Source organism: Lynx rufus, unplaced genomic scaffold, assembly GCF_022079265.1.
Source record: "Lynx rufus isolate CCGP_SWC_20201006 ecotype Redwood Valley unplaced genomic scaffold, mLynRuf1.p SCAF_11, whole genome shotgun sequence".
NCBI lineage: Eukaryota > Metazoa > Chordata > Mammalia > Carnivora > Felidae > Lynx > Lynx rufus.
In genome coordinates this window covers 40,767,126-40,830,419 of record NW_025814825.1, presented here as the reverse complement: position 1 = coordinate 40,830,419, position 63,294 = coordinate 40,767,126, and the positions used below count along the sequence as shown (strand labels likewise).

The 63,294-nt window shown below is 39.4% G+C and overlaps 1 protein-coding gene across 3 annotated transcripts; it reads right to left on the bottom strand.

The window, feature by feature from the left end:
* Nucleotides 1–2,782: 2,782 nt before the first annotated feature.
* Nucleotides 2,783–51,880, bottom strand: SLF2 (SMC5-SMC6 complex localization factor 2). Of its 3 annotated transcripts, XR_006960929.1 has the most exons (21): nt 51,598–51,880; nt 48,955–48,998; nt 47,720–48,453; nt 46,013–46,070; nt 40,298–41,286; nt 39,251–39,321; nt 36,842–36,964; nt 36,286–36,453; nt 35,183–35,285; nt 29,842–29,917; nt 28,903–29,044; nt 23,857–23,959; nt 22,692–22,868; nt 21,381–21,478; nt 20,570–20,657; nt 18,913–19,044; nt 18,394–18,471; nt 14,885–14,971; nt 11,832–11,900; nt 8,366–8,544; nt 3,819–3,902 (listed from the first exon to the last, which is right to left on the bottom strand). XR_006960929.1 is itself a non-coding variant. In XM_047073314.1 (20 exons), the coding sequence occupies exons 1-20, from the start codon at nt 51,735–51,737 to the stop codon at nt 3,804–3,806; spliced, it is 3,579 nt and encodes a 1,192-aa protein (XP_046929270.1). In that variant the 5' UTR covers nt 51,738–51,880; the 3' UTR covers nt 2,783–3,803. The 3 variants fall into 3 exon arrangements, 2 of the variants coding, with proteins under 2 accessions (XP_046929270.1, XP_046929271.1); XM_047073314.1 differs by lacking the exon at nt 8,366–8,544 and having other exon boundaries at nt 2,783–3,902; XM_047073315.1 differs by lacking the exon at nt 3,819–3,902 and having other exon boundaries at nt 5,256–8,544.
* Between the last annotated feature and the right edge of the window lie 11,414 nt (nt 51,881–63,294).

The following is a 63,294-nucleotide window of genomic DNA, read 5'->3' as shown; positions in this document are numbered from 1 at the left end:
GGCGACAAGGCTTCAAGGTCTCCAGTCTACACCCCACACTCCACCCCCAGTTCCACAGTTTGGGTTCCTCCCTAGGGCCAGCCCCCTGAACTCTGATCACCTTCCGAGTGTTAGATCCTAGGGCTCAAGAAACTGAGGAACGGAGGCACCCCCTCCCCCCCAAAACAGGATCGATGTTGGATCAGCAGGCTCTCGACCTTCATCCCAGACGTCCACCTGCTTAGTGTAGGCGGCATTCCCCTCGGCCCAGTAGGATGGCCGTCTCTTCTGGCCTGAGAGCCCTTCCCCCGCTACCCTCTCCTTCCATCATCCTGGACAGTATGAGGGTCTTCCCTCTCCTCAGATCTAACCTCTGTCTCTACTGCTGCAGCTCGAGGACAAGCTCTCCTTCGATCCCGCCGGACGCCAGGAGACGTGACCCAGATCCCGGGGAACACTGTTCGCCACGCGGGTCCCCGCCCCGCGCCGGTCCCCGACTCCGCGGTGGCGGGTCTGCACCCTGCACGGCAGGAGGCCTGGCCCGCGCCCCTCCAGCGCCTTTATAGCAGGACCCGGGACTTGACGGTGAGAAAGGCCTGGCCCAGCTTGGAGGGTGGAATGGATGTGGGGAAGGCCTGGCCTGGCCTCCGCCCCCCGGCCCAGGCCCCGCCGCCGCCCGCGCTCCCTGCCTCTCTCACCTTTGCGCTTGGATCCCCGGCCATAGAGACGGCGACGCGCTGCTCCGCGGCCCCACAGCACCAGCTGCGGGAGGAAGGGGCTGCGGCCGGAGGCGGGGCGGGGGGTGGAGGCGGAGCCGGGGGTGGGGCGGGGGCTGGAAGGCGGGGCCAGGGAGGCGGGGCCGACAGGGTGGGGTGCAGGGAAGGGCGCCGCTCTCTTCTTTCGCGCCCCCCACCCTACACAATAAAGGTTTGCGGCCAAGGCTCACACGGCCTCCGGGCATCTGGCGTCCTCCACCCTCAAGGGCAGCAGCACCAGTATCGCCCCCTGGTGGTGGCCTCACCACCCCTGCGCTCTCTCCATGGGCTTCTGGCCCACCTTGCCTCCCCTCTAACCCCAGGACCCCTCTGACTTGCCTACTGCTGGGGACTTGCAAACCTGTTCTCTGGGGGCTTAACTTTCCGAGGGCCCTCTGACCACTCTTCTAATATGGACCTCACTTCTTGCGTTCCTGCTATGCTCTTGGGCTCTCTGCTCAGGGTGCTGAGGGCCAGGGTAGGTGGAGGCCAAGCCTTGGGGGCAGCTCTGAACATAGAACTGGGTCTGGATTCCCAGCTTCACAGCCTCCGGCTGCCTGGTCCTTCAGCTTGACTGTGAGTGGGTGAAAGGAGTTGGGCTTGGAAGGATGAAGTAACAGCTTGGCAAGAAATTCACACAGAAAATGCTGTTTTTCTGAATAAGCCACAATCGTTTGTACCTGTCCATTCAACCAAACCTTTTAGTAACGGGGTTCACCTCCTCAGGGACTGGGTCACTCGGATAACTGCCTTCCTTCCCTTCCAGCTCATGTTGAACATCATTCGTACTCCAGATCTTCCAGTGAACTCTCCTCATAGGCAATTAGACATTCTGTCTGTCCCTCCTAGGCTCAACCACCTCACCCCGCAGCGATCTAGGAAGCCCCCCTCATAATCAACTCCCCAACTCCTCAGACTCAACCATGATGGTCCTCCCATGCAACATTTGGTGCTGCGGTTTCCCTGCAACTCAGGCCATGCCTCTGCCTCAGGGCCTGTTTAAGACCCCTCTAGGGTTTGAATCAAACCAGAACTCTAGCCATGACCTGGCCTGCTCCTCCCTCCATCATTTATGCCAGTATTGCAATGGGCCCGAGAGCAGGACTTAAATGATGAAGGCCACAGGGACATAGGTAACTGACTCTTGCAGGTACTTGGGTGTCTGAGCTCTGGAGAGGCAGGGGGTCAGGGAACAGGCAGATGAACACTGGCCTGAGAGAAGGTGAACAAGATTCAAGTGGCTCTTGTCATTATTGAACTGAAGGGACCCTGGGAAAGACATGTCACCCTCTTTCCTGAATATCCCCCAAAGCTAGTTTGGCACTTCATCATATACAGTCTTGTAGTCTGGGCTGCTGTGTGTGACTCCAGATCGCTAGACAGCAGGGCCCACGCTACACTTCCACTTCCCCAGCACTCTAAATAGGATGTGTGTGTATGCGGAGAGGGAGGCAGCTGAGAGAAATGCATATGGTAAAGCGTACACACACACACTTACAAAGACTATCAGGCTACATTTAAAAACACCGTACCCTCATTCTGTCCTGAGGGATTAATAGCCCCATTTTATAGATGGAAAAACGGGCTCTAAGAGGTTAAGTAACTGGCCTTGAAATTCACTGTTGTGTTTACAGAGAGGAGAATCTGTACCAGAAAAACCTGAGAAGAGAGATACAGGGTAAACCTGAAGGGGAATTATCAAAGGCAGAAACATGCACAGACGTATACTGGAGGAGTAGGCAGAAGGGAATGGAAAAGAGAAAAGAAAAGTGAAAGAGAAAAGTGAGTTTGATGTGATGAGATGGGAGGGCTCCTAGTGGGAACTAGAAGGGAAAAGTCAGCAAATAGTTCCAGAAAGACCACAGAAGAAAATCCTGATAGATTAAGGAAGTCCACGCTGGGAAGTCCAGGAAAGCCATGGCTAAGAAAAATAAATCTGCAGTCCTGTGGGCAAGTGGGTTGGGGGTGACAGTGGAGGGAAGGCAGGAAGGCTGCTAGCCCCATCATACCAGACAGGAGACAAATGAAACTGCAGGGGCCCAGTGGGCTAAGAGACGCAGCTCATGTTCTCACAGAACTCACAGCGCTGACTTCAGGTACCTGTGCAGCTGTAGTGATGTGGTGGCAAGTTTAGCATCCCACTTGCCTACACTGTGAGGCAAGCCTTTCTCCTCCAAGGCGTACGATGGCAGACTCAGAACCTCACACATTCCAAATGAACAAAATGTGTAAATTACAATGCGGAGTTCCAGCATGGCGCTTGCAAGACAGTAGTTGAGCAGTGTGTCTCTGATAACATAGATTTAGATCACAATCCATTTCTCTCTGCTGTCCTTCCACTTCAATCTCTGAACCTAATGAAACGATCAGATGTCATGACAATTAATGGAACTTTCTATGAGAAGCCCCTTTGATGGACCATGCTCTTCTCTGCAATCAAGCTGATAAAATATGAATGAGGGAATACCGACAGTGGAGGCAACTCAAAATCAAAGCAAGAAACGAACCCTAATCTAGCCATGGATCTGTGTCCTGGGACACAGGCAGGGCATTCTTTGAGCAGGTCGTTAGTCATCCTTAAAGTCACTAACCCCAGCTCTTCACAGGGTGGCTGTGAGAGGACCCCATCTGAAAACCTTCTGTTGTACTTCACAAGCACGGAACATAAAACGTGCTTTTGTTTTTGCTAGACTATTCTCCCCAACTCCGCTGTAAGAAAGTGGCTGTTGTCCTCAGCCACCTACACACCAGTGTTTGCTCCAGGCTTCGCACAGAGCAGTTACTCACTGTAGCAGGGATCCTAGGTGAAGGGGGTAGGTATGAACTCCTGAAACTTGAGCAGAGGTTCCCTGAGGCAAAGAACTCTGGCCTAGTCAAGTTGTCCTGCTTCCTGTTCACTGTGGCAGCAGCATTTCTGTTCCTGCTTTGCCATCTCCACCTCTGGTTTGCCCAGCACTCTCCCTTTGGGTGGCGTGATCTTTACTTTGGCCATATGTATAGCTGAGGTGCTTCTTCGGTAGGGACTGTCACCAGGGCACCAATGCTGTAGTCTCACTGTTCCACTGTGCCTCAGAAGCCTGTTTTGCCTGTTAAGTTTTCCTCCCAGCCAGTCGTCTTGGAGTCAGACCCAAAGCTGGGCCTTCTGGTTTGCCCTCTCTTGACTCCAGCCTGGGGAATGGTTAGCAAGGAAAAGGGAGTGTCAGGACATGTCCACAAATGCTGGAAAATCACCAACCACCACCCCTTCTCAGTATTAGCATGCTGAGTCCTAAAAAAGTCACAAACTTACATATATATATATATATATATATATATATATATATATATATATATATATTCTTTTTTAACCAGTAGAGACAGAGCTGGACAGAGAAGCCTCTGAAGCTGTCAGAAGGCATAGAGCACACCCACACTACAATTTTAATATCTGGTTTGCTTAGATGTCAGTGAACTGCACCCCCGCTCCCACCAAGTGCCTTAAGTTCAATTTTAGCTGTCATTTGAGAAGAGCTTTGAATTGGAGCTAAATAATAACACTTAGCATATATGTCAGGCACCTTGCTAAGAACTTTTCATGGATTAGTTTCACTTAATCCTCACAAGTTCTGAGATAGACATCATTATTATTCCTTTTAACAGATGAAGAAATGAAGGTTCAGACAAGTAACTTGACAAAGATCAAGGGTTTGGCATGGTCAGTCTGGGATCTGAGGTCAGGACTAAGGTCAAGGTCAAGGCTCTTAACTTGCACAAGGCTGTACTGCCTGTCTCTCTGTACTTCAGGCAGCACCTATGCTTCCACCTGGCTGTCACTCCCCCCACCTCTAAAATGCTCACAAGTGGTCTCCTCCAAACCAGCCTGTCAGAAGACAGAAATACTGGTATGGTTCTGGAAACTGAGGCCTCTGGTAACCCTTCTATAAGCTCATTAACAGTTTCTCCTGTGAGTTGTCGTCAACCTGTGTCTCCCCTCAGCTGGCATACCCACAACTGTATCTGCATGGCAGGTTGGAGGTGGTCCCGAGCCCTGCCTCTGCATTGTATGGCTTCTCCTTTCTTTGCCCTGGGCTCTAGAACAAGGGAGCCAGGCCAATGGTATTCCTTTCCGGTCCACTTTGCTGAGCACCAAAGTATTTTCACCTGGATACCAGAAAGGTAAGAGTCAGGAGAGCTCTGTGTTGTTCGCCACTGAATCCTCAAGAGTGCCTAGCATGTAGCAGGTACGCAATAGTTGTTGATGAACCTAGTGAATGGGGTAATGGAAGAATGAGATTACTGAATTGCTGACTGCCAAGTATGCAGCAGATTATTATATGGGTTATGTAAAAGTGAACTGTGTGCTACTATAGCTTTATGTTTTCCAGAAATAGGAGACATCAAGCTAAAAGACAGACCGAAGAATCCAAAGCAAGAGGGGAAAAAAATTCAGTTTAAAAACTAGGGGATGGGGCAGGGGAAGAAATAGCACATTCCAGAGACTTCACCATTCCCCACTCCCAAACAAATATTACCAAACACATGTTCAAACTGAGAAAAAGCATTTTTAATAACACACACATACATTCATGGGACTTTAAACAAGATGTAGTAAAAAAATCTTTAAAAAAAAAAAAGGAAAGAGGAAAAGAAATCTGCATTTACTTTTGAACTGCCTAAGAGCTGGTGGATTAACTCACTGACAGGACTGCCCAGGGAAAACAAATGCACAGATAATGAGGTGCACCAACACTGTTAATGAGTAAGAAATAACAACCACGGTTCATGCTCTACATGCCCAGCCACCGGTACCCTAATCTTGCCTCCTTAGAGACAAACCAGGACAGTCCCTTCCCTAATTTTCCAACTCAGTCACTTGTTAATGGGTCACCTCTTAAATTTTTTATTTTTAAATTTAAAAATTACCCTTGGTTTAAAGACTCCACACATTATTACTGGCCAGTCCCCACCAACTATACTTGTTTTGATAGAAATAAAAATGCAAATGCTCTAACTGAGCCTGGATGACAACACATCTTTATCTCTCTTTTACATCTGGGGAGATTTTTGTGAAGTCAAAAGCAAGCTATTATTTGTACTGCAAAACAAAACCAAACGCCAACCTTCTGAAAGGTGACAAAGGCACCACTGCCATCAGGAGATAGGAAATGTACAAATGCTGTTACTTTACTGCTACATAGATGCGTTTTGTGCACAGAGAGCCTCTTCACTTAACATGATATAACGAATAGAATTATTATTTTCTGATAATGAGAAAAACAGTTTAGAAAAGGCAAACAGTTACACACAAAAGCATAAACACTTACAAGTACCTTAATTTTTAGCTTGCAAGAAGGGTAATAAGTTTGACATACATATCCAGAAAATTAGACAAGATTATTTTTGGCACAGTAATATTGCCAAACACACCACCACTCAGTGCAAGCTTTGTTTGCCAAGTCCCAAAAGTGGCCTGACATTCTCTGTGCAATGAACATCTTCTCCCCCGCTACCATCCCATTCGCTGGGCAACAACAGCAGGAGGGAGACAAAACATGGGGACTCGAGGGAGAAGGATAATCCTTGATTTGGGAGAAAAGTCATGGGCTACTTGTGCTAGAAGAGAATCACAGGATTTGTATGAGAACCCAATGCAAATACTGACTGGAGTATGACCTGGAGATGGAGATATCTAACCAGAGTCATAAATACAAGGGCCCAAACCGATGTCTGGCCATTTTTAAAGGGACAGATGAAGTCTTTTTCTCTAATGAAGAAAGGCAATTAAAAATAGAGACTTTTCTTATTGGAACTGCTAAATAAAAATGTATCAAAGTGGTTTTAAATTTGATGAGCAGTTATCTGTTGAAACTGCGATACAAAAGGGTCACTTAAAAAAAAACCTGAATAACCCACTTGTCCCCCCGTCAATGTACACGATTAGAAAATATTTACACACTGTAATTACAAGCAATATAAGCAGTATTTTATACTTTGAGATTTTGTACACTTTACACAATGCAAAATGAGAAAAATATGAACACTTATAAAATTACACACAAATAATGTATCTACAAAGTATTAAATTACAAAGAGTGAAAGCCCCCATTGTTGGGCAGATAGATGCCAGAGTTTCAAGCTTCTGTCAAATAGAACTCTTTGTATCTATCTCATTAACCATAAGTGGCATTTTCTAATAATACCCTTGAGAGGTAGTATCAAGATAATAATATTCTTACCAGTAAACTCAACACAGAATAAAACTTTTGTTGGTCTGACTCTTGGAGCCTCATTCAGCTGGGGTTCTTGGGAACTGGATTTACTAAGTCTTCCCTATAAAATCTCTAACTGCTCAATGCCTGACATGGGCTCAAAAGTTATTTATACTATTGTAAATGATAAATTTAAGATAAAATGCTTTTTTCTCCTAAGCCTCAATTTAGAGGTAGAAAGCTATTTTGTCAAAATTTATTTTCTCCCCTCTCAAATCATAAACGCGCAGTCCAATTCCCTTCCTCTCCATCGTCCTTCCCCCACCACAACTGGAGACATGAGAATGCTCAGGAAAGCAGTGTCATCCAAGTCAACATTGAAAGAAAAAAGTTGGCATTTTCATTCAAGAAACAAACCGTCCTAAAAGGACAATCAACAAAAGAATTTTTCAGTTAGCTAGTAAGAGTCTATTACTACCAAAGGCTTCAAAGGGCCCTTGGGCTAAGATCAGCATGTGCACTTCTACTAACCCTCCACCATTTAAACCAAAGGATGGCTTTCCAGTGTTTAAGAATTTAGAGCAGCTGTGGTTTTCAAGTGCAACAACTTTAAAATACAAGCACACACAACGTGTGCAATATTCCAAAGAATAAACTCCATCCAGGTCTCTACCAAGCTTATATACTCATGAAAGTACGGTTTTTGGAAACTTGTCCAGATCGTTAAGCTTCTATAATATAGACTTCTGTAATATGGCTAACCAAGGGCCAGAATTCTAAGATTTAGCCAAGGATCTAAGATTTAACCAGTATTTAAAAAATATATATACACTTAAAAGGAATCCAAAACAAACGGCATATGAATGTTTTGGCATAAAAACGGAGATACTATTTTATAGCTTAACTTCTTCCCCTTAAGGAGGATCTAACACTATACCAAATTTCTGTTTCTCAACTCTTTAAATGTATTTTAAAAACCTAACAGATTTATAATCTTGAATAGTGAAGGAAAATGTATGGATTGAAATCTCCCTGTGGTTTATAGGAGTTACAGAAAAGATTTATCCTTTTTGTTATTAAACTCAGTTCTAAGATTTCTTTTTGAGTCCTAAAATAACCAAGAGAAAATTAAACTCAACTGGAACTTGGTCTTGATTTCCATGTCCAACTGCTCAAGTTGGTCCAAACCCTTTCCTACATATTTCCTGTGATTATCCAAGTGCCATAAATACAATCCAAAAAAAAGAAAAGAAAAAAAAAAAGGATAACTGGCTTACAATTTAACAAGAGCAGTTAATAGGGGCAGATTCGACATGCAACTATTAGCTGCTTCTACCCCTCCCCTCTTGTTATAGGATTCTGCTGTTTTTAAAAGGCCAGTTGCCTTAAAATTAAGCAGATCACGTTTCATATCTGCTTCAGAAATGGCAATTTCTTCATTACCAGCTTCATACTAGACATTCAAGTGGCACATTGCAGCGCATTTTCTAAGCATTCCACTGGAGTTTGTGGTATTCTTTCTACTCCTCTAGGAAAAACTCTTATTGAATTTCTCTTGGTTCATATTTTTGCTGCTTCAACTCCTGTTAAGAATCTGGTACCCAGAAGTCATGAAGCTGCCCCTAGAAAAGGGAAGGGGGGGGGGGAAACAGGACAAAGTGAAGTCAGATTATGAATTAATCCTTATAAAACTAACCATCAAACAGGCTTTTGATAAAAAAAGCAGTAACATCTTTTTAAAATTTTTTTTTTCAACGTTTTTTATTTATTTTTGGGACAGAGAGAGACAGAGCATGAACGGGGGAGGGGCAGAGAGAGAGGGAGACACAGAATCGGAAACAGGCTCCAGGCTCTGAGCCATCAGCCCAGAGCCCGACGCGGGGCTCGAACCCACGGACCGCGAGATCGTGACCTGGCTGAAGTCGGACGCTTAACCGACTGCGCCACCCAGGCGCCCCAAGTAACATCTTTATATTGTATATTTCTCTGAAAATTTATGGTAATCAATTTTCACATTTTGTGGTCTAACTTTAAATTAAAAAAAAGTATAAAATAAAAGCAAGATGTTTTCCTCACCAACACCTATGTGGAGAATCACATTTGAGAAGATTAAGTAAAATGTTAGGCTGACTAATATAAAAGTTTTGGTATTAAATTCTTTTGTTTTAATTCCACATTAGCAAAGATGGCCAGCCTAAAATCTTTCGCGATTAGAAACCGAAACAACAACAACAAAACATTCATCAGCTTAAGATTTCTCAAAGGTTTCTTCTCTAACAGAGCATGCGTATCTTATGAAGGGCAACTACAGCAAAAGAGTTAAAATACAAAATACAGAGATTACTTTTCTTAATTAATCTTCACTGTTCCTGTTGCTTTGATATAAAATATAAACAACTGCTAGGTCCTAGCTACTGAAATTATGGTCCCTGGACCAGAAGCACTGCCATCTATCTGAGAACCTGTGAGAAACGCAGCATTTCTCAGGTCCCACTCCACACCTATCAAGTCAAAATCTGCATTTCAGCAAGTTGATGCCTGTGCATATTAGAATTTGAGAAATCACATTTTTATTTATTTTTAACATATTAAAAAAATGTTTATTTTGAGAGAGGGAGAAAGCACGTGCACACAAGTGGGTCAGGGGCAAAGAGAGACAGAGGGAGAGAGAAAATCTTAAGCAGGTTCTGTGCGATCAGCGCAGAGCTCCTAGCGGGGCTTGATTCCTCAAACCATGAGATCATGACTGGAGCTGAAATCAAGAGTTGGATGTTCAACCAATTGAGCCACCCAGGTGCTCTGAGAAGCATCATTTTAGACAACAACATATCAGTTAGTTTGTATGTAAAAGGCAAATTTATAGTATGGCAAATTTAATACCAGGTGCTTATGCCCCTCTTAAGCAAAGTCCCCTTAGATATGACACTAAAAGCCTAAGTAACAAAAGGAAAAATAGTAAAACTGGACCTCATCACAGTTAAAAAACTTTTGTTCTAACAAGTGATACCATCAAGGCAATGAAAAGACAACACACAGAACTGGTGAATATATTTGCAAATTATATACTTAACAAGGGATTTGTCTTTGGAACAAATGGAGAATACTTTTTCTTTTTTTTTTTTTGAACTTTTAAGTCTATTTTTTTTTTTTTAATTTTTTTTTTCAACGTTTATTTATTTTTGGGACAGAGAGAGACAGAGCATGAACGGGGGAGGGGCAGAGAGAGAGGGAGGGAGACACAGAATCGGAAACAGGCTCCAGGCTCTGAGCCATCAGCCCAGGGCCTGACGCAGGGCTCGAACTCCCGGACCGCGAGATTGTGACCTGGCTGAAGTCGGACGCTTAACCGACTGCGCCACCCAGGCGCCCCTAAGTCTATTTATTTTTGAGGGAGACAGAGACAGTGTGAGCAGGGGAGGGGCAGAGAGAGAGGAAGAGCGAGAGAAAATCCCAAGCAGGCTCTGCACTGTCAGCGCAGAGCCTGATGCGGAGCTCGGACTCATAAAACTGTGAGATCATGACCTAAGCTGAAACTGAGAGTCAGAAGCTTAACCAACTGAGCCACCCAGGCACCCCCAATTTTTTTTAAGTTTATTTATTTATTTTGAGAAAGAGAGAATGAGCTGGGGAGAGGGGCAGAGAGAGAGGATCCCAAGCAGGCTCTGCATCATCAGTGCAGAGCCCGATGAACAATTCAAACTCATGAACTATGAGATCATGACCTGAGCCGAAATCAAGAGTTGGATGCTTAACCAATTGAACCACCCAGGTGCCCCAAAAACAGATGGAGAATTCTTACAATTCAATAATAAAAAGATAAAAACCCAATTAAAAAACAAGCAAAGGATTTCAACAGACATTTCTCCAAGGAAGCTACATGAATGGACAACAAGCATACGAAATGTGAATCAAAACCACAAGGAGATTCTACTGTTTAACACCTTACTATGGCTATAATAAAAAAACAACAGATAATAACAAGTGCCAGCACAAAAGCGGAGAACTTAGAAACCTCATACATTCTGGTAGCAATGTAAAATGGTGCACTTCGGAAAACAGTCTGGCAATTCCTCAGAGCATTTAACACAGAATTACCATATGACTCAGCAATTACATTTCCAGGTATACACCCCAAATCTTTTCATTTGAAAACATGTTCACAAAAACCTGTGTAAAGTTATTCATGGAAGTATTATTCAGAATAGCCAGGAAGTGGAAACAACTCAAATGTTCATCTAAAAAGTGGATAAATCAAATGAGATATATCCATACAATGGAATATTATTTGGCAATAGAAGGGACATATGTGGTAGCTGGATTCACCTAACAGGTTGTGAAAGAAGCCAGTCATAAAAGACCACCCAGTATATCATTTCACATCCATGATATGTGAAGAATAGGCAAATCTATACAGACAGAAAGAGCAGTGGTTGTCTTAAGGCTTGGGAAGAGTTGGTAATAGAAATTCAGGTGGTTGGGGAATGGGCAGTGACTGCTAATGGGTTCTGGGATTTCTTTTTAGCGTAACAAAAATGTTTTAAAGTATATTAAAAATTTGGTAGTGATGGTTACACCACTCAGTACATATACTAAAGACCACTTTAAATGAGTGAAATGTATGATACGTGAATTTTATCTCAATAAAACTGTAAAGAAAAATGCTCCTGAAGAAATAACCCCCTTTTGATGCAATGTAACATTTTAAAATGGGCTCAATAGTCTCTGGAAATAAATTAATATAAAGCAAACAAAAACTAAAAAACATATACACACTACTATATGGGAGTTTTCAGTTTATCTTAAGATACCAAGAAGCAAGTGCTGTGTCATATTTTTTACGAACAGTATGAAGAAATGCCATTTAGCAAAACTACTAAGAATAAAATAAAATTGTTTAATAAAATGACACCTGAGTAGGCCGACAGTTCTGGATTATTTCCTGCCATTTTCCATGTATCCTGGCAACCAGGTCTTTTACCTTAAAACATCAAAAAGGGGAAAAGGGATCAGATCAAAACATTCTTAACTAAAATCAATTTAATGTTTTATACAAATTATCTGATAGTTGACAGGCCCACACCCAACAATTCAACTTAATTTTGTCAAGAAAGAGAAAATAAACTACTCATCTTCTGGCTTTCAAATCATAGTGATTAATAATAAGACTTTTCTTGATCACCATAATCTAAATTACTGAATGCTTAAGACTCTATTCTCCCATTAGTTACCAAAGATCATCCAGAGAAAAACATATTCCCTGCCTTCAAGACACTTATATTTTCAACATGCTGGCTTTTGAACACCCACATAGAGAAGCTGAAGTGTGGGCTTTGTTATAGGCCCGAAGACTTTGGCTGTTCCCTGCCTTTCCAACTTCTATTTGAAAGACTTGAGGCCACAAAAATGGTTGTCATTTGCTCCTTTCCACATATTGGAACATCCAAGATTCACTGTTACGTCTCTCTAGGTATCTGCAAAGTACTATGAATCTTATTATTATTATTTTTTAACATTTTTTCACGTTTATTCATTTTTGAGAGAGAAAGACAGAGGACGAGTGGGGGAGGGGAAGAGAGAGAGAGAGGGAAACAGAATACGAAGCAGGTTCCAGGCTCCAAGCTGTCAGCAAGAGCCCAATGCGGGGCTTGGACCCACGTCGAGGTAACAGACTGAGCCACCCAGGCACCTCTATTATTATTTTTTAAATGTTTATTCATTTTTGAGAGACAGAAAGAGACAGAGAGAGCGCACGGGAGTGTGTTCAAGCATGCCCCAGTGGGGGAGGGGCAGTGAGGATCTGAAGCAGGTTCTGTGTTGATAGTAGACAGCCTGATGTGAGGCTCGAACTGACAAATCATGAGATCATGACCTGAGCCGAGCTGAAGTCGGATACTTAACCAACTGAGCCACCCAGGCATCGCTATGAATCCTCTTTAAGTACCAAGTATATTCCTGCATTTGAAGGTTTAGTAAGACTGTCTGATAGTCAAACTTTTCAACCACTCTAGAGATACTCAATAAGCTCTTAAACATAATTGCTTGAGAAAAATGTTTTCAACAAGTCAGGAATTTTATAGCTGCTTTAAGGTCTGTTTCCCCCCACTTCCCCTTTAGAGTTCGGCAGATTCAGTTTCTCCAAAACAATCACCTTTTCTACTACAGGCTGTGAAGAGGCAACTTCTCAGCAGAACCATCCTCTGAAGCAATTTCCATACATCTCTGTGCTCTCTCCACTCTTAAGTAAGAGAAGCCCTGGCACCAGTCTATCCTGACCCTTGGCTTTAAGAAACAGAAAACTTGGGTGGTCCTCTTTCCTCTTTTGGCATATCTGTCAGCAACAGCCACTACCACCAAGTTTTACGGGCCAGTAACTCGAGTCAATGTTCAAAAGCATGTGCTTCTCTGAAACTACGGTTTCCACTCTAAGGCAAAGAGCTATCCCCTACATATTTCTGAAAATCTGCCATCTGATACAACTCCATTAGCTGCTCATCTTTGTATTTAACTTAAATCTACTAAAATAAATACACATACCAAATCCAAACAGGCATTGTTGAAATGGTTAAACTTTACAGCTAATTAATGTAAGATATAAAGTTACAAAGCTGAAACTTCACATTTAATGATTTATCTAAACACAGTGGCAAAAAAAACCCCACAGCTTTACATTACAAATGCTAAAAGGTGATTTGGAATAAAAAAAAATCCTTAGAAGAAAAAGCTTTAAAAAAAAGTATTACTTATTTTTGTTTTGGAAAAAACTGTCAAATCATTTTATTAATACTAAAGTTGCTTTCCTAACTCCATTATCATATTCTGCTTTTCTAGTGTCTTTGAATATACTCAATTTTTAAGAAAAAAGTTTATTACCAAGCTTACTGAACCTTTTCCATCCTAGAGCTCAGACTGGGTGATGTAGAACTGAGAAATCTGAAGAATCCTTTTTAATATATCCTCTAATGGAGCATTCAAAGAATAACAGCTAACCTATTTCTTCTCTATGAACAAAAGTTTTCAACCATCACAAAACTTTATAACCACTTTTAAAACTTATATATTTATTTAAACAATGCTTTTAACCCTTGAAACTCACTTAAGCATAAAAGTCTTAATTTGTACAATAGGACAAAAGCTAATAAATTTCATTAGAACTGAAGAATTTTCTCCTTAGCTGTCAGGAGCTTTAGAATAGAGAGTATAGTAAAATGAAAAATGTATTTGTTTCCAGATTTTTTTTCCTTTTATTTTTTGAAGTAATCTCTACACTTGGGACACCTGCATAGCTCAGTCAGTTAAGCATCTGACTCTTGATTTTGGCTCAGGTCATGATATTGCCATTCATGAGTTTGAGCCCCTTGTTGGGTTTTGCTTGGGATCCTCTTTTCCTTTCTCCCTGCCCCTCCCCTGCTTTCTCTCTCTCAAAAACAAACTTAAAAAAAAAAAAAGTAACCTTAACACTCATTGTGGGGCTCAAACTCACGACCCCGAGATTAAGAGTTGCATTGCTCTATGGACTGAGCCAGCCAGGCGCCCTTCCTTTCATTTTTAATCTAGTTAGAAGTACTTAGTAGAAGCTTCTACTGACTTCTGTTATTAAAAGAGAAAGTCATATTTCCCATTTTATGTGTACTTTTTTTTTATACATTTTTTTTTTCAACGTTTATTTATTTTTGGGACAGAGAGAGACAGAGCATGAACGGGCGAGGGGCAGAGAGAGAGGGAGACACAGAATCGGAAGCAGGCTCCAGGCTCTGAGCCATCAGCCCAGAGCCCGACGCGGGGCTCGAACTCACGGACCGCGAGATCGTGACCTGGCTGAAGTCGGACGCTTAACCGACTGCGCCACCCAGGCGCCCCTGTACTTTTTTTTTAAAGAGAGGCTTATATGTTTCTTTTCCTTAAATATTAACATAATCAAGGTTCAACAACAAAACCTAACAATTCTTTGAAAAACACACTTACCTTAGTTCTATAAAACAGTCTTGCATCTTCCCTAATGTCACACTTAACATGCTTTTCCAAAGCCCCACAGAGATGCACGAAGTGTTTCTGTGCAAAACAAGCATGAGGAATGAAAACAAGTCTGAAGCATTGTAAATTAACAAAGAGATTATGCCGTTAGAACAAAAACCATTTAAAAATCTGTCATTAACTAGTTAGTGACTTTTGATGTTAACCATCCAACTTAATAGCAGTCGTATCAGTGAAAATAGTAACTGCCACAACAGTAAGACTGTCAAGGTTTACTCCAAGTTGACATAAAAATATACACAAAAATGAAAGTTGTTTTGCTGTATACTAAGCTACACTAATGAAAAATTAATGCTAGAGCTCAGACTATGAAGTAATAATGCTCAGAAATTTAGAGTCCTTTTTTTCTAACACATTCTGTAATTGAATATTCAAATAACAGCTAACTTACTTTTTCTCTATGAACAATACAAGCTTTAAAAGTACTTTTTTGAAAAATTAAGTGTCTTAAGTTTTAGAAGTGTATAGGCCAAAAGAGTCATTGTCATATATACACTAAAGTTGAATATACTAAGGTGAGAATATAAATGGACACTTTTGGAAGAGAAATATAATAACCACTATCTTATAATAATTAAAATTTGAAAAATTTACAACCTTTGATCTAGCAATTCTAATTCTAGTAATTTATCCTATAGAAATGCTTATATAGGTTGGTAGAGATCTACAAATAAGCATGTTCACGTTAGTACTGGTATAATCACAAAGAGTATAATGTTCATCAAAAAGCTTTTGAAGTACTACCGTTATCAGACAGAAGTGCTAATATCTTAAGGCAAAAAAAGTAAGTTGCAAATATGAACAGTATGACTCCATTTTTTGTTAAGTATATGCACAAATTATGGAGAAATTTATAGGAGGGCACTGGATTATAGGAGTCTTTCACTTTTTACCTTACATAGTTTTAAAACAGTTGAATTTTTTAACAATAATCACTGCTTCTAATCAGAAAAAAATAATTTAAAAAAATGTGAAGACCATGTAAGAACAATATAGATACATGACAATAGATTCCAACCAGGAGAGCAAACATAATTCTATGTACAATAATGTTTATAAAAATACATGAACCAATCACTGCACAAAGAAGGAAACCATGAACAAAATGAAAAGGCAATCTACTGACTAGAAGAAGATATTTGCAAAGGATATATCTGATAAGGGGTTAGTATTCAAAATATAAAAATGCTGAGAAATAATCCAATTAAAAATGTGCTGAATACCTAAAAAGGCATTTTTCCAAAGACGACATACAGCAAATAGGTACATGAAAAAATGCTGAGTATCATTAATTATCAAAGAAACGCAAATCAAAACCACAATGTGATATCACTTTACACCTGTCAAGAATGGCTAGAATCAAGACAAGAAAAAACAAGTGTTGGTGAGGATGTGGGGAAAAGGAACCCTCACATTGGCAAGAATGTGAAGTGGTGTGGCCACTGTGGAAAACAGTATGGAGGTTCCTCAAAAAATTAAATAGAAATACCATATGATTTAGTTATTCCATTACTGAGTGTTTACCAAAGAAAACAAAAACACTAATTTGTTGTCGGTTTGTTTTTGTTTGTTTGTTTTGAGAGAGAGAGAGAGAGAGAGTGGGTGCACAAGCAGGAGAAGGGGAGAGGGAGGGAGGGAGGGGGGGGGGGAGAGAGAGAGAGAGAGAGAGAATGAATCCTAAGTAGGCTCCATGCCCAGCACGAAATCATGACCTGAGCTGAAATCAAGAGTTCGACACTTAATGACTAAGCCACTCAGGCACCCCCAAAAACACTAATGTGAGAAAAAAAATGAACTCCTACGTTTATTGCAGCATCATTTACAACAGCCAAGAATGGAAGCAACCCAAGTGTCCAGCAACAGATGAATAAAGAAAATGTGATATATACACACAATGGAATAGTACTCAGCCATAAAAAAGAATGAGATGTTGCCATCTGAGACAAATGGATGGACCTAGAGGGTATTATGCTAAGTGAAATAAATCATACAGAGAAAGACAAATGCTGTATGACTTCACTTATACATGAAACCTGAAAAACATAACAAATGGATAAAAAAAGCAGAAACAGACCTATAAATACAGTGAACAAACTGATGGTTGCCAGAGGTAGGAGGGGTGAGAAGATGGGCAAAATGGTTGAAGGGGAGGGGGAGATACAGGTTTCAAGTTACGGAATGAATAAGTCATGGGGATAAAAGGCACAGCATAGGGAATATACTTAACGGTACCGTAATGGCGCTATATGGTGACAGATGGTAGCTACACTTGTGGTGAGCACAGCATAATACATAAATCTGTCGAATCACTGCATCATACACCTGAAACTAATGCAACATTGTGTGTCTACTTAAAAAAAAACAAAAAAAACAAAACAAACAAACAACAAAAACCAAGAAAACCCCACATCAACCAGTCTCGTGTCCTTTTCACAATGCCTGGAAGGGGGACCTGCATCGCTCAGTTGGTTAAATATCTGACTTTTGCAGTTTGAGTCCCAACTTGGGCTCTCTGCTGTCAGCCTGGAGCCCACTTCAGAGTCTCTCCTAATCTCTGCACTTCCCCCACTCGCATGCGCTCTCTCTCCCTCTCCCAAAAAGAAAAAAATAAACATTAAAAAAAGTAAATAAATATAAAACAGGTTGGAATACCTAGAGTATTCTCTAGGAGTACCTAGAGAAACATGAGGACTTAAACAAGAACTTTCTCCAGAAGTACGGATTATGGTAGTTTTGGAAGAACAGAATAATTCAAAATGAAAAGTTTAACGTGGGGGGATAATTAAGAAATGTGTATCTAAAGTAGCCTGACTTACTATCAGTTTAATTCTGAAGGCAAATATTATTTCTTTTTCTTTTTAAATTTTTTTTTCTTTTTTTTCAACGTTTTATTTATTTTTGGGACAGAGAGAGACAGAGCATGAACGGGGGAGGGGCAGAGAGACAGGGAGACACAGAATCGGAAACAGGCTTCAGGCTCTGAGCCATCAGCCCAGAGCCCGACGCAGGGCTTGAACTCCCGGACCGCGAGATCGTGACCTGGCTGAAGTCGGACGCTTAACTGACTGCGCCACCCAGGCGCCCCGGCAAATATTATTTCTAAAGAAAAAGAAAGTGTAGCGGGAAAAGAGACTGGAAGAAACCAGCTTAGAGCTGGCCCATTTGGTGAGCTTGATTATCTTATTAATGTATTACATTGTTGTCAAGTTATGATGGTTAAATTACACTCCAATAAACAGAACTAGCACATACTGAAAAAAATTCTTGTCAATGATATGGTTGCAAAGCTACTATTACTTCCCTCTTTTCAGCGTACACTGGGATTTCTATAGCAAACTCAAAGTTAACTTTTACCAAGTTTTCTCCTATGTAAACAACATTCATTCATTCCATCAATAGTGACACTTATGGAAAACAAAATAGCACTAAAAACTACCTACCCGTTGTCCAGAAGAGAAAGAATGAGAACAACTAACTTCACCAACTAAATGAAGAAGAATGTAGGTCAGATAATATGCCTGTTAGAGAAATAAATAAAACAAACACCCATGAATTTGCTAGCATAGATGTCAGCCCAGTTTACAAGTTAGGAGAGTTGCCCAGGAAGGATTAAGAATTTGCTAAAGTTAACTGAGCTGGTATGTAGGGAAATGCCAACCATTTAGCCTAAGCTTCCTGACTCCTAAGTCAAGTGCGTTCCTTTTACCATCTCCTAACTGCCCTAGTAAAGGACTACAAAAAATACTCCCAGTATTAAATTACCAAAAACCATCCTATAACTTCAATTCTCAACTCTCAAGGATAGTGGAGTTTCATGACAAAAAGAAGTAAAAAAATATCATTTACTTTATAACTGTGTTTGCTAGAATGTATCTGAGTCTCTAAATCAGTCTGTAGTTAAAAAGTTGGCATCAGTCATGCTCATATGTATTTTTTTGAAATGACCTAGCCCTGGATACCTGCTTTTCAAGCTCCAAATGAAGGCTATCATCAATAGTGCCATTTGGTTGTTCGGCCCTTTTCTTCAGGACCATTTTCTTCAACAAATCCGACGGTTTCATTTGCACAAGGTAGCGATGTAGGACTGATATCTATTAACAGAAAGAAGAGAAACTGAACAATATGAAGCAATGCAACTGCTCTTTCCCAGTCTACTTTTTTGTCAGTGATCCTCTGTTCATTTGGACTTCTCTAATTTTGCCCCTTTAGCTTTCTTTATAGTCCAGTGATAACGATTCTCCTTTACTTAAAAGTCCTCAATTGCTTAAAAGGGATTTTAAATTAAAAGGTTCAATACTTGTAATGGAGGATAAAAGGTGGAGGAGGAGACTAAATGGCATTACAATGGAGGCAAAAGGGAATGCTTTCTCTGTGAAATTATTTGAAAGTCAGCAAAGCTGAATCTCGCTGTGAAGAGAAGTCACTGAATTCTGAAAAGAATTCTCTTTTGATGGAAGTAGGTATCACTGAAAGGATTGAGAGCTATTTGCCTGGTGGCTCAGAAATGGTCCCCATATATCTGGAATCAAATCGACCAGAACTCTACTATCCCTTTCGATCTCTGTGTCCCTCTGCATCCTGTGCATACTTCTATCCTTGTTCTTACTACAATGAACCACAACGGCTGGTTTATTTTGTTTCAACGTAGATTATGTTTTCAAGGGCAGAGTCTCTATCTAACTCATTTTTTCATCCCGAGGACCTGTAGAGAATAGAGTATCTTATACTGAATTGCAGTTCACACAAGAACACATCTAGTTCAGATTATACATTGAGTTTTAAAATTCCAACTATGTGTAGGCCCTGTAGCCCCCTTAGTGCTATTAATGTTTGTAAAAAGCTTTCAGGGCCTCTCAGTGGAGCTTTCAGTGGACATGTTTAAACCCACTCACATATATATGATATATTCAGTACTGAACAAGTACTAGAGGACAACCATGTTTAAGCTCTACAACTTAAAGACTAGTATTAAAACAGGTACAAGATGCAATTAATGTACAGTGGTTCTGCAACTTCTTTTTTTTTTTTTAATTTTTTTTTTTATTTTTATTTTTTTATTTTTTTTAATTTTTTTTTTTCAACGTTTATTTATTTTTGGGACAGAGAGAGACAGAGCATGAACGGGGGAGGGGCAGAGAGAGAGGGAGACACAGAATCGGAAACAGGCTCCAGGCTCTGAGCCATCAGCCCAGAGCCTGACTCGGGGCTCGAACTCACGGACCGCGAGATCGTGACCTGGCTGAAGTCGGACGCTTAACCGACTGCGCCACCCAGGCGCCCCGGTTCTGCAACTTCTAATCCTGTGACAAAACTGCTAATCTTGATAAGGTGAACTAAATAGTCCTATTTATATAGCACATTATGACCTTCCCAGGAGTGTCCACACATTAATTCATCTAATTGTCCACAACCATTCCATATGGTGTTGGGTATGGTATCATCTCCATGTAATGGATCTCATTAGGAAGTACCATTCTAAAGATTATATAAAGAGTGTTATGCCTGAGACTTGAGATCTAACCCCTAGAACTTTTGACCTAAGAAACAACAATTTTCCCTACACCTACCCCACTATCTTTCCCATTTGTAAAAAGAAAGCAGAAATATTATTTATACCTGAAGATTACTGGCATTAGGGATATCTTCATGTTTCTCATCCAAAAGCTTTGAAATAATCACTAGGCTGAGGCACTGTCTCAGTTGCCTGGAATTAGAATTCAAAAGTATTTAAAACGCATTTTAATCAACACTGCTTGAGAAGCAATGAGCCAAAAGTTGTTCTTCTAATTGGAAACATAGCTAATGTTTCAAGAGAAGGCAGTACAAGAATGTATAAACTTCAATAGAACAGTAAAATTTTCACGTAAAATATTTGTACGTAAAGTTAGAACTGTGTAAAACTCAGGCAAATCATTAAGAGCCTTTACCTTTGACCATGCGGATTTACTGAGAGAAAACCTATTTTATTGCCCGAATTTATTTTTACTAAAGCAAAAAAAAGAAAAAAAAGAAAAAAGCCAGTTCACTCATTTTCATATGTGCCATCTGTATCTGTATTGTTACAAGCTAAAATTTAAAAAAGAATATTATGGACTGCCTGTCTGGCTCCATTGGTAGAGCATGTGACTCTTAATCTCAGGGTGGTGAGTTCAAGCCCCACACTGGGCGTGAAGCCTACTTAAAAAAAAAAATTCAAGAATATCATAAAATATTTTATTTTATGATAAATAAAATACATAAAATACATAATACATAAAATATTTGAAGTATTAGAGTCAGGCTGTCAATGCCCTTTCCCACAGTTGAATATGAAATAAAAGACTGATCTAACATTCAAAGGAATGATGAAAGGGAATAAAGAACCCAAAAGCATTTCATTAATATAAACATACATTTTTCTTCACGCTTAATTCTCAATTTTCAATACCTTCCACGAGATGTCCAGTTAGGGACCAGCTGTACCAACCACAGAAGGTTGTGGGGATGATTAGACAGTTCATTTATGGCCAGGCAGAGTTCAGGCACCTGAAAACAAAGAATAAGCAAGATTTTTCAAACAGGTCAGTGGAACCAACTTCTAACAGACCATCCACATCCTTTACTGCTTTAATGGAAGCATTATGACAAAAAGAGCACTCATTTTCAGAAATAGCATGGAGTCTAGAACCTGATAAAACACACACAGTACATGGATTTAGTTTTATTTTAAACTCTAGGACTGAACAGATACATTTAGCAGAATTTCACTTGGCTTTCAGGTTTTGTGCTATACCTCTACCTGTATCTAAACAGTCCTCTGGAAGAATTACAAATCTAAATCTAAACTGATCTAAATACAAATACCATCTTCTAAAGGTGTATAATGAGAGTTGCAGAAGATCACACGTTTCTGACCTGTGTGCTTTCTTGCATTTTAGGGATCCTCAACTATTTCACAGTATTTAAAGTCTAACAAAATTGCTTCAAAACAATCTCTGAGTGGGGGAGTAAAGTATGGGATGAGGGTAACAGATGAGACAAGGTTGATTATATCTTGTTACTTGTTCAAACTGCGTGATAGGTACTTAGGGGTTTATCATACTCATCTCTCTACTTTTGCACGTTTGAAATTTTCCACCAAAAAAAGATTGAAAAATCTAATTTTTAAAAACCTATCAAAAATTATACATGTTTACCCTCAATGTGGCTACAGATGTGCAACTAAAATTTTTATTATATGTGTGACTTTGCTTCATCATTTCATGTAGGGCTCTCCTTGAAGGTCACTTCAGAAAGGCCTTCCCTGACTGCCCTACCTGAAATAGCAGAGGCTCCCAGCCTTGCTATTCTCTATACCCATGTCCTGCTTTATTTTAATTTGTAGCCTTTATTACAACTTGACATGATATTATAATCTACATTTACTTTATTACCTAACCCTCTCACAAGCATAAAACTGCCATGAAGGCAAGGGCTTTAGGTTTTTCACAGCTGTACCTACATTACTGCTGAACCACAGTAAATCCCCAATAAATACTTTTTTTTGAATGTACGGCTGCAGTTTTAGAGAAGATTCAATTATCATAAATTTAAATACAGTTCCAGCAAAGAAGACCCCTTCCTCAGTTTATTTTTCATCTGCCAAAGATCTTAATTGAGTTTAGAAACTATTAATTCTGTATGCACTATGAAAGTCAAATTGTAATGCAGACAAAAAAACCAATGCTAAAACCAATAGAAAGGCTTTAAGTACAGTTACCTTTGTGTTCCAATCTCTAATGTTTTTCATCAGATTTATCAGGAGGCTCTGAAAGTCCACTAGAGGAATCTGTTTCAGCTGTTTTTCCAAACTCATTTTAAACAACATTAAAATAAGCAACATTATCTCACGATCCTGGTAACCTTCTGGATGTATAGATGTACACAAGCCTAGAAACTGTGACAGAAGTGTAGAGACAAAACAACTTAAGGAGATACATTTTACTTGAAGAGTTTACATTTGAAAACTTTCTGACAAAAAATACAAAAGAGAAGTTACAGAAAACAAAACATCCAGATGTCTAGAAAAAAGAAGGCAAAAAGAAACATGCATGTTAATAGTTAAATTAGGACATAAGTATTTTCTTCTCTAATTTTCATTTTTCAGATTTTTTTTAAATGGCTCAGTATCACTGCTTTGATTCAGCCACTAAAAAGATTTAACACTGTTATTCGTTTTTTGTTTTTTGTTTTCAGAGAGAGAGAGAGAGAGAGAGACAGAGAGAGCGCCCAAGTGAGCAGGAGCAAGCAGAGCCAGTGGGCATACATGCACATGTGCATGTCTGAGTGGGGAAAGGGACAGAGGGAGGTGGAAAGGGGAGAGGAGGAGGGGAGGAGGGGAGAGGGGGAGAGGGGGAGAGACGGAGAGAGGGAGAGAGCGTGCAAGCGAAGGCTAGCGAGGGAGCATCCTAAGCAGGCTCCATGCTCAGTGAGGAATCTGCCTTGGGACCCAGTCCCAGGACCCTGGTATCAGGACCTGAGCCGAAATCAAAAGTCATGCACTCAACTGACTGAGCCTCCCACGTGACCCTATTATTAATTCTTAATCACTAAGTCATATGGTAAGTAGCAACTTTTATTTTCATACATCCTAACTCTAAAAAAATTGTTTCTAAAAAATACTGGTTTCTGAAAGCTTCTTGGTAAAGGTATTCCTAGAAATACATTAATTCTGTAACTTTGAGCTAAAGTTCCCTTTCACTCCTAATACTAAAACAAAAATAAAAACAGCAAAAACAATGTTTACTACAAAGATTACTGTTAAGAAATTCCAGAGATTGGAAATCACCTGGTAAAACACTAGTGATTTTGTTTTAAAACAACTAACCACAAAACTAAATGGTTCCAGTTTTGTGCTAAAGACATTAAAAAGAGTTTTTCCCTACCTTAACCACATTTAAAATGTTGGTTTCAGGAAGAGTTGAAAAAATTGGCTTACAAGATGAATCTTCACTTCCTTTCCCTCCCAATGTCATCTGTGTTTCAGAACTATTGAAAAGTGAATAAAACAATGTGAAATTGGGCACAAAATAATTATTTTAAGAAATACTGAACAAAAACTAAGTTTTATTTAGGCATAACTTATAAACAATAAAAGGAACATATCCATTTTAAGTTGTGATCCATGTATATAGTAGCATAACCACCAACAGAATCAAGAAGTAGAACATTTTTCCATTACCCACAAAAGTCCCTTCATGCCAGATCCAAGTAACTTTACTATCTCCCATTTCAGTAAACACCAGTCTGATTTCCATCTTTATGCATTAGTTTTTCCTTGAAAAGCTACTTTTTATAAGGCAGTATCCTCACTGCTCTTGGTGTCAGAGAACTATGTAGAAGGTAGCTCTGGCTATGAAGAACTCATAATATTTAAAGACCTCATGAATAGAGAGCAAATATAAAGAAACAATTTTAAGCACCCCAATTCCGGTTGAGGTAATCGGTGAAGGTTCATGGAGGAGGAGACACATGAATTTGGCTTTCAAAAGTTATTTTACTTTTTAAGAAAAAATTTTTATATGTTTACTTATTTTTGGGGGGGGGAGGGGCAGAGAGAAAGTCAGACACAGAATCCGAAGCAGGCTGTAGGTAGGCTCTGAGCTGTCAGCACGGCTCACGCGGTGTCTGAATCCACGAACCATGAGATCGTGATTTGAGCTGAAGTCAGATGCTTAACCAACTGAGCTACCCAGGCGACCCCCTTGTTTACTTTTCTGAATAAATATCTTCATATGGTTAAAAAACCTCAAAAGGTATGAAGGTATGGTATGCTGTGCAGAACCACCCTTTCAGTCTAGACCTTCTGCCACCCATTTCCCTCCCCACAATCACTACCAGTTTTAACCCTTCCTTCCACGGGCATTTTATGCATACACAAATAAATGTGAATATATGGCCCCCTTTAATATAAATGGTAGCATATACTATATACTCTGTTGTGCACTTTCACCTAATATATCTTACAGATACTTCCATAACTAGAAGTGAAAAGCTTTCTTATCTCTTAAAGTCTCTGCTTGGTAGTCCTGTGTGCCTTCTTAGCTAGTTAACCTCAGGAAAATTACTTAACCTCTCTGTGCCTGACTTGCCTGTAAAATGGGAGTGAAAATACTATCTAATAGCTGTAGTGACTATGAAATGAAGTACTATATGTTATGCCCTCAGAACTGCACCTGGCACATAGTAAGCAATATATAACTATTAGTACTTGTGTTGACTATAAACGTATCATGATTTATTTAATCCATCTCCATACTGTCTTGCTCTTTCCAACAGTGGTTCAATAAGTGAGACAGGTAATATTTTGGTGAGCGGACACTGATGATGGAGGTGAGAGACCAGCATGAGGAAAAGCCAATGCCACAATGACTAATATGAATGAACAGCGAACAAACCAATTTGGTTAGAACAAAAGGGAGAGCAAAATAGAAAATAGGTCAGAATCAAACTGTAGTCTTAAATACAAGATGTAAAGGTTTGAGAATAGGGGAGACAGAAGTTTAAGGCTATACTTTCATAAAAGGAATCTTCCAACATTGAAAAGAATATCTTGGGGGTAGAAAGCCCCTGGGGAAAAGGAGATTTTTATTTATTTATTTTATTTTATTTTTTTATTACCAGAGTAGGCATGAAAAGAGGATCTGAATCAGACTGACCCTGGGAACAAAAAAAGAAGGAACAGCTGTGAGATGAGCAGAGGAAGAACACAGGGATGTGAGAGCTGATGGAATGTAGAAAAGAAAGAGTTATGACTCATATTTTAAGTCTGTACATCTAACAGAATAACGGTCAAGAAAAGAACTGTTCAGGGAGCCTGGATGGCTCAGTCGGTTAAGCATCTGACTCTTGATATTGGCTCAGGTCACCATCTCGCAGTTCGTGAGTTTGAGCCCTGCACTGGGGCACTGTCAGCGCAGAGCCTTCTTGGGCTTCTCCCTCCCACCCCCATCAAAATAAATTAATTAAAAAATAATAATGTGGCAATACATAGTATTACATAAAAAAATTAAAAAGAAAAAAAAGAAAAGAACTGTTCTACTATCTATCTTTTAGTATCTTAGTCTCCCTATCTGAATATTTAAGCACCTTCAAACATTTCATGCCTACCAGCAAAAATGGTTAGGTTGCATGTGAGTCTTAGTGAGAAGAGCTGCAGTCGTATCTCAACAGGATTCAGTCTTGTACTTGTGTTGCCTACACAGGCATCTCATCACATTTCGCTCATTCCTTCACCAGCTCCCTCCTGCTTTCCTGTCCTCATCAATGCCTATCACTATACAGCAACAGTGACTACAGCCACCACCTCCCTGCTGGAGTCACCAAACCTCACTGAGGTCAACTTTTCAACTGATAAGTAACCAATAAATAAACTACTTTACTAAGTATCATTTGCATGTGTTAGGTCTTTATGCATTTATATCTTTATTTCACTACTTCCACTATAGTACCTGCTTGCAACAGTGAAGAAAAATTCAAATCTGTTGCATACAACATACAAAATCACCACACATGATTGAATTCATTAAATGTTAATTAATAAAATAATTGGTATTTTAACTTTTTAAATATAGGTAGTTTGACTATCTTAGTAATATCTGGGGGAAATGGTTGGGTTTTTTAGATAGGCTGGGAAAGCATTATTTTCCCTATTTAAACTGATGGAGGGGCACCTAGGTGGCTCAGTTGGTGAAGCGTCTGACTTCGGCTCAGGTCATGATCTCACGGTTTGTGGGTTCGAGTCCTGCATCGGGCTCTGTGCTAACAGCTCAGAGCCTGAAGCCTGCTTTGGATTCTGTGTCTCCCTTTCTGTCTGCCCCTCCCCTGCTCATTCACTGTCTCTGTCTGTCTCTCAAAAATAAATAAATGTCAAAAAAAAAAATTAAAAAAATTAAGTGCTGGAATATAGTATTATCTGAAAATGTGCTATCCAATATATTTTCAGATACAGATTGCATTGGAGCAATAAAGGAACATGTACGGAGTAGAAAGGGAACTGGAGAGATAAGAGTTTGGCTTTAGATATACCAAGTAACAAGAATTTACCTTTCTCTTAGAAGTTAAGATGAGTATATTATCATGCTTAAGAACCATTTTCATTCCTGTGATCAGTTTATTCCTTTGTCCATTTTTCTACGTCTATTTTCTGTTTTTCTTAATTTGAAACTAAACCTTTGTCTGTAACCAGAGTTGTTTCATTCATACATATACGAACATGGAAAATTCATCTGAATATGTATCTCTTTCCCACTCCTTTTTGAAGTTTTTCTTTTGACTTTGTGTATAGTGATCACTGTCATGGTAATCTGTTTTTAATGTGGTCAAATAAGTTAATTTTCCTTTTTATGCCTTTTGAGTGTTAGTTCATACATAAAACCATCTTTTCTAGGGTTATAAAAATCTTGTTTCTTCTATTACTTTTATGGTTTCATTGCATACATTTAAATCTTTGCTCTATTAGTTTGAGGTGTAGATGCAAAAATTTTTTCTAGATGGCTACTCATTTTTCCAAATACTGGATAATACCAGATACTCAATAAGCCTACTCTTTCCTCATTTGTGGAAATATCACCTTTAGCATTTACATAGTATCTATATGTACTTGGTTCTATTTTGGACTTATTTCATTCCACTGACAGCTTTGAACCTTGTACTTGTCCCATACTTATATCTGCTAAGGCCGATCCTGCCTCCTAACTCTTCTTTCTCAAAGATTTTCAGCATATTATTTTTTTCCATATGACTTTAGAATCACTTGGATAGTCTCAACTCTCCCCCTCCCTACAAAATATCTGACTGGCATTTCTTATTCGAATTTCATTAAGTTTATGGCTCAACTTTAGGTGCTCTCACATATTTATATTACAATGCTTTGAGTTTTCCTATCTGAAAGCATGGTATGCTCTTTCATTTATTTAGGTCTTTTATTTTGTCTCTTAGTAATGTTTTTACACACACACACACACACACACACTCTCTTCTATTTAAGTTTATTCCTAGGTACTTCATATATTTTTCTTATTATTGTAAATGAAGTCTGGTTTATCTTTTTTTAAAAGATTTTATTAAAACATTTTTAAATGTAATCTCTACCCTCAATGTGGGGCTCGAACTCACGACCCTGAGATCAAAATCACATGCTCTACTGACTAAGCCAGCCAGTTTATCTTTTAAACTAGGTACAGTTCATCTATCTGAAGGTTACTAATTTCTCTTTATTAACTTTGTACCCTGGCATCCGTAACAATTTCTCTCTTTTTTAAAGTAGGCTCCATGCCTAATGTGAGGCTTGAACTCACAACCCTGAGATCAAGAGTCACATGCTCCACTGACTGGGTCAGCCAGGAGCCCCATACCAATTTCTCTCTCTTTTTTTTAATTTGTTATAGCTTTTTAGCTGAGTGTTAGGCTTCTTTGCATACATTAACATACTTCTGCAAATAATGAAACCTTCAACTCATTTGCAGTTTTTGGATCTCTTATTTTTTCTCTTACCTAGTTGCTTTACTTAGTACCTCCAACAGAATAATGTCAAATAACAATGGGCAGTGTTATTTAAAAAAAAAAAAATTAAAGATTTTAAATGTTTCTATTTCTTCCTTGTTAAATATGATGATGCCCCCCCCCCTTTTTTTTTAAGTAGGCTCCAAGCCTAGCATGCAGCCCAATGCAGGGCTTGAAATGACAACCCTGAGATCAAGACCTGACCTGAGATCAAGACTCAGATGCTTAATCGATTGAGCCACCCAAGGTACCCCCATGATGATGACTTTTAGATTAAAAATGTGTCTAACTTAAGATCCATTTCAACTTTGAGAGATTTAAAAAAGTCAAGGATGGGTACTGAACCTATCAAATGAATATTAACTGTTATTGTATTACAAATTGTTTAAAAGAGTGTTTTTGAAGTTAATTATGAAAAGAAAACTTACACTAGATTGTCTTCATTAAAGTCTGGTTGAAGATTCTCCAGAGGAAACAAAGACCTAAAATCAATTCCCATATTGAAAAACACAGCTGCTATATCAGATAATGATGGGATCCAGGGCCAAACTGGTGAATCACTGAAGGTATCTAGTTAATAGAAAAAAATATTTTATCCCAAATTCCAGGTTCACAGATGCACAGTCAGCATGTGAAACATGGATTATTACCATGATTTTACAGAAATGACATCTGATAATGTTATGTAAGCAATATAGTTATTTAGAATGATCATATAGGAATTATAGGTGTTTAAATAAATGTGAAGGAAATGACATTTATGAAAGTATCTGAGAGTGATGATGAATAAATGGGTGTAACTCAGGAGGAAGTAACACATTTTGAAAAATCTGAAAATAACAATGGTAAAATATCAACTACTGCTAATACAGAAAGATTTTATCATCTTCAGTGCCCATATAGTCCCAATCCTCAAAACAAATGAAACACATAAATCATAACGCTTATTTCATTATAAGGGATCTCAAAGGTGAGAAAGCAATTGTCACATTTCTGTAGCAGATATTTTCAGTCTCCTCAGTGCATAATCAGCACAATACTTGTTTGCCAATAAGCCAGTTAAAGTAAATGGCTAAATAAATAAACAAACTTGCTATTTCCACTTACCCAGGACAGTAACCCATGAATTGGTAGGTAAGTATTAGGTAAGGGTTGTCACCTCAAGATCTTATACCCTTTTTCTCAGTGCAACTAGAAAAATGCAGATACTCATTTTTGATTGGAGTTTCATTTCATTATTAAAGATTTTAGATCAAAAAAATTTTTTATTCTATATTTCTGAATAATCTACATGTTTAGCGATATGAAAGACTGTGTACATAGCAACCAATAATTTACAATGCTAATCAGTAAATTTATATACTCACCATTTCTAATTGTTATTTCCATCAATGTGCTTAAAATCTGCACAGACACAATACAGTCTGTATGAACCGACATCATCTGCCAAAGTAGATAAAAGTATTAAGAAAGAAGAAAACGAGCATTTACTATTTGCCATGCATATATAAAAATGTTTTATGTGCATTTCCTTTAATGTGGTATTTTATGTGCATTTCATTTGAATACTTTACAATAGTTTTATGAAGTGGTCATACATCATTACATATAAGCAGACAGGCTCAGAGAAATTAAAATACTTTACCCAAAGTAATACATGAGGAGCTGGAATTTAAATCCAGGTCTGATTCTAAAATCAGGGCCTCTTCAATTCAAACATGCTGACTGTTTAATCATCAAGGAAAAGGCTGACTGATAGTTGATCTAATCAGATCATAAACTAGCAAAAGTATTTGAAAAGATACATGTAAATTAATATACCAATATACTTTTTAAAAGATGTTCAATATCATTGGTAATCAAAGAAATGCAAAGAGAAATGACAAGCTATCATTAGCTTGTCAAGAGAAGCTTGACTTTGAGATTGTTAAAGATCAAGAATATTGATAATACCCAGTATTCACAGGGTACTAGAAAAGAGGTAGTATGCTTAGTGTAAGTATAATTTGGTAAAATTTAAAAAGGAATTTGGTAATATTTAAGCAAGGTTATTGTCTTTATACTTTGATCTAGTTAGCCTTTTTACATACAGAATTTATATGCAGAGGCATATAATTTAACTTTACAAGACCATTTTTTGGGAACAAAATCTCAAGTTTCAAAAATTTTTAAAGAATCATGTGACATATTGAAAGTGATTTTATCTTTTTACTGTTTATTTATTTTAAGAGAGAGAGAGGGCGAGTGTGAGAACATGCAAGAAGGGGAGGAGCAGAGGGAGAGAGGGAGAGAGAATCCCAAGCAGGCTCCACGCTGTCAGGGCAGAGCCTGATCGGAGACTCAAGCTCCCGAACCAGAGATGATGACCTGAGCCAAAATCAAGAGTTGGATGCTTAACCAACTGAACCACCCACGTACCCCTGAAAGTAATTTTAAAGTGGTTTTGTAGGGGAAAACATTCCTCTTTCCCTTTTGTTTTGTAGCCATAGATTATGATTACAGTAAATTTAAATCTAACACATAAGGGAGAATAACTCAAACTCTGGTTTCAATCAGGCATATCTGTGTTACTGTATGTTAGTATTTGTGTCATTTGTGTGTTTCTGCCATTTTCAAAATCAACCTGAGTCAAAAAGTCGGTTATCATGTTTGTGTTATGTTTTGCCACTAGTGGGCAGCACCCCTCAAAGGCATGTTTGGAAACAGGACAAGTTTTAGATAACAATCTTTTTTGGGGGGTAATGAATTCTAAGGTGGGCAACACAATACTAGGAGATAATTAAATAAATGTGTAAAGAGGTGTATATAACAATCTAATGTCTATCAATTGAGACTGGGTTAAATAAATCAGCATAACACTACAACAGAATACTATAAAGCCCTTGAAAAGGATGACAACATCCCTATACTGATGTGAAAATAATTTGTTATCTGCAATAAAAAAATCGTAAGGCGGAACACATTCTGTTGATACTATCATACAGCAATCTATGTACACACAGAGAACAATCTAGAAAACACTAAAATGTAGCAGTCCCTGGAAATTGGGGAGGCTAATGCCTTTTAGATAACAACAAGCCTTTAAAAAAAAAATCTTAATTTTACTTGAACTTTTCAAAATTAAGTGTGAATCCCTTGGAAAAAGCTTTTAAAAAGTAGTAAAGTGTCTTTCTAGTTTTACACACTTAGGATAAAATCAGGAAAATGCGAACATTTTAATTACCCTTTAACAATTAAATTTACAAACTGTTAGTACCATAGATTTCATTCTTTTTTATGGCTGAATAATATTCCGTTGTGTGTGTATGTGTGTGCTGCATGTACATCTTCATCCACTCATCTATTGATGGACGCTTGGGCTGCTTCCGTAACTCGGCTATTATAAATAATGCTGCAATAAACGTAAGAATGTATATATGCTTTTGAGTTAGTGTTTTCGTATTCTTTGGGCAAAAAGATTAAAAAAAAAATGCTAGAACCATAGCATTAAAATAAATTCTGACACACTTTCTAAAAAAGAAAAAATAGTTTTAAGTTGGTATGCTCCATCCATCATGAAAAATGGACTTGGAATTGAAAAAGAGAGATGAGACAGTGTTTTACACAGAAAAAGTAATTAATGAATGATTGTTATAGTTTTCAAATAATAAATATGAAGAGTATAAAAACTGCTTACATGAAGATATGCTTTAACGTTATCATCAGGGTTTTAGAGGCTATAATGAGGAGGGCACCGGGGTGGCTCTGTCAGTTGAACATCGGACTCTTGATTTCAGCTCAGGTTGTGATCTCATGGGTCATGAGTTCGAGCCCCACATTGGGATCTGCGCTGGTAGGGCGGAGCCTGCTTGTGATCCTCTCTCTCTGCCCCTCTCCCATTCATTCTCTCTCTCTCTCTCTCTCATAAACATTTAAAAAAAGGATATGAGGACCCACATCAACAAGATAAAAATAAACACAGATAAATGCAAAATTTTACTTGTAAGTTTAAGAAAAGATACGTTACATAATTAGAGAATAACAAAGCTCTGGCATGACTGCAAATGAAATTTTTAACTATAGTATAAAATAGTATAAAATAAAATATAAAAAATATATAAAAACATATATATTTATACATATTTACGTATATATAATATAAAATATACGTAAAATATAAATATAGCATAAAACAAAAATATGTTGGTGGGTAGATGGGAAAGAGTCTCACTGGAGACTGCTGTTAAGAAAGACCTTATCTGGGAGCAAAGTGTCTGACTTCAGCTCAGGTCATGATCTCACGGTTCATGAGATCGAGCCCCACATTGGGCTCTGTACTGACAGCTCAGAGCCTGGAGCCTGCTTCAGATTCTGGGTCTTCTCTCTCTCTCTGCCCCTCCCCCCACCCGCACTCTGTTTCTCTCTCTTTCAAAAATAAACATTAAAAAAAAAAAAAAGACCTTATCTGGAGCATATGTGCATTTATGGGGGACATGTTTTCGGAGCTAAAGGTCATTCAGAAAGATGATCAGTAAAGAGACGAGAAATTTGGTGACTGGAGAAAGTTTAGTGTTGGGGAGAGATGAGGGTCATGATAGCTATTTTAAAATGAACAAAGGACTGGGGCGCCTGGGTGGCGCAGTCGGTTAAGCGTCCGACTTCAGCCAGGTCACGATCTCGCGGTCCGTGAGTTCAAGCCCCGCGTCGGGCTCTGGGCTGATGGCTCAGAGCCTGGAGCCTGTTTCCGATTCTGTGTCTCCCTCTCTCTCTGCCCCTCCCCCGTTCATGCTCTGTCTCTCTCTGTCCCAAAAATAAATAAACGTTAAAATGAACAAAGGACTGTTAGATGAAACGTATTCTGGAGAGCTCTTGAAAAGATAATTAGTACCACTATATAAAAACCACGGGGAGGCAAATTTTGATTTAATTAGGACTGTTTAAAAAAAATTTTTTTTTTTTACCGGGGTCCAAGTAGGAAGCTCCTCACCGCGGGAAGTAACACTCCTGCCTCATGGTCCGCACCACTTATTCTCTCTGCCTAGAATGCCCTTTTCCCACACAGTGGCGTGACTCATTCCAGCACCTTCTTCTCAGATCTTTATTCAGATGTCACCTTATCAGTAAGGCACTCATTATCAACTATCTTACACATACATTTAAAAAAGCAAACTTTCCCATCTTGATACTTCTCTGTATCTACTCTAGCCTACTACTTCTTCATAGCACTTACCAGTGACATAATAGATCTCTAAATATGCACACCACATACACATTTACTGTCTGTCTCCTCTATAGTACTAGAATGTGGCTCTCAGGGGATCAGAAATGTACGTTTTCTCATTGCTGTTCTCTCCAGCACCTGGGACTCAAAAATGCCAGCTATATGAAAAAAATGAAAAAAAGGCTACACTGGAATATCTAGGTTCTCATCATTCTTTGAGATGTTATCTTAAATCCCAGAATAAACTCCTTATGTTTCTCTCACTTCTCACACAATAATCATATTTTTTTGTTACAAAGTTACCATGCAGATAAAATTTTAGATAATTACTTTTTATAAAATTAAAAAAAAATTTTTAAGTTTATTTATTTATTCTGAGAGAGACAGTGTGAGTGGGGGAGGGGCAAAGAGAGGAGAGAGAGAATGCCAAGCAGGCTCCGCGCAATCAGTGCAGAGCCCTATGCAGGGCTCGAACCCATGAAACTGTGAGATTATGACCTGAGCTGAAACCAAGAGTCAAACGCTTACTGACTGAGCCACCCAGGCACCCCAAAATTTAGATAATTATTATTTTTTTAATGTTTACTCACTTTTGACAGAGAGAGAGAGAGAGAGAGACAGAGCATGAGTAGGGGAGGGGCAGAGAGAGAGGGAGACACAGAATCTGAAGTAGGCTCCAAGCTGTCAGCACAGAGCCTGATGCAGGGCTCGAACTCCGGACTGTGAGATCATGACCTGAGCTGAAGCCAGATACTCAACCAACTGAGCCACCCAGGCACCCCAAATTTATATAATTACTTAAGTAGACTTAAGAATTAAACATGAATGGGGAAGAGAAACATTTGGTTGGAGATATTTATATACAAATGGGGAAATATTAGAAAACAAGTAAAATCCTAAAAATATCTATGCACTAATCTCCATAAAAATGGGACAAAAAAAGATTTTTAAAAACCCCACAAAGCTCCCACCCCCAAAACAGATAATGTAAGAATTAGAACTCTTCTAAAACTAAGTGTAATAGGGGTGGCCGGGTGGCTCAGTCGGTTAAGCGTCTGACTTTTTAGCTCACGTCACAATCTCCTGGTTCGTGGGTTTGAGCCCCATGTCAGGCTCTGTGCTCATAGCTCAGAGCCTGAAGCCTGCTTCGAATTCTATGTCTCCCTCTCTCCCTGCCCCTCCCCCACTTGCTCTGTCTTTCTCTGTCTCAAAAATAAACATTAAAAAAGAAAAAAAAAGCCTAACTATAATAATGACTTACCAGTGTGATGAAATGTCTTAGGCACAACTAACATTACGGACTATTCTGCACACTATTGGCATTAGCATTTCCTTTATAATCTACCTACACTGACTCACACTGACTCTTTTTGCCTCATTTTAACCCACTGAAATCATGGGTTTGATATGCTAATTTTTTCTCTAGTAATGTGCAAATGTGGTATTTTGCTTGCTTTTGACTAGGAAGTGCAACAGGAGACAACTATACTTCCCAAACGTTCTCTTACCCGAAACAGCCACTTTAACACAGGTATAGGACACTGGACATAGTGATAAGCAGAGGTAAGGAAGCCTTGTGTTGTCAAAAAAATTTGATCTGTTTTTCCTGATCTGAAAAAACAAAATGAAATTAATGACTGTTACTTTCACGGTAAGAAACTTCTACCACCATCACATCTGACATTATAGGGAAACGAGCAAGCACACCATCCTCAGTCCATGGAGGTGGACTCTACCCCAATATGGATGGGTTACTCATAAAGGAAATTCAAGTGATAGCCTAAAGCTGATCCAGTCTGTTGGCCTACCTCCAGATTTATGTGGTGGACAAATCTACACTGGCTGGCAGTGTTGAGAAAGTATCTATCAAGCTTAGCGCATCATCTGCTTTTGCCAGCTTGGGTTTGTACTTCCAAAACCTCACCACCAGAATTAATGTGATCTCTCTGGATCTGAGATTTCATGCACTGAGAGAAATTAGACCAGTTTGGGCATTGTGGTACAGACTGGTAGCTGCCCATCCCAATGCCTATTCTTGCCTTTCCTCCTGGCAACTGAACACTGATTTTTATCTAGGTACACTTGCTGCCTGAAACAAAAATAATTTCCCAGTCTTCCTTATTAATTAGGTGTGGCCATGTTGACTAAGTTCTACCTAACTAGCCATAAGTAGAAATGTGTGGGATTTCTGGGAATTTGAATGTAAAGACTGGAAGACCAGTAGCACTTGAGGCAACCAGGTGCTAAGGATGGTGGCAAAGAAAGATTATATGGTGGAACACCAGTCCTGGACTTCCCACCTCTGAACTTCTTTCACATAAGAAAGGAATCCACTTCTTGTTTAAAGCCCCTGCTATTTTGACAGCTGCTGTTATTATATGCTAATCTTAATCCCAACTAATCTTTATTAGTTAGGCATGTAATATGCCAAGAGACCATCTTACACTGATTCCGTAATTAATAAAACACAAAAAACAATAGTAATGAGGATTAGGAAACTGAATAGGTTATCACAGAAATTAATCTTTTAGGAGATTATGCCAGTTAGAACTCCTTTAAGGAAAATTTTTATATGGGAAAAAGTAAAATGTTTTTCTATTTTTCTACTTACTTAAGAATAAGCTTTTCTACAGCGCTCTGTCCTATAAAGCCAGAGTCTCTTAAATCCAAGGTATACTGATTGAACATTTTTCCGGAATTGAGGAAATTAAATATTTCTTCACCTGGGTGATGATCAGGAATAGCATCAATTGTAACTGAAAATTTCTTTAGAAATTCCCTGGAATAAAAAAAAATTATTGAATACCAGACAGTTACACTGTATATGGTTTTGTATTCAAAGGTTGGGTACAAAGAAAATTTTTCTTAGCAACAATGTTAATTCCAGATAAGAAGACTAGCATGAGAACATGTGTTTTGTTCCTCCCACTTTTCGCTAGTAGTTAGTCCAAAACCAGTAAATGGGTCTGTGTGAAAAGAAACCATAACCAGGAGAAAAGACAAAAATGCAACTTGGCCTTAACATCTACCCTTCAAACTAATCATGGACGGATTAGAAAACCATCACAGATTACTAAGTAAATAACCCATCAAAGGTCCATTTATTTCACACAAAATTAAAAAAATGTAAGCTTTAAATAGAGTATACATTATGAAAAATGCTATACCTGTGCTCTTCTAAGAGGCCATCCTCATCATCTGTACTGTCTTGATCTCCAATTCTGATGGGGGATTTAATACCTCGGCCCTGCCTTATGTCTTCCTGTAGTTGCTTCTGTAGTTCATCTAGCCTGAGAATTGAAAGAATGTTACAGTAAATGGTTTACCCTAATAATAATCTTTAGTTTATGCCTAAAAGCAGCACCAAAAGATAAAACACAACCTGACCATGTTAATCAGGCTTTCTAGCAGCATCATTGTCATCTTCACTAGCATCACAATAGCTAACACTGAGCACTTACTACGTGACAGGCATGTACTAAGGACTTTACGTGACAGGCATGTACTAAGGACTTTACGTATTAATTCTTTTCACCCTCACAACAACCCCATGTAGTAGTTTATTATTACCCATTTTATACATGAGGAAACAGACTTTAGGAAAGCTAATTTGCTCAAACTCACAATGCAAGGAGCTGGGATTCAAAGCCAGAGAATCTAGCTCTGCAGCCCCTGCTTATACTGCTTGCCAGGAATAAGTTATTTTAATCAAGGTCCTTACTCCCAGCTCCCGTCCCACAGTAGATGAGTATAAGACAATAGTAAATGAGCAGTAAATATAATGCTCTATCAATACAGGAAAGAATCAATCATCACATCAAACTAGCATCTTTGCCTCTGGTCTGTACAACGTTCAATTTAAATAAACCACTTCAGATCTGACATCACAAATCACATGAATTCATGAAAATGTTTAAAAGAATTTTATAATAGAGATAATTTCTCTAACTAAATGTAGAAAAGGGAACACTTCTGACCTACTAATTGTAATTCCTATGGTTAGCTAACTTGTTTATCAAGTTTGGGACACATCTATACCTACTTCAAGTCAGCTGAGCTTTTAGTGAAGTTCTCTGGGGTAGTTTTGAGGATATTCCTTAAATAAGGAATATATTTTTCCCCTCATTAGCAAAATCAGTTTGCAACTAGTGACGCAAATTTTATTAGGGCCATTATGATCCTCAACTTTTTGGTTTCTGTGTGTGTATGTGTGTGTGTGAGAGAGGGAGAGAGGTACAGTGACAGAGAGAGAGAAAGAGAGACACACATAATTCTACACTTCTTCCTTAAGAGCAACTTGATGTGGAAATACCATGTCTGGCCATGCTGGTTTCAAAATTTGGACTAGGTGAACATATGAATATTTTAAAAAGTTCTACCTATGCAAACAAAAAACCCCCAAACCACTCAATTAAAAAATGAGCAAAGGATCGGAATAAACATTTCTCCAAAGAAGCTATACAAATGGCTGATAAGGACATGAAAAGATTCTCAACATCATTAGTTATTAGGAAAGTGAAAATCAAAACTATAATGAGGAACCACTTCATCCTCATTCGGATGGCTATTACCAAAAAACCAAAAAATATCAAGTCTTGGTGAGGATGTAGAAAAACTGGAACCCTTGGGCACTGCTGGTGGGAATGTAAAATGGTGCAGCCACTGTGGAAAACAGTATGGCAATTCATCAAAAAATTATGTATAGAACCACTGTATGATCCAGCAATTCTACTTTTGGGTATATACACAAAAGAACTGAGTAGGGACTTGAAGAGATATTTCTACATCATGTTCACAGCAGCAACACGTCCAACAGCCAAAAAATAGAAGCAATTCAAGTGTCCATCAAAGGATGAATGGATAAATAAAATGTGGTATATACATACAACAGAATATTATTCAACCTTAAAAAGGAAGGAAATTGATACATGCTACAACACAGATAAACCCTGAAGACTCTATGCGAAGCGAAATAAGCCAGTATAAATGGACAAATACTGTATGATCTCATTTATACGAGGTACCCAGAGTAGTTAGTTTCATACAGACAGAAAGCAGAATGGTAGTTGCCAAGGGCTGGGAGAAGAGGAATATGGGGAGTTATTATTTAATGGGTATGGAATTTCCATTAGGGAAGATGAAAAAAAAAGTTCTGGAGGTGGATGGTGGTGATGGTTGCACAACAATGTGAATGTACTTAATGCCACTGAACTGCTCATCTCAAAATGAGTAGAATGGTAACTGAAGTTATCTACATTTTATCACAATAAAAAAAAATGCACAAAAAATTCTCCCCATACTTTTGATCAAGAATTTCAGCTACTAGTTAGATTCTAGTTGTGGTAAGTGGAAAGGAATTTGTATTATTACTGAATGCAGTAAACCATAAAAACCTGAGCTTTTCACTCAGCCCGTGAACAAGAATACTTTATTTGTAACACAATTGACTGCAAAACTGCGGTAATAGTACTAGCACAAAATGCGAATTTCTCATGATTTTTTAAGGTAAACTGAAAGCCAGCCACGCAAATAAGGAGAACGTTAAATTTAGCAAGGTAGTCACGATGCTAACTAACCTTTGAGTGTCTTCCATCTCTTTCACTAGACGTTCTAAAGTATTTGTATATGTTCCACTATGAACATGTTCCTAAAACAGAAGAAAATTTAAGGATACTTCATAACATATCTTAGAAGAACTGGGATGTTTTAAGTTATTCAGAGTACTAAAGAATATTTTCTCTTTTAATAACCTAGGCCAGGAGGATACCTTTCTTAGAGAATTTTCACCATCATGCTTTAAATCTATTATTTTGTACTGCAGGCAATTTGATTTTACCATTTATTAGGAAAGGCACTACTTACAAAACCCTGCCAGCCTTAGGAACTGACTGCAAACACCCAAGGGCTCCATGGCTACCCTGTCTTTATTTTTAAATTCTATTTTAGTGGAATCAAACTACCAATTTTTAGGTGTTACCATGGAACATTAACACCTTCCCCACCAAATTTTACAGACATACTAGAATTTAACGCAGCTTATCCCCAAGATAGAATGAAGCACTTTATAAATAAAATTGCACACCACAATTAACAACATTTCTACACTCTACCTTCATTTACAGCAGTGGTCTCCAAAGCAGGGGGTGTGCAAGGTGATCCATTGGGGTGCAGGAAGAAAATAATAGAACTTCTATTTATATGGAACTTCTATAGAAACTCCAGTAGAACTTAGTCTATAGTAACTTCTACATAACTTCTAAAGGAAAATACTTTTCTCTTCTTCCTTTTAAGTTCTGTTTTTGTATATATTTTAGCAAGTACACAGTAGTATAGTGGTACATGTATATAATCTATACGTATACATATATGTTGGAGTACATGCTTAAAAATTTTTTTTTACTAATAGAAGTGTGTATGATCTAAAAAGTTTGGAGACCACTGATTTACAGTAATAAAACTAAAGATATGGGAAACCCATTACAACCAAACAAGAACTATACCAGTTTCAGTCCAATTATGAATCACAACAAATACTAAATTTTAAAATAAGTTCTAACCATTTATCCCTCTACTAATCAATCTTTCCCTCTTCAAGTAAAGATAAATGTCACAGAACTACTTACTGTATAGTCTGATGACTGAGATCTAAGCCCCTTGGAAAGAGCAGGAGGCTTTCCTGTAGTTGTGGGAGTCTGATTGAAGTTCAAAGCCATTATTTCTTCCAGTGATTTTAATGTTTCCTCTTCCTCATCACTGTCTAGGTTGTAACCTAAACTTTCTTCATCACTATCAAAATCACCCCTTAGTTTTCTTTTCAGTGCACTGCTACCTGCATTGGAATTTCCTGAACTCTCTTTATCTGAAGGGGCTTTATCTGAAGGTGCTGTAGGGCTTGGGATACATGGCACAACTTCCAAAGCAGCTGGGGGAGACTTTGTAGGAGTGCCATATTCTGAATGCAAAGATCCCCCAGAAATTTTCCCTGAAGATACATTAGAATCTGCTTTATCAGTCTTTGCTTTGTGTTCCTTGTGTCTGGAGGACTCTGTAGAATGCCCAGAACATTCTTTAGATGAGGAACGCTCTTTTTCTTTTTTAGGAACTGGAAGAGTGCAATTTTTAGCATTTAATGGTACCCGAGAGGAACCAGCACTTGGAACATGGGAAAGTAAAGGTAGAAGTTTTGTCTCCTTTGATGCCACAGAGCTAGCAGGTTTATTTTTCTGAAGGCTGCTAGCTTTTTTATCGGCAGACTTTTCCTGAGGTAAAGATAAGTGGGGTTTCTGCATCTTAGTCTCTTTGGTACTTGCCACACGGATTTGGTCACTATTCCTGGAAGAATGGTGGCCAGAATTTGAAGGTGCCAAGCCTCCAGAGGAGCGATCAACTTCTTCACTGGGTTCCTTGGATATATCTTCCAAGCGCAATACATCCCCAGGTGTCTTCAGTGCAATATGTTTTATAAATTTCTCTCTCTGATGTGATCCGTCAGGACGCTTCTCAAGGAAGGACTCTTTTACTTTTGGCATTATAGATTCTCTTGTGCTTTTCAGATCTGAGTCCACAGAGTTCCTTTTTCTTTTGTCAGGGAATTTATTCTGCTTAGACCCTGCTAAAATTTAATTTTTGCCAGATTAGTGAAAAGTATATTTTCCTATGTTAGTAAAGTTTATTCAGTGAGTGTTTAGAACACTCCAACAAAAAGCTTAAATTCTAAAAGTTTAGGCTGAGATCATTTAACATATGTAGGATAAGGAAAAAGAGTTCATACTACCATTTATTTTATTAATAATAAATACTGGTGTCTTAAGAAATTTAAAGCTAATGACAATGTTCATTTTCATTCCAAAGCTATTAAAAGTTTATCACCCAAACAAAATTTAAGGTGCTGCTCCCCAAACACAAAAATTGCTTATCTGTATCATGGAAAGGATTGGAAAGGCACTTTCCCTCAAAGTTCAGATATTCGTTCTTAGACCAAGGACTATCTGCTTCCAGAAATGAAATACTTCTACATCTAAATTTATAGTACCTTAAAACATGTATACAATTACTAGTTGAAAGCAGACAAATTTTAATTTCTCAATTAAAAAAAATCCACCCAAGTTTCTCTTGCCAGTGTTTAATTTTTCCTGTGCATCCTTCTAGTCTTCAGCTGAGTTATGAGTTGTGGATGAATTCTGGAAAATGACTCCCAGAATCTCAGAGTCTGACTTTAACTCGAAACAGGATCTTTACAGGGGTAATCAAGTTAAAATGAGGTCATTTGGGTGGGTCCTAATGCAGTCATAACTGGTGTCCTTAGATAAAGGGGAAATTTGCAATCTTTTTTTTTTTTTACATTATCATGCCATGAATTCATAGGGAATGGATTGCAGCACCTCAAGCTCCTTTCCATTGGTTCTCACAAAGACGTGCTTCTCTGGGCGGAGCAGGGAGGCGTTTTAGTTGAACCCAAGTACCTTTCTCTTTGGGTTCCTTCAAAAGGCAAAATTTGGACATGTCCTTCAAAAGGCAAAATTTGGACATGGAGACACACTTGAAGAGGGAAGATGATGTGAAAACACACAGGGAAAAGATGCCATGTGATAGGAGTGCTGCATCTACAAGTCAAGGAATGCCAAGAATTGTAGGCAAACACCAGAAGCTAGAAAAGGCAAGGAAGGATTCTCTCCTAGACTGGTTAGAGCACGGCCCTGCTAATAATCTTAATTTTGGATTTCTAGCTTCTAGGACCATGAGAAAATAAATTTCTGTTGTTTTAAGCCACCTAGATTTAGGAGTTTCATCCAGAAGACCTTTAGTAAAGCATATCTATTCGAGTTAACCAAGTTTAAAAAATTTCTCATTGTATTTAAAAGTGTGACGTATAGGTTCATAGGATTGAGCCCTGTGTCGAGCCCTGCACTGACAGGGCGGAGCCTGCTTGGGATTCTCTCTAACCTTTGCTGTTGCCCCCACCCCCAAATAAATAAATAAATAAAGTGTCATTAATTAAAACCCATTATTCATTAAATATTACTATGTACATAATCAGTATTCCCCAAATCAAGTTTCTCTCTTGAGAGAATATGGGTAGATGTCCTCAAATCATCAACAGTTTAAGAAAATAAAATAATTCAAGAGTTAAAAGCAATTATTTGGGTAATTTAATACATAATTTGAAAAATTCAATTTATAAACATGAAAAATCAATTAATAAACAAATGCTGCTATCTCCATTTTTCTCCAGATATTTCCTATTACCTGAAAAAAAACCATCCTATGCCCATTCAGTTTACTGGGTTAACTGTCATATAAAAAAGAACAGGAGTCCCTTAGAGTATAGGATTAGAAATCACATAACCAAGAAAAAGAAGATTTGGGGTGGATTTACACTGATAATATTTTAAGTTTGAGGTTACAAAAAAGATACCTACAGAACCGCCAGTATGAATTCAGTTCCATTCTCCTAGAGAAATCAATTTATATACAGCTAGAAATGAGGAGAAATTCCTGCTTTGCTCAAGAATTGAAGACCTGACCAGGAGGAGGGAGAAACTGTTTTTGGGCAAAGTTTAGGAAAAAGCAGCTTATTAAGAGCTCTGACACCTAGAATTAGAGGACGTTGAACGGTACCGTAGGTAGGCTCCCCTTCTGCAAGTTCTCTAGGGCAGTGGGTTACCTGCATGATTCTTTTTGCACTGCTTGTACAAACTGTAGACTGTTTAAGCACATTTCAAATATCTGTTAATATATATATATATATAAAATAGACAGGGACTGAGTTTGTAAATACAAAAAAGGTAAAAACCCAAATGTTCATTAATAGAAGATAAGTCATTAATAAAGTATAGAATAAGCAAGGGATGTTAGAATAAGTTGGACCTCAGAATGCAGCACAAGGACAGGACTCTGCAAGACCCCAGGGCTAAATGCCTTTAGCAACATTTCTGACATCTTTTAACTTGTGTGTGATTAATAAAGGTGTGATTATATATATCACCCTCACAACTGAGAAGTATAATAGCAGTAGCATTCTTCATGTTATCTAGAGTGAAAAAGCCCTTTATGTCCTTTATATTCTGTTGATGGTCAAATGCAGTATAAATGTGTATCTATTAAGAATGCAATACCATAAGGGGCACCAGGGTGGCTCAGTTGGTTAAGCATCCAACTTTGGCTCAGGTCATGATCTCATGGTTCATGAGTTTGAGCCCTACACCGGATTCCATGCTGACAGTGCGGAGCTGGCTTGGGATTCTCTCTCTCCCTCCCTCTTTCAAAAATAAATAAATAAACTTAAAAAAATAACAAATTTTTAAAAAGTATAAAACCATAATTAATGATTATGAAACATGCAAAGATATTAGAAATAAAAATATAAGTGAAGGCAACCATCTTAAATCTGCCTGTGACAATATGCAGAAAACATCCTTTTCAAGCACTGTTCAAAAACTTCAGTATGTGGGTTTGTATAAATGAAACTACTGCAGGCAACACTGATGAAATTTGCAACCATGAACTGAAGAGAATTTTTATCTTAGTCATTATCAGAGAGAAAAAAAGCTGAAGAGCTTGGTGGCAACACCACCACCAGCAGCCCCTTATGTTGGCAGAGCAAACCTAAAAATATTTTGTTCTTCTGCTCACCTCAGTGCAAAGTGATCATTTATTACAAATGTGTAATACCGTGAGTACAGGAATAATCTCATTGCTAAGAAATTATTGTTCTTGTACTTCATAATGTCAAAATTCAATGAAATTTGATCACTAAAACCAACAGTAATGTAAAAATTAAATAAAAAATTGGGGCGCCTGGGTGGCTCAGTCGGTTGAGCGTCCGACTTCGGCTCAGGTCATGATCTCTCAGTTCGTGAGTTCGAGCCCCGCGTTGGGCTCTGCGCTGACAGCTCAGAGCCTGGAGCCTGCTTCAGATTCTGTGTCCCCCCCTCTCTCCGCCCCACACCTGCTTGTGCTCTCTCTCTCTCTGTCTTTCAAAAATGAATAAACATAAAAAAAATTTTTTTTAATTAAATAAAAACTTTAAGAACCACATAAAACTTCAAATTTATTCCTGTATTCTAGAAGCTCCTTCTACGATGGTAAACTATGGTTTCGGATTTTAACATCTGAGATCACCTGGTCAAAATGCAATGTACCTCTAGAATATATAAAAAACAGAATTTTACATGAAGGGTACCTGGGTGGCTCCATCAGTTAAGCATCTGACTCTTGATTTCAGCTCAGGTCATGATCTCATGGTTGTGAGATCGGGCCCTGTATTGGGCTCTTCACTGACAGCCTGGAGCCTGCTTGGGATTCTCTCTCTGCCGCTCCCCTGCTTGTGCTCTCTCTCAAAATAAATAAACTTAAAAAAAAAACAAAACTAAGAGTTTTACATGAAACCTGAAGAACAAGGAGTCACAACTGTCTCTCTGTACCTATTTTTTCATTTCTAAAAGTATCTTAAAAAGATGTGAAGATCAAACAAGTTAAAAGCACATAGAAGAGGGCATGGCACACAGTAAGTGCTCAATAAACCTTGGCTATTATCATTATGTCCTTACTGTATGTCCTTATTATGTCCTTAATATCATATGGGACATATGTCCTTACATTATGTCCTTATTATCATTATGTATCTTACTGAGTGTAGAAATCTGTAAAATCCATTTTTCAAAGTTTGTAATCATGGCAGAAAAAAATCTGATACACTAGACTATTAATGGTTGTTATTTCTAAGGGCCTTTCATTTTCTGTTATAAATTTCTGCAAGTGTTTGAATTTTATACTGTTCTATTTTCTAGTTTAAAAAAAGATAAAGATACTTTAGGAATTACTGAATTAACACTAGCTGTTTGTTATTATGTTATTTGCTCAGCCAACAGATACTAGAAGTACAAACCAGTTATCATACAGGTGTCGTTGAAATTTGATATTAAAAAGGTATCTTAGTATTTGAAATATTAGGATAACACTGTTTTGGATCATGATAGCAGTTTCAACTTTATACAAAGCATCTATAATACCAAGACCTCAGATAGTCCATAATTCCAATAATGTAAGATTATGCTGCTTTATGTAGGCAAGATTTCAGCAGAACACGGAATACCAAAATGAGAAACATGTTGCTAGGAACTCTTAAAAGAGGCAAAAAAGTCAAGACAAACCATGGGCTACACAAACTAAATTCAAGGACTATTCCTTTTCAATGTAATTTTACCAAACTCTTAACTAATCTGAGACATTCAATTCACCTCTAGGAAGCCAACTGTGCATTTAAACAAATTTGTTTTTAAAAAGTGCCACTGACATACAATTTTATTTAAAAATTAATAAATTAATTTTGATTCTACCTGAAGCAGGTTCCCATGAATCAGAAGAGGCTCTTTTCCTTGAGAAATGTCCATTTTCCTTTTAGCAAAATGAGAAAAAATTAATTAGGAACTGGGGCCAGTAAAGAATATGAACTTTTCTTCCTAATATCTAAACACAGATTTCTAGACCAAATAAAGCAAGCACTTCATTTGGAGGTAAACTCAAACTTTTATAGTAAAATATTTTTTTTTTTTTAATTTTTTTTTTAAAAATTTTTTTTTTTTTCAACGTTTATTTATTTTTGGGACAGAGAGAGACAGAGCATGAACGGGGGACGGGCAGAGAGAGAGGGAGACACAGAGTCGGAAACAGGCTCCAGGCTCTGAGCCATCAGCCCAGAGCCCGACGCGGGGCTCGAACTCACGGACCGCGAGATCGTGACCTGGCTGAAGTCGGACGCTTAACCGACTGCGCCACCCAGGCGCCCCTATAGTAAAATATTTTAAACTCTTAAAGTTTTACAAAAACGAAGGGCCTTTATATCATAAAAAGGTAAAAATGCCATAAAAAATAAAGCCAGTTTTCAAAATACAACTTTAGGGATTTATATTAATTCAAGATTAATATTAGAGCACTATACCATTATTTTGATAGAGAAACAGTAAGCCTAATATTTGCCAATTAAACAGATACAACTTACTCTTCAATACTTCAAGTGCTGATGCACCACCAAACACTGAAATCTCAGGATGGAGCAAATGTTACAAACCTCCACTGATTGTTAGCAAATCTCCCTGGTAAAGACCCCAAACTCCTTGCAAACAAACCCTGGAGTTTACAAATACATTTTCAAGCAATATATAAGGCAACAATCTCCATTCACTCTTAAAGTGTCATAGTTTGGTTTACTTTTGGTCTATCTGGTTTTAAAATCTCACAGCATCTTACCAACACTGCCTTTTCTTGGTATCTGATCTTCCTTTATTCCATCTGTACATAGAGAGGCTCTATGAAACAGAGGTATTTATCTTTCTAAGGGAGAGGGTCACCTTTTATGCTAATCTAAAGTTGGTCTATTTTCAAGGGAATATGATGAAGTTAAGATATATCTGGATAGCTTTCTAAGTGTTATCATCTAAGTTGTCTAAGACAACTTAGGACTTCTAAGGAATCTATATTCCTTAGGACTTCTATATAACCTAAATCAGTGATTCTCAAAACTTTAAAGTACATCAGAAGCACCCAGAAGGCTTGGTAACTGCAGATTGCTGGACTCTTAGCTCCAATTTCTGGTTGAGTCTAGGGTTAAGCCTGAGAATTTGCATTTCTAAATTCCCAGGTGATGCTGATATTAGTCCGGGGACCACATTTTGAGAACCTCTGTTCTAAACCATTTTCTACTATTTTAGATTTTCTATTCCTCAAATATTTCCTTTCAGCACAGCCTCACTTAAAAATGACTATACTTGCCTAAAAAAAGAATGCTTACTTCCTTGATTAAGAAAGATTTTTTGTTACCAGTCTGAAAAAATTAAAGGCAAGAAATACTGCTTTACTGAGTCCTATGGACAGTTGGGAGGAAACCTAATGTAATTAGCTTTTAAACAAGCCGTGTATCAGTATTTCCTGAACAAAAGCTACCAATGTAATGTTAAAAAATATTAAATATATGAAATGCCTTTAGATTTAGTGTTCTAAATATAATAAAGCAGCAACCAAGCTAATTCAGTAATTACTACACATACCAGGTTTGAAAGATTACTCTTTCCAGGTGTGACATCATTCTGTTTACTTTGTTCCTGCCTTGGTTTACATTTTCTTTCTATACTAGAGGATTTTAAGGAAAGATTGCTTGCTTTTGAGAAGGAATTTTCTGAGTTGATTCTCTGCTCCATTTGCTCCCTCCTCAACTTCTTTAGTTCTCTTTCTCTGCAGTAAGAAGCTAATGACAACTGGAACTTAGCCCCCAAAGGACTTTCTCCTGGGTGGTGCCTGGATAGGCTGCTCCTGCTGCTAAGACTTCTAGAGCTGTTCTTGAAGATGTCAGCTTCTGTCACTGTGGCCTGCTTTTTGGAATCTGCACTGGTCTTGTCTCGATCTCTATCATTCTTCTCCCTGCTATTTTCATGAATGAACAGTGACTTCCTTCTCTCTGGAGATCGATGTTTTTTCTTCAGTGTCTTCATCTCCTTTGACAAGCAATATGGAGGAACATAGACTTTTGTAACTGCCTTTGGATATTTGGTGGCTATTGACACACAAGGTCGACGTGACTCATGTATACCACGATCTTTATGGTGCTCTTTAACACCTTTCATGAAAGCCTCTAAAATAGTGCTCTTTTCTGATGGCATCCTTTTGGGTTTGGATTTTTTTGGTGAGGATGGTTTCCTTTCAAACTGTTCTGTCCCAGTGATGGAGAATCCACTTCCTCCATATTTGATGTCTGATTTTTGTGGAGAATCCAACATATGTCTGTCTAAACGGCCAATTAAAACACAAATTGCACGTTATTAAAAGTAACACAATCTATTACATTTTGTATATTTATTTAAGTTAATATTTAAAATACTAAACTATAACAAAAACTTTCAAATCAATATTTAGATGATGATACACATTTTATGGGGGGGGTGGGGATTAAGACATGGCTTGTTATTTAATAACCTTACTTTCATAAAGCTCCCTTTTGCTACATCTTGTAAGCTCACTATGGCTCCGTTTATAAAATGTTATTAGAGGATCAAAATAGTATGCATTATGAATATTATTGACTGGAATATTTTAAATGTAAGCATAACAGCAAAAAGTTTCTTCATGATGCTTAGAACTGGTTTATCTTTGTAAAAAACACTGCATCTTCATATTTTCAATTTGAACATTAGGTTTAATCAAATAAGAGCTTTTAGAGAAATTTAAAAATTGAATCTATCTCCCTCCTCAAAAGATCCTGCAAAAAATGCATTAATAGCATACATACCTTGTTTTGAAGCTGGTTTGAAGAAATCTATAATTGACTGCTTCCTGAAAATAAAAGCATAACTAATATGGTATCACATAAGTAAATATTAAAACCTCAATAATTCAGATTAAGGGGAGAATACTAGTTGGTTTACAGGATATAGATTTGATTTCACTACCTGGTTTAATCAAGTTCTGACAATGGCAGGAATGCTTTGCTAAGCCGATTATAATAAACTGAAAATATAATTTGCATTTCCTGTAGAAGTAAATTTATGAAAGCACAACTGAGGTTTATATAATCTATAGTACCAAAATAAGATTGGAGTATGGATCCAGTATGGAATTGGTAGTGTCCTTCCTGGGACTGACAAGCTTACTGCTACATGGTAGAATAAATGATTTTGAGGGGATCTGATCCTATTGCTTGGTACCTCCGGTGTCTGGTACAAAATAATGCTCAATAGATGTTTTCCAAACGAATAATGGAGATTATACAAACAGACTAAAACCTAAACAGACTCAAAACAAGAGTAAATGGTAGAATGGCAATATTGGTGATTTGGCCCATCTGGGGAGGCAGCTGAGTTGAAGGGCATGCTGGCCCAAAGGCAAAAAGGATTAAGTACCAAGCTTATACTATCCTCTTTATGTACTACAGTAAGATGTTAATCTAAGTAACAGCAAAAATTAGAAGGAGTCTTCAGGACTAAACAGTGTTTCAAATCTTATTTTTTATCTAGGAATTCTTAAGGTATTTACAAAAATAACACACTGCCTGGAGAAAACACGAAACAGAGAAAAGGAAGAAAGTTAACAATTACAAAAACCGAATTGTTTTAAGGATTTCTGCACTTTACAGAAACAAAGTGAATCACATTACCGGAATTTGTACTCCGATTTATATTTCTAGAGTTATTTGTCAGCGGCACAAAAAGGAACATCATACGTAGAGCAAAAAGTTAACTTTCTGCCAAAATCCTGCTAAAATGTATTCATTTTACTGAAAGAGAAGCAGTATATGACCAGTTTCCCTAAACATTTATCCACTATGAGGTGGGAATACTCAGAGAAAACTTGAACAATCCAAGTCCCTTGGACACTTTACAGGTCACATTAAAGGAGCCACATCCATCTATAATGGTTTACTGAGAGTCCACATGTTTGTGAGATAGATGTTGGTAGAAAGGCTAACTGGTTATGAAATGAATAGGAGTGACAGACTAAGGAAGAATTTACGCATTTGTTTGCATATAATAAATTATACCAGCCAAATTGACTCCGATGGAGAATACAGTTAGAAATGCTAGAGGTTCTGCAAAGGAGGAAAGGAGATGATGTTCTCAGTTACTGGGGGAGGAAAGAGACAGGAAAGGATTAAGCGGCAGCTAATTCAAGACTATACTAAATACGCCTTTACATTAATTACTAAATAACGTTCTATCTCTTCCCAAAATATGAGATCCCAGGCTCCTTTTTGATTAATACACCAGAGAGAAAAATGGTTTTGGGTAAAACGTACAAGAAATCTGTAAAATAATCATGAATGTAACTTTCAAGTAGGAACAGTTGCCTAATTTCATATGCACAGAAATACCCATTAGTTATTTATAACTAGCTTTAAAAAATTATAACAGCTCACAAGCCCTTATCTGAAACTTTTGGGGTCAAATGTATTTTTGAATTTTTAATTTACTGGATTTTAGAAAGGGGGTAACTTAGATGCATTATGTAAAGTCCCCACCGGGTGTGACACTGCACCCCCAAAGCGAACGCATCAATATTTCTCCGGCATATAAATACACTTAATGAGATAATGACCATATACAGCTTTCCATTAGTTCTAGTCAGGTTTGGCTGCCAAGTAAGATGTGGTGCCAAACTTACTGACAACTTTTGATTTTCATAGCACTCCGGCTTTCATAATTGAGATAAGGGATTGTAGACCTGTAGCACAATATTAGAAGATAAAATTACTGTTAAATTTAAGTTACAAGCTTTTTAAAACTTAAAATAAAAAAGACAGTACCAAGTGCGTAGAGAATTTAAACATATTTTATTGTCAGAGGATGTCATTTGATAAAATTCCCCATCTCATTACATAGCTCCCACAAAATCTTCACAAGGTACCTAGCCTCTTGGAGAAGCGTAGTTACTGAAGGAAAAAACATCACATTCCCGATCGGCACGTTCCTTTTAAGTATGAATGATCGTGTATACTGGGCTATAAAGTAATTCGTGGAAGGGTTTCCCTCGTCCATCGTACATAATTTCACCCACGATTTAGAAAAGATTTATACTGTTAAGCTACTACGATCAGAACTGACAACGTACAGAATAACCCACCTAGATATGCACTAAGCAGTTAGGGCCCCGGGTCCACCATCGTAAAGGACAAAAATCACGTTCTACCTAAGGCGGGCTCTCCGTAGCCATCCTGGCTACGGTCACTGAACGGAGACCTGCATCCCAACTACAGAAAAGAAAACTCGAAGTCCCAGAAGGCCCCGCGCGGAGGCGGGGCAGGGGTTTGCCAGGCCGCAAAACGCCGAGGCCCGAAGCTCGCGGAGGATGGCGGGAACTGAAAGAGCGGGCGTCCGCTGTCCTCCCTCATACCCTTGCCCCCGCGACCCGGCCCCTTCTCCAGCCCTCTGCACGGTACCTGTCCCCAGGACTCTTTGTTCTCTTTCCCGCTGCAGCAGGGGCGGTACTACCGGGTCTCAGATGGCAGCGCGGGGGCGACGACCCCGGGGCTGGGGATGAGGGGAAACCTGGCCTAGCGGGCATGCAGCGCCTTGTCATGTCGGCGCCGCTGGCGACGGCGGCATGAGCTGTGGCTGGAGAAGTTGGGTGCGTGGTTGCCGTCTTGCTGCTGGGACTCGGGGAGGCTGTCGGAGCAGAGTTGGGCGGCACCCCCTTCTCTCTTCATGGCGGTTCTCTCTCTTCGGAAGTGACTCCTGTGTGAGCGGGAAGGAACCTCAGGACCGACAGGGGGCGGGTCTTACTGGAAGGGTCGCGTTCTGACTGGCTGGCACGGCGGTCACTCCGGTAGTGGCGCAATGGAAAGCCGCAGCCTCTCAGGAGAAGGCGGGGTTTCGAGGAGGGGGAGGGGTAAGAAAACTGCCCCCCCCCCCCGTCACGTGCGCGGTTGGTGGGGAGGGCACCGTAGCATCCGGGCCGCGTCGGCCTTGGCAGGCACGCGGGGGCGGGTTGGCGCGGGCCGCTGCAGGCGCTGCGGCAGGCAGCTGGTCGAGGGCGAGGGACGAGGTTTGCAGAAGCAAACCTGAGCCCGGCAGCTGCCCTCAGTGAGGATGGTCAACAGTTGGCCTTCCTGTGTCTTTCAGTTGTGCCGCAGAAATCCCCAGCTGTTCGTTACATCGTCTCTTTCACATGTTAGGTCAGAGTGCCCAAGTGCTGTCACCATTTCCTTGGTTAATCTGCACAGCCCAATTTGAAGACTTGTCCAGTCTGTGAGAGTTCTTGTTAAGGGCTGTGGTGGATGCTTTTTCTTTTTTTCAGAAAGAAAGAAAACCCCAGCGAAATAACGGCCGTGTTTATTCCAAGAAGCATTTTGTTTCTCAGCTGTTGAAACGAGTTATCCATGAGGTCTCTACAGCCAGATTCCTTGTAGATTTTTTGAAAGGAACATAGGGTCAGCTTTCAATTACCCGTGTTAAGTGTGGACAGCGTAGATTAGTGAAACCTGCCAGCAGTCTCCGGTCGTCCTCCGTCAGGGGCTTGTGCTTTGGAGGCTGTTAGACAGGGTTTTCCTTACAAACAGACTGGCCAGAGTATTTCTGAGCCTCAGTTTCCACATCTGTAAAAGGAGTATTCTACTCACCTATAAGATGAAAATTCTACAATTTTCTGGGAAATTGTAAACTATAAAAGAGATAAGCAGTGTGAACGTCACAGTTCAGAATCTCTCAGGTAATAGGTACTAAGCAAATTAGTGTTCCCTTTCCTTTGCTCTTCAGACATACTCTTACACTTGACTATAAAATTTTCCAGGGACAGGTCAGATACTGTTATATTTAATATATTAATAGTTATAAAACATAGTTGTATGCAATAAGTCTTAACCAAAATACCAATCTCCAGGATGCCCAAGCTTTAATTGGCAGGGCTGTTCAAGAATTTAGACAGGTCTTTATATAATAATGTACTAGATGCTTGAAATGTGTTGAATGAATAATGATTTATATGTTTTGTTTATTTAGGGCTTTTTACATGTATTATTTCCTATCTCTTGTATTAGTGCTTTCAGTTGGACGTTTCTACACTGGTAAATTCTTTCTTCTGTAACGGCCCATCTACAAAACACTTGATCCGATTCGTTTCACTGCATGCTCGGTCCATTAAAAAGAGCGATGCATAAAAAACAACATTCTACATGATCAATCAGTCGCTTTTCTTGGATTATAGTATTTGAATCATCTAGCCTCCAAGGTATCACTTTAAAGTCTGTAGTCGTGCTACCAAACAATAGTTTTCACATTTTCTTAATCTGAGCAACAGATTATGGAGTTAAGTGAGGCAAGAAATCCCTTGATCAATAAATGGAGATGGAGTCATAATGAAAACACAATTTAAAAAATCTCTTCTTAACAGGGAAGTAGTGATCTAAATCCTCAATAAGCATCAAGGCTCTTCTTTCTTGAAGCTGTGTTTGAAAATGATACAGATTTGGTCACAGAGTGAAATATGCTTAACATACTAACTAGAACTGTTGGGAGCCTCTCGGGCACTTTCCACCCCCCCAAACAGCATTGGGCAGTCTATTTTGTGTTTATACCCCTTCTCCCACATTGAATGTATATACGTATACGTATACATATACATATGCCACATGCACGTATGCGCGCGCACACACGTACACACACACACACACACACACACACACACGGTTCATGTAGGGCTTTTCAATTTGTAGTGGGCCAGAAATCGATATTCAGCAGCTGTACACTAGGTGAAAGATGTTAAAGACCTCAGGTGTTTGCATGTGAGGACACAAGAGGAGAGTAGAACTGGGATGGGGCTAGGGGAGAGAATGATGAATAAACTAGACAAGACTGAATTCGAGACCTCAGATAAAACTTCAGCCAGGATTGTCTAAAGAATTTGGAGAAATTAAGGCCAGACAGCCATAAAAGGCTAGACAGAAGATTTCTGGGAATGAGGACAGGCACGAGGAAGTAAAGACCGCAGGAATGGAGTGGCTACTATGCCCGAAGCTTCTGTGGGGTGCAGCTCAGCTCAGCCTGGCATCCTGAACTGTTAAAGACCATTATGAGGAGCACAGACTCTGGCCTTGATGGGAACGGATGGGGCAGCAGGAGAAACAGTGTTACATGAACAACAGATCAAGTTTGCTGGGAGCATCAGGCCCTACGTGGGAATCCTGAGAGGAGTGATAACATAGCTGATGCCAGAGATTCTAAGCAGTCACAAAAGAGACAACAGCGTGGGCAGACTGACTCACACGGTGCCTTGGCAGGCAGGGACTCAAAGAACAAAAGGTCAGTAAGTGACCAAGAATGTTACTAAAAAGAAGACAACTAAAAGAAAAGTAACTTCTCGTTCTACGGTAAGGACATACTTTTGCTCTGAGATTATTACCCTCTGGTAAACTCCAAGGCTCTTGTCGGAGGGTTCTCTAGGACAGGCAGAGAGACAAAGATGGCTCTGGGGCAGAGCTGCCTGCCGTTTGGCCAAGACTGGATGTGTGGCGGGGAGGGTAGAGGGACCTGGGAAGGGGGATAAGGAGCAGACCCAGAAAAACAGGAAATAATTAACTTGAGCGCCTGACAGAGAAAGAAAGAGCACGTGATGATCTGAAGAAGGAAAAGCGAGCTCCAGCTTCTCAAGATCCACACAGTTCACTTTGCAAATGGATGCCGAACTCAAAACTGCCCAAGTGCTTGGAAAAAGCACCGGCCTGGTTTTAAGGGGCCGCTAGGGACATGCCAAAAGTAATATAACGTACTGTCATGTAATCTAAATGTCCTGGGAATAGTGAGTAACACTCTGCAAAAGCAGATCTGCTGTTAGGGGAAGTACGTTTCTTGTTATTCCATCTTGGAATGTTGCAAGGTAATATTACCTACACTTTAGAACGCAAGTAACATAGTTGTGATTTTTGACATGCCTGAATATGTCCTATACTAATATTTACTTAACATTTTCACTTAAATCGCTCTTAAACACATTTACTTCGGAAGAAAACTTAAAATCATTTCGTAAGTTAAAAATCGGTATCACTTGGGAAGTGATAACTTTCCAAATGGAAGCAAACTGTAAAAACAAATAAATAATAAGTAGAAACAAATATGTCTCCACGTTTCTCCTCAGGTCACCTTGTTTACTAGTGGTGGTAGGCATAGATATTATTCAGACACGTGAGATACAAGAGACTCTTTGGGAAATACTAGTTTTAGGGACTCTGGGCTGTAACCAGGTGTTTTTCAGACTTGGTTAGCAACCCGTTAGAGGGTTTTGAAATTGATGCAATGGGTCACAGACCATACTGAAAAAAAGGTGGGAGAATGGAATAGAGGATACCCGTGAACTGCACGTAGTTTATGGTTATGTGTTATTTTGCAAAACTTTTTTATGTGGTAGTGATATAAAAGGTATTTCTGTGGACCCTCCTATGGTCAGTGGTGGAAATGTTTGAAAGTCCTTGCTGTTATCAGTGTTCATATTTCCCACTTCTGTGTATTGGTGGCATTGAACAGCAGAGGCTGCTTGGAAGAGAAAAGATGGGCTTCCTTTGGTCACTCCTGTGGCTGGGGAGGGTAGGGAGACATAACTCAGGCTCTCCTTATATCCTTTCAAGGCCATTCCCTCCAGGAGTGGGGAGCCTTGTAGAGGGAGGCGGACTGTCTCTCCAAAGGAGCTTGCCTTTACCCTTCCTGGGCTGTAATCGATTCAAGATGGGAAGGAGTGATTGAGGTGGCCCTCTCAGGTCCTGCCTTATGCTCAGTAATCTAGGGACCATGGATGAGAAATGGGAGAAGGAAGAATGTTGCGAACAAGGTGGAAAGATCCCCTGTGCAACCTGCCCCTCACATAAAACGCCACCACCCGGAACTGGAGAGGGTCTGGTAGGGAGAATACATGTGATCTCACACCTTTGCAGTGCTCTTCCTGGAATTCCAAACACCATGACCCATCAGGTCTTTCTTCTATCGGTCTCTGACTTTCCCTTCAGTCATTCCCCACCAACACTATCCTGAAGCTGTAAGCTTCCACAACACCAAAATACTGAATCTTCTGTGCCAGGCTTCCTGAAGATATGCTTCCCTTAGCTCCCAAAGAGTTTGTTAAAGATGTAGGACAGCATTTAAAAATCAAGAGATTTCACACAAAATTCCAGATTTCTGGCTTCAACAGGTACAAAGAGGGGTCTCACACTTATGCCTACAGGGGCGAGGTAAATGCATATATGAATCAGGTCCATTCTCCTGACTTTTGTAGAGAACTGGGATCAGAAAATACTTCTTAGGACAATATGACGACAGAGGCAAACTCCCATTGGGTCTTAGCGTTTCTTCCTCTTCTCTCAGCATCAAAGAGAGAAGCACCAGGCAATGGTGAGGTAAGACACGATACAGGACCACAATAAAAGCCTGCAACCTCCTCTCTGAGCTGCCGTAGATGTCTTAATATATAACCTAATATTTGTTTCTGTGGTCCTATGAGATAATGCTCTCTTAAAGCAAATGTCTCCTGGAACCAAGAGAGGAGAAAATAGAGCTTTTGGTGCTCAGAGAGGTGTTACAGGAAGTTAGCAGGATTCTCAATCAGGGGTTCTTACTTAAAGAAATTGCCACACAGTGGTGCCTGGGTGGCTCAGTCTGTTAAGCATCTGACTTTGGCTCAGGTCATGATCTCATGGCCCGTGAGTTGGAGCCCTGTGTCGGGCTCTGTGCTGACAGCTCAGAACCTGGAGCTGCTCCGGATTCTGTGTTTCCCTCTCTGCCCCTCCTCTGCTCGTGTTCTGTCTCTCTTTCAAAAATAAATAAACATTAAAAAAAATTTTAATACAAAAAAGTGCCACATTTTACCTATGATCAATACCTATGGGTATGTATGTATGTATGTATGTATGTATTTTTGAGAGAGACATAGCATGTGAGCAGGGAAGGAGCAGAAACACACACACACACACACACACACACACACACACACAGAATGCGAAGCAGGCTCTGGGCTCTGAGCTGTCAGCACAGAGCTCCATGCGGGGCTCGAACTCACGAACTGTGAGATCATAACCTGAGCCAAAGTGGGACAGGACACTCAACCCACTGAGCCGCCCAGGCACCCCTTTAAAAATTTTTTTTTTTTACATTTATTTATTTATTTATTTTGAGAGAGAGAGAGACAGAGCACAAGTGGGGGAGGGGCAGAGAGAGGAGATACAGAATCTGAAGCAGGCTCCAGGCTCTGAGCTGTCAGCATAGAGCCTGACTTGGGGCTTGAACTCACAAACTGTGAGATCATGACCTGAGCCGAAGTTGGACGCTTAACCGACTGAGTCACCCAGGCGCCCCTAATACTTATGGGCATTTAAAAGAAGCAGTGGCCAGGGCACCTGGCTGGTTCAGTTGGTAAAGAATGTGGCTCTTGATCTTAGGGTTGTGAGTTCAAGCCCTGTGTTGAGTGTAGAGATTACTTAAAAATAAAATCTTAAAAAATAAAAAAATAACAAACGAACCAATGGCCTGTAACTATCAAAAATACAAAATGCACATGTTCTTTGATTCAGCAATTCCCCTTCTAACGTCTCTTTAGAAATATACTTCTACATTCACAAAGACGGATCTATAAAGTTATTTGTTGTAGCATTATCAGTAGTGTAAGGCTGAAAGGGAACTAACCAGCCCAGATTTGGGGACAAAACAAATTATGGCACATCCATACAGTAGAATGCTGTGCTGCAGGTAGAAAGTCACTTGGAAAGCACAGCATCCTTCCAAGAGTATTGGTGTATACATGCAAATAACCCCTTTTGTTTATATAAGCAATAACATGGTCTATGTATACACAGTAGTATGCACCGTTTTGCAACTTAATTTTTTCACTTAATATATCTTAGAGACTATTCCATACCAGTTTATATTGTTGATGAGCGTCAAGAGTTCAGCTAAACTTTGTAATATTGCCAGCTCGGCATCCATTTTGTAGGCCAAGAAGCCTGCAGGGGCCTTGAACTGACATTTACCCTCCCACGCACACGCCTAGAGAACAGCCTGCAAAGTAACAAGTGAATGTAAGTTCCTTATATGACTCCCCAACAGTCCCTGTGATCAACAGTGTCCCCTGCCTTCCAGGGCCTTCCCCTTGTGTGCCTCTTTAATAAGACCCTCGTGAACCTTACCAAAACCCATCTCTTTTGAATTTGAATCGACCAATCTGGCCGTAGCCTGGGAACCCCAAAGGATTCCACCACGGACCCTAATAAAGGCATGTGCTTTAGGTCCTGCTGCTCTGACTCAGTAGTACAAACATTTGATGCTGGGTTCTCCAACTCTGTGTGTCTTAAACATAACTCCTTTTCTCCCCTCCCCAACCTCCAAATTTAATGCTCTCTCCCCCTGTATTTCTTATCTTAGTGAATGGTGTCATCAGCTCCCCTCCCCCGTCGCCCAAGCCAGAAGCCTGGCAATCCTACTAACCCTTCGTCTCTCTCATCCTTAGCCCTGACCTGTCATCAGTCACCAAGTCTTAGTGATTTTGTACCCTAACTATCACTTGTATCCTTTCTTTTCTCTTAATAATACATGCACATACAAAAAAAATACATGCACGTACACACACAGAAACATATATTTGGTTCCTTTTAGAAATGTAGAACACAGAGACAAATACAAAGAAAAATATTATAAACACATATTCACCACCAGACTCACAAACTGTTAACATTTTGCCCAGTTACTTGTCCTCTTTTATGGTCTTTTTTGTTTTTATAATAAAATATCACGGGGACATCTGGGTGGCTTAGTCGGCTAAGCATCCGACTTGGGCTTAGGTCATGATCTCCCCATTTGTGAGTTGGAGCCCTACATTGGACTCTCTGGGTTGGTGAGTTCAAGCCCCGCATCAGGCTCTCTGCTGTCAGCGTGGAGACTGCTTTGGATCTTTTGTCCCCCTCTCTGTCTGCCCTTCCCTCACTCACACTCTCACTTTTTCTCTCCCAAAATAAAGAAACATTTAAAAATTAAAAAAAAAATCACAGAGGTAGCTGAGTCCTTATTAACAAACACCCCATTTTAATCCTCCCCCCCACACTGTTGTGGGTTTCAAGTCCACAAGGTCTCTGTGCCTCTGGTTCCTTGTTTTTTTTTTTTTTTTTTTTTTTACATACACCTATATTTTGTCATAAAGAATATATAGGATTATTTTGTATATGTTTTTTAAAAGATTTGCGTGCTTGTACATCTGATTTCTATAGGCAGTTTGTATGCCACATTTTATCCATTACAAGCGATACTGTCGTGAACATTTCTGTACATGCTTATTGTGCCCATGTGCAAGAATTTCTGTGGGTTATGTAATCAGAAGGGAAATTGCTGGGTCATAGGGTATTTGCATTATCAAGTTTATTGTATGCTGCTAAATTGCTTTCCATAAATGGCTGAATTAATTTATGGTCCCGCTAGCAATGTATGAGAATTCTGTTTTCCTTATGTCTGCTCTAATATTTGATATCATCATCCTTTTTTATTTTTGCTAATCCGAAGGGTGAAAATGGTTTCTCGTTGTTTTATTTTGCATTCCCTTAATTATTATGTTGACTACCTCTTCATACATTTGGCGGGGGGGGGGGCTATTTGGATTGTTTTTTGTTGTTGTTAATTGCCTATTTCTATATTTCATTCATTTCTAAGCTATTTGTATTTTTCCTATTGGTTTCTAGAACTTGAAACTACATATTATGTCTACACAAAAATCCTTTCCATCTCTCTTGCTGTACCCCAATACATATCCTAATTATCCCCTGCAAAGTCTCTTGCAACAGCTTCCAAACTGGTCTCTATGCCTTCAGTTTGTCCTTCTTCAATTCATCTTCCCACTGCAGCCTGGGCCAATTTTCTAATAAGCAAATCTGGGTATTGCCACTTCCAAATTCATTACTGACAGGGGAACAAAACAAAAACATCATCATCATCAACAACGGCCAAATCCCAAGCAGACAATTAAAAAAAATTTTTTTTAGCGGTGCCTGGGTGGCTCAGTCAGTTAAGCATCCAACCTTGGCTCAGGTCATGATCTCACAGTTTGTGATTTCGAACCCCGCATCAGACTCTGTGCTGACAGCTCAGAGCCTGGAGCCCGCTTCGGATGCTGTGTCTCCCTCTCTCTCTGCCCCTCCCCTGCTCACGCTCTGTCTCTCCCTCTCTCTCAAAAAAAATAAACATCTAAAAAAATGTTTTTTAATGTTGAGTTTTTTGAGAGAGAGGGAGAGACAGAGCGCGAGTGAGGGTTGGCAGAGGGAGAGGGAGACACAGAATCTGAAACAGGCTCCAGGTTCCAGCACAGAGCCCAGTGCAGGGCGGGAACTCACGAACCTCGAGATCATGACCTGAGCCGAAGTCAGACGCTTAACGGACTGAGCCACCCAGGCCACCACCCCCCCCCAACAGTGGACAAATTTTAAAGCCTTAAATGTACAATTAAATCCTTTGGCAGGCCATACCAGGTACTCCATGATTTGGTCCCTTTCCACCCGTGCGAGGCCATCACATTTTTCCTCCCTGTGCATCTTACATCCAGTCGTTCAGAACAATGAATGGTATTGGCCATTCTTTGAACACATCAGCCTCACTCGTGCTTCTGGGCTTTTACATACCTCATTTGTACTGCTGTCTTGTCCTCCTACTAAAATTTTACCTGACATCCCTTAAGACACCCAGTTGCTCCTTCCTCAACCCAAACATACACTATGGCCCCACCATAAAAGTTACGACCTTGCATAGAAATGATTTATTGTATATATGTCTGCTCTTGGGATTGAAAGCTTCACTTGGCCCTGGCTCTGTCTGTTTGTCTCAAGAGGCAGAATAGTAGAGTGGTTAGGAGTATGGGCTCTGAAGCCAGATGGCCTGAGTTTGAGTCTCAGCTCTGTTATTCTTTGGAATTTACTTAGCTTCTCCATGACTCAGATTCCTCATTTGTAAAGCAGGGATAATATAGTACCTATGTCATTGGCTTGTATTAAATCAGTTAATATATATAAAGTGCTTGTAACAGTATACAGCATATAATAGATGCTCAATAAAGGGTAATTCAGGTAATCTGTTTAGCTTTATTAATAACCCTTATTTATTCATGGTAGGCCCTTGGTATATTTGCACAAATACCTTGTCTATCCACACTGTATGTCTTAATGCTCTTTTCAGAATTAGTGCTGAGAATGTTGAAACACATGTCCATGGTCTTTGGGGTATTACAACCTCCACAGTGGGTCAGTTCCCCCAGTCTGCTACAGTTGGGTCAGTTCCCCCAGTCTATCACCTGCCCAGTTGTGGCTTCCTCTGATTTCCAGACACAGGCCCATTCCTCAAAAAGAGATTCCTAGGGCAAGAGGAGGCACTTAGTGTTGGAGCAGTGAGTGCTAGCCTGGGTGACCCATGGACATCCCTAACTAAAATTTTAGGAGTAACCCCACTGTTCACTTAGTCCTGGCTCGCTCAGTGAGTCTTGGTCAATGGTACCCATTCTTCTTCCCTTCTTTCCCCAGCTTCTCCATCCCAGACGCTTAGCTCCCATGCCAGAAATAGCTGTAGGCATTAGAAAAATGCATTACATTAAACGAATCTGAGAACATTCTTTGCATTTTAAAAACCTTAGCTAGCCACTGTACCACACTTCCACCCCAGTCCTTTCCAAACCACTCACCAAATCCACCTTCTTCCTCTTCTCTTCACCCTTGAAGCAGACTTCAGTCTGAGGTCCCCATGTATTGTAAACCCAAACCATCCGTTCCAAGATTCCCCCAGAATCCGTAGTTTCCCATGTTAGGGACTCAGATGGTCTTTACCATAACGCGCTCCTTCTGAACTCTTTCAAGCACAAAATTCTCACTTTGTGTTCTTATGACGAGAGCAGAAACAAATCTTTCCTGGGTAGTTGGGAGCAGGAAAATATGCTTTGTTTTTGTTTTGTAGAGCATAGCCTAGAAATGCCATGCCTGATTTTCTAGAGGCCTTTAGAGTGCTGCTGGCTTAGATCACAAATGAAAAATTCAGATGTGGACAGGTGTGAAAGTCAAGGGATCAGCCTGGGGAATTCTGGGTGTCTACAACTCAGCCGAACAAATGGCAAAACAACAGGTGTCCACAGATGTACCGACCCATGAGGCCCTCATACCCGAAGCTCGCTTAGGGATTGAATTCTCCCATGAAATCCACTCCCGCTTTGTGTGGGGCCCCTTTACCCAATCTCTGCAAGCCCTGGGAAATAATACATTCTGCCGGCCTTATGTTACAGGTACTAGGAGGTTATGTGTGACTCACTCAGAATTAGTTGGCTTTAGGACTGAAAGTTCTGACATTTTCAGGCTGCTTATTAGTCATAGAATGTTGTAGCCTACCTAGAGATGTTGCCTAATACTAAAAAATTATGGTTGAAGCAAACCACTGGGGGGAGGGGGACCACAGCCGACAGAACAGAGACCTGTTGAATTGGGAACCCCGTGTAGGGTCCTCAGAGCCACAAAGTGCTCTCTTGAAATAAGAAGACACTTTTGTGGGGGAAGAAGGAATGCTATGGAAAAAAGAATCGATATGACTTTCCCTTTATCGGGAAATCAGTTATCGGGGATCAGAAATGGGATGGGGGAGTTTTGGAAATTTGGCATTCCACAGAATAAGAACCCCACATCTGTTCTTATTTCTATCCTCTGTTTGCCTCTTGGAGTGGTGGAAGAAAACAAAACCGAAAAGACCTGGGTGCTGGTCATCAGGAGTTCTAGCCAAACAGAGAGCTTAGGGAACTACATGCCGCTCTTTGGCCAGCACGGGTGATGCTGTGGCAGCCTCCAAAGGAGAAGGAAACAGATTGAACACCTGCGTTTGCAGCAGAGATGGACGGGAGAGCTTTGGTGAGGTACATGGTGAGAGGGGGCAGTTGTCCTGAGAGAGGACTGAACCTAGCGGCAGTGATTTCGTGTGTGAATGAGGTTGCTCACAAAAGCACAGCCTGTAATAGGACATTGGTAACAATGCATGTGTCCGTCAATAGGGATTTGCTGAATAAACTATGGCCCAGCTTCAATATGGGATACCATACAGCCAGTAAAAAGAACGGAGAGGAGTGGCACCTGGAAGCTTCGGTTGGTTAAGCTTCCGACTTC

Excerpts from the sequence above, each read along its gene's own strand:
- SLF2 (XM_047073314.1), bottom strand. The coding sequence starts at position 51,737 with ATGACAAGGCGCTGCATGCCCGCTAGGCCAGGTTTCCCCTCATCCCCA. Across the intron at positions 22,869-23,856 it reads ACATTTTAAATGTGGTTAAG|TTTCTAGGCTTGTGTACATC; the intron begins GTAGGGAAAAAC and ends CTTCTGTCACAG. Across the intron at positions 18,472-18,912 it reads ATTTGGAGCTTGAAAAGCAG|GCATATTATCTGACCTACAT; the intron begins GTATCCAGGGCT and ends TTTCTCTAACAG.